Raw genomic sequence first — 72,089 nt, forward strand, 5'->3', positions numbered from 1 at the left:
TTCTGGTCACTTTCCAAACAGTCTCAAGGAGGCAAGAGTAAACCCTCTCCTAAAGAAACCCACTCTCAACCCGTCTGATGTTATAAACTACAGGCCTGTCTCTCTCCTCCCGTTCCTGTCTAAATCACTTGAACGCGCTGTCTTTAAACAACTCTCCTGTTATCTCAATCAGAACAACCTTCTGGATCCGCACCAGTCTGGTTTCAAGGCAGGTCACTCCACAGAAACTGCTCTCATTGCTGTCACGGAGGAACTGCACACTGCCAAAACTGCATCCCTCTCCTCTGTCATCATCCTGTTGGACCTGTCTGCTGCATTCGACACGGTGAATCATCAGATCCTCCTTCGCACTCTCCAAAAACTTGGAGTTTCAGGCTCTGCACTTTCCCTCCTCACCTCATACCTGAAAGACCGTACCTACAGGGTGACTTGGAGAGGGTCTGAGTCCGACCCTTGTCAATTAACTACGGGGGTCCCTCAGGGCTCTGTTCTTGGTCCCCTCCTCTTCTCCTTGTACACAAACTCGCTCGGATCAGTCATTAGCCCGCATGGTTTTTCTTACCACTGCTACGCTGACGACACCCAATTAATTCTGTCCTTTCCCCGCTCAGAGACCCAGGTCGTCGCACGCATCTCTGCTTGTCTAGCTGACATCTCTCAGTGGATGTCTGCTCACCACCTCAAGCTCAACCTTGACAAGACTGAGCTGCTCTTCCTCCCGGGAAAAGATTGTCCAACTCTTGACCTGACAATCAACATCGGCACCTCAGTTGTTTCCCCGACTCAGACTGCAAGGAATCTGGGTGTGACCCTAGATAACAACCTGTCCTTCACTGCAAACATCGCTGCTACAACCCGCTGCTGCAGATACACGCTTTACAACATCAGGAAGATACGTCCCCAGCTGACTCAGAAAGCGACTCAGGTTCTGGTCCAGGCTCTCGTCATCTCACGCCTAGACTACTGCAACTCCCTCCTGGCTGGTCTACCTGCATGTGCCATCCGACCTCTGCAGCTCATCCAGAATGCAGCGGCTCGTCTGGTTTTCAACCTTCCTAAATTCTCCCACACCACTCCGCTCCTCCGCTCCCTTCACTGGCTTCCGGTAACTGCTAGAATCTACTTCAAGACACTGGTACTTGCTTACCGTGCTGCGAATGGATCTGGCCCTTCCTACATCCAGGACATGGTTAAACCGTACACCCCAGCGCGTGCACTACGCTCTGCATCAGCCAAACGACTTGTTGCGCCCTCGCTGCGAGGGGGACCCAAGTTCCCATCGGCGAAAACACGTGGGTTTGCTATCCTGGCTCCAAGATGGTGGAATGAGCTCCCCATTGACATCAGGACGGCAGATAGCTTGCACATCTTCCGGCGCAAACTGAAAACTCATCTCTTTCGACTCCACTTCGAGCGTTAGAACGATTAACGAAGCACTTATATACTAATAAAGGACTGGCTTACCTAAAGCCAGTTGAGTAGCACTTGAAATGTTTGGCTCTATGAAACCTGATATACTTATATGATTCTGTTTTCTTCAAGGTTGTGTCTTCCTGGTCGAATGTACTTATTGTAAGTCGCTTTGGACAAAAGCGTCAGCTAAATGCAATGTAATGTAATGTAATGTAATGTAATGTAAAAGGCACTTTTTGATGTCTTTTACACATAAATATATGTCCCCATGTGTAAGGAGACTGGAAGAAATAATGGTCTGTGTTTACATTAGCAAGCATCGCTAACACTCAGAGCTAACGCTGTATTGGAGAGAATATGTGTAAAGAAGCAGGAAATAAAAAGGTACTGTCCTTGTAGTAAACCCGCGAGAGAGAAAGTGTTTGAGCACCATTCTGTTTCAGAAATAATGCTTGATGTGGTTTGGAACATAATATGGAGTTTAATCACGGCAGCGTTTAGCTGAGTTTCTGCTGATAGACAGCCTTCTCTTTACAGAACTCACTGCTTGCATGCGGACAGACGCTCCAAAGGGGCGTGGCCAGCAGCAGCTGGTTACATTTAAAGGGCCAGACCCAGAATCAGCACTTTAGTAATAGGGCTGAAATAGAGGGGTATGAGGTAGTGTTCATTTCGTTGACTAAAACTATGACGAAACATGTTCGTCAACGACCTTTTTTTCCATGACGAAAACGAGACGATGACGAGACGATGACGAGACGGCACCGACGACAGTAAACAATAACTGTAACGAAATCATCAATATCGTTGACGAAAAGTGACGAGACGAAAATGTAGTTTACTAAATAAAAACTATGCCAAAATCTCTCTTTACTTTCGTTGAGGAAAAATGAGGAGACGAAATATTATCAAAGATAACGTTACATTTCTGATCAGTCATTTTTTCTCCCAGCAGTTCCACTTCCGGTGCTGCGGCAGGGCAGCAGCTGTGTGTCTGTGCTGCGCGCGGCGGTACATTTGAATTACACCGGGCAGCGGCACACTGTGAACTGTCAGGAAGACTCGGGTCTAACTCATGGTCTAACTAACCTTATTTAACAGAAAATAAAATGGCAACAACAGGGCTTGGGAGCAGTGGTCGCACTCGCGTTAACCGAATACCCCCCCGTCAGCGCGAGTGATTGATAAATTGTGCACTCGACGGATAATAATGGATTATGATGGAAATGTTACGATCCTGTCCGTCAAAATGACTGACAACGAAAAAGTCTAAAGCCACCACTGCTTGGGAGAAAGAAACAATGTGATATTTGGGCCCATTTTCGCTACAATGAGGCGGAGAAAAAAAGCGAATGCATTGTTTCATCAGAAGGGAAGCAATGTGGCCATAACACAGCTGGTAAAAACACCACAAACCTGAGCAGATACTCTCTGCAAAGCTGCATTCTTAATCATTCAACCTGTGTTTTTCATCAAATAAGGACAAGATATAATCTTATTTATATATACTAAAATGACAAATGATTGGTTTTGGATAGTTTGACTGAAATGTTCTATATAATCTGACGACTAAAAAAGACTCAACAGTTTTCATTGACAAAAAGTAGACTAAAATAAGACTAAAATGCTCAGACTTTTAGTCGATTAAAACTTGACTAAATAAAAACAGGATGAAGGTGACTAAATATGACTAAAACTAAAAAGGAAATTTAACACAGGACTAAGATAAAAAAATAGCTGACGAAATTAACACTAGTATGAGGCATGCTACAATGGGTGATCTGTTTGGTATTTTCAGCAAAACACTTCAGAGACATGTTTTTATAGATATGGCCCAATAATATATTGTTCAAATATAGCATAATATGGGACATTTAAGGTCAGACTGATGTAGTCCTAATGATGATCCAGTATATTATATAAGGAGCAGCGAGGTGGAGATGGTGCAGCTGTCAGCCTTACATTAGACGGAGATAATTCTAAATGACCTAGATTTATGTTGACTGAAATGTTTATGAAATATAATGTGCAGACCATCTGCAACAGCTTTTCATGTTTTGTTTTATTTGACCCTCTGACCCAAAGTCATTCTAAGACTTAAAATGACGAGATACATACTAGGATCCCTAAGACCAGCGGCATTATGAAGAGTTTTGGCAGAGTCTGGTCAGCGTAAGCCAGAGGGACAGATAACAGCACCTGGAACAGCCCCAACAGGATGGTCACCACCTACACACACACACACACACACACACACACACACACACACACACACACACACACACACACACACACACACACACACACACACACACACACACACACACACACACACACACACACACACACACACACACACACACACACACACACACACACACACACACAATTATATTTGATCAGTAGTTAGACTTGAAATTTAAGTGGGCTCCACCAGAACTGTGTGTAGATCTCACCGCAGCACTTTCAGGGTCAAACCAGGCGTAGAGACGATGGAACCTGGGTTCACCTGCTGCCACTGTACCCTCAGAGGATATCATACTGCCAGACAGGAAGTCAGATAACCAATAGAACTGTCCTGAAGTGAAGATACAAATCCATTCAGTTATACTCAAACCAAGCACATACCCCCCTGGATGACAGAAAAACAGTACAATGTTTCACTGCAGGAATAATGTGCAATTTCATGTGAAGAGCTCTGAACCCCAAATTGCTCTAGTAGGCATGTCTACGGGAAGGAAGTGTGTAAGTCAAATACTGTGCAATTTAATGTTTGAGTGATTAGATCTAATGATATGGTCTTACACAGGTACACAGATATACAGTGTGTTCACTCTGAATGTTCTCACATTATAATAGGTAAGATATATACAATGAAATGGTTTATAAAAGTGTGTTGTACTGCGAGAGAAAATAGTTTCCGATGAAAAATGTTTGGCAATCGAGGATAGTGTTTGAACACTGTCGAATCAAAACCAGAGAAAAAGTGTTGCAAACTGTACGAGAAGAGGTTTTTTAAAAACAAAGACAGACCACATGATCATGAGACACACCACTAGACAGGGGGAGGACAGTGGGAAGCCAATGAAACTGAGTAGTGTCTTGTGTTTGTGTATTCATGTGTGTTTCTGCAGTGTGTGTGTGTATCTGTTTGGACAGAGGAGGAGACGTTGAGAAATAGAGAACAGAATGAGGTAGTGAAAGGGGGGAAAAGGGAACAGAGAGAGCGTGTGAGTTCATCAAAACCACATGTCACAATCCTCTTAGGAAAGACAGGAATGCTGTAGGATGAGAAGCAGATGTGAGGGAGGAAAAGGAGGGGAGGAGGAGTTTGGAAGAGAAGGAGAGAAGAACTGTGTGTTCTGAGGGAGAGAAAGGGGGAGGGAGTTAAATAATGGAAACGTTTTTGTCGTGGCTTCCTTCCTTATTTTTCCATCAAGCCACTAGATGCCTTAAACTAGTGTTAATTTCGTCAGCTATTTTTGTATTTAGTCGTAGTCATGTGTCAAATGTCCTTTTTAGTTTTACTCATATTTAGTCACCGTCATCCTGTTTTTAATTTAGTCAAGTTTTAGTCGACTAAAAGTCTGAGCATTTTAGTCTTATTTTAGTCAAAGAAAACTATTTTAGTCTACTTTTTTGTCTTTTTTAGTCATCAAATTATATTGAACATTTCAGTCCAACTAATCTAGCCAAAACCAATAAGTTGCCATTTTAGTCAAACTTATTTCACAATAAGATTATATGTTATCCTTATTTGATGAAAAACACAGGTTGAATGATTAAGAATGCAGCTTTCCAGAGAGCATCTGGTCTAGTGGTTTGATGGTATCAATTTAAGGAATACATCCAGACATGGAACATGTTCGGATTTGTATATTTATTTTAAATATATAACACACAACTCAACAATACAGGGTAGTGTACACACACACACACCAATTGCAAAATAAAATAAATAGATAAATTACCTCACAGGTGTGGCATATCAAGATGCTGATTAGACAGCATGATTATTGCACAGGTGTGCCTTAGGCTGGCCACAATAAAAGGCCACTCTGAAACGTGCAGTTTTGCTTTATTGGGGGGGTCTGGGGGGGTCCGAAAACCAGTCTGGTGTGAGGGGTAGGGTTAGGGTAATGTTGTGAATCGAGTGGCCCATGGTGGTGGTGGGGTTATGGTATGGGCAGGCGTATGTTATGGACGACGAACACAGGCCACTCGATTCACAACATTACCCTAACCCTAACCCTACCCCTACCCCTCACACCAGATACTGACTGGTTTTCGGACCCCCCCAATAAAGCAAAACTGCACGTTTCAGAGTGGCCTTTTATTGTGGCCAGCCTAAGGCACACCTGTGCAATAATCATGCTGTCTAATCAGCATCTTGATATGCCACACCTGTGAGGTGGGATGGATTATCTCGGCAAAGGAGAAGTGCTCACTATCACAGATCTTTTCAGATTTGTGAACAATATTTGAGAGAAATGGTTATTTTGTGTATATAGAAAATGTTTTAGATCTTTGAGTTCATCTCATGAAAAATGGGAGCAAAAACTAAAGTGTTGCGTTTATATTTTTGTTCAGTGTACGTCAAAATGGCTTCAAATGTATTAATTATTGTATGAACATGTTTGAATTGGGGGGTGGACGTCACATCCTCTAGGGGTATGCTCCCCCGGGAAGATTTTTTTGAACATTTTAAAGTAAAATGCTTCAATCTGGTCAACTTTGAGCACACAATTACTAGAGACCTGATCTAGGGGGTACAACTCTAAAACACCCATATGAAAAAGATCGGTTTACATTTTAATAATCAAATAAGTATATGAACATAACCAATAACCTACCATAGCCAATAACAAATAAATGTAGCTTATTTTATTTTTGTTGTTCATTCATATCTTATTTGACCTAGTTAACATTTATTTATGCATATTTTTGTATCTCTCCAACTTTAAACAATATTTTTGGATTACTGTCCTATAGTATACATTGGAATGATTTCAAACCTGTTTTTATTTATCCTAATAATTATAAAGGAGTGCCTTGGAAATATGTGTTTACATAATTTGTGGTCAAACCGTTTGAGACCCACTGAGATAACTTAGACTAAAGTGAACTATCTAAACACTCAGAGTCCTTTACCTCACTGAGCCTCTCAGTCTGACAGGAGAGCTCTCCTCCACCCTGGTTGTAAAAACATCTACTTCTTATATCCGTTAGCGCTGCTAGCACGAGATTCTAATAACAACAGCGCCGGTACCGGTGCGCCCTCTCCCTTGCTTGCTCTCTCGCTCCCACGCTCGCACTTTGACTGTGAGCTGCGGGCGCCAGATAAGCCAACATCCCCCACTTTCATCACTTACAGCGCCCATCGTACAGGGCAAATGAAAAGTGTAACCGGGGTGAAAAGGGTGTTACATTTACTTAATTATGAATGTTGTTACATCAAGGCCGAAAATGTGGATCAGCGCCAACGGTCAAAAATGTTTTTTCCCTCCCAGAGCTACCAGCGCAGCGCCCCCCAGATCTGGCGCCCTAGTACAAAAATCGGCCTTGCTGCGCCGCCACTATTTGTATATAGGGGAAACACTAGTCTATTGGATGTGTTTCAGTGTTTGACTGCCAGTGGCTGTGACCTTTGTGTGTTCTTCAGGGTGGGTTTTGTGATTTGGGGGCATAGCATCTGTCCATGTTCTTGATTTTTCACCATTTCTATTTAATAGGGATGCTCCGATCGCATGACGTAAAATTATGACGTAAAATACATGACACCCTTCTCTGTGAGCGGCAAAACAAGCTCGCCAAAATGGCTTCACCAGTCTGGCAGTATTTTAAGGTGTCCGAAAATGACAATAAAATAGCGGTATGCAACGTGTGTGAAGCAGAAATCCTGCAGCTCCGCCCGCTGTGACGGACCAGTGAGCGGAGCAAAACACACACCAAGAGTTAGACCTAACACACTTAGCTATTTTATCTACCTCTGGAACAAGCTAAACTAGTTATAAATATATTTATTCTTCACTGTCGGGTCACTCATTACTGGATCAGGGAGTAAAGTAAACAGATATTGTTCTAAACTGTATTAAAGTAAACATGTATTATTTTAAACTGTATTGAAGTGAACATGTATTATTTGGGACTGTTTTCAAGTAATCCTATATATATATAACTAGGGATGCACGATATTGTTTTTTTTAAACCGATACCGATAACTTCCTGCTTCTCAAGACCGATACCGATAACCGATAATAATATAATATATATATAAAATGTACCTGTAGTTTTTGCACACCTGGTGGTAAAAAAAAGACTAGTAGTGAGCAAATGACATGAGCATTACTACTATGAACAAAACAAAGCCAAGAACAGTTTTGACTCTTCAAAGTGACCATATTTATTTTCCCAAATAAAGTTCTTGCCTTTTTCAAAAGCCTCGTCGATAGGTAAAAGCCCCGGTGCCTTTGCAGCTGGCTTTGGATTCGCCGCTAGTTTAGCAGCGCAGGCATCTTCGTACGCTTTTAACACACCATCGTAGCGATGGCGATGTTTCAGGTGACTAATCAGGTTTGAAGTATTATAGCTTGTTGCCTTTTTCCCTCCTCGTGGAACTTCTGCATTGCATTTGTTAATACAAATAGCAAGCGAACTATCTAACTCTGAAACTTTGAAATAGTCCCATACTACCGACGAGTCGACATGTTTGTTTACTGTCCTGGCTTCACGGCCACACACCATTTACGTCACAGCTCCAGTTAGGGAGCGCTGGATTTGTGAAAAACTCCCCTCTTCCTAAACCACTAATACCACAGTACTGGCAAAACGGGAGGAGCCGAGTGAAAAACAAGCGCCCCTCATCCCAATCCAATGGGTGCTATTACACCACACGCGCCGCGTTACGGCTCAGACGCGTCCCAGAAGCGGCTCGGCGCAGCGCTTCTCTAAAATTAGGATGAATCCTATTTTTGCCGTGGCGCAGCTGTAAGGTAAAGTCGGGCAGGCAGCCCCCCCGTTGCAGGAAGTGGAAAGGTGAGCATCCGGGCCAGGCCCGGCCCATCCCCCACATATACTAATTTAGCAGACCCCACAACACCTCCACTACGAAACGCACCATGGACGACGAGGTGTTCATAATGGAAGTGGAGAAACACACAATTGTATATGATGTAACCAATGCTTTTTACAAGGACAACATCAGAAAGGACAAGGCCTGGTTTTTAGTCGCTGCAGTTTGTGGAGTGGAAGGTAACAACTACATATTAATGTTTTAAAGTTAATTAATACTTGTAGGTACAGTACAGAGCCATTCAGTAGTTTAACATCTTGTGAAAGTCGTTAAAAAACTGTTCAGTAAACTTGCATTTCACAATAAAGTAAGATCTTATTTCCTATATCAAGATTATTATATTATTATTATTTTCTATTTATATTTTTATAAATATTGGTTTTTTAACTATACTTTATCTTGTGAATTTTGCCCAGGGATCAATACAGTTGTGTTTAACTCTTTATAATGATATTATATTTTTGTATTATAATTCCATATATATAAGTCCAGGAAATATTCCAAAATCAACAACAACTGCGAGGCTGCACACACGACGCTCCGCTTCCGCAACGTTTTGAAACGCGTCTGGTGTGTGTTGTCGCAGGAGGAGGTCGCAACGTAACGCGGCGCAGACGCTCCTGGTGTGTTTTGGGGGTTATACTCACTGACCCAGATACCAGCACACACACATATTCTTTTCAAGGTTCTTTCTGGCGCCAATATAATCTCAGGCACCAATATATCTGTGTACAATGTTTGATTGTCTGGGAAAGAATAGTTTTTGTGAAATATTCCTTGGGAAAGTAAAGGAGTGAACTCAGGTGCAAGATAAAGATGGACTCTGTCCTTGTTTACTTCCGAAGCTCTCACGCTCTGTTCAGAAGTAAAATATTTGTTCCCAGAACTCTGATTCGCTGTATTGGGCCCGACCCGAAGTGAATTCAACCAATAAGAACACCTAGGGGAGTGAGCAACCAACACAACTCCTCCCCACGGACTCTCTGATTCTCTTAGGAGTGAAATCGACCAATTAGAGATTTGGGGGAGGCGGAGCAACCGACACAACCCTGCCCCCAAATATGTCTATGTATACTGATGTTTATTCATGCACGATGCCCCCTGTTTCTGACTGGCTGGTCCCGATATCTGTATCGCACGGCAGTAGAACTGGGAGTACTCTGTAACTTGTATTGGTGTTTTTTACCATTAAAATCAGATTATTGTTATAACTTTTATTCTGGTGTTTTGAACTCCTTCTTTTATTAATCTGACCAGGCTCATCTAACGGACGGCACGGAGCGGAGGTGGGCTTTAAGCCACCACCACTGTGTTTGCTCCTGGAGCTTGTAAACTTCACAATGTACATTTTTCATTTAGGGACTGAAAGGAACCTGCTGCCCCAACTCGATTGTTCAATCTGACCATTGATTGACCGTTTTAGAATTGACCTGCTCCATATCTGGGGATAAGATACTGTTTGGTGAATGTTGACATGTCTCTAATATTGATTGAGTTATAGCAGGTAACACAGATGCAGAATCAGTGGCCAAGGGGCTACTGTGAGAGATGTAATTCCAGAATGGAATACTGAAGAAGTTGACCTGTGAGTAATGTTTCAACAGGTATAAAAGTAACTGAGGTTTGAAATGTAGAAAGAACATATTACAGTTAAAGCTAAAACATAGTAATGTAATGAGACATAATTTAATTTAGACAACATCATGCAACTAGCCTGGTAAAGAAGTAAAAGCCATAGACTTTATTGTTTAGGTCATTATGGGGATATACATTTCATCTAAATTCATAATAGAAAGACATTTGATGACAGTTTGTTGGAATTCTGTATTCATTTTTTCAGCGTGATAATATCTAAGCACTGACAGGTAGAAGCAGTATCACCAGGAAATCATTCACTTTGTTAGTATCGTGATTTTGGTTGTTTTTGAATCCATAACATTAGTGTGTTTCTTTACCAGAAACATTAGCAGTTCATATTATATTTAGATTTTAAAGGGGATCTCAAGGATTTCATTTAAAAATAAACACAGATGCTTGTCAGAAATTCAGAGCTATTGAAATATGTTATTTAGTTTACCTAAAGATGTTGGGGTTCTTATTTAGTTGGCACAGTCCAAGTATTAAGATTCTGAATCTGCACTGGCAGATAAGAGGTCTACAATTAATTTAGAAAACCTGTTCACAGACATCTGTTGTTTTAAGACACCCCACCAACAGGCTCCAAGCGGGTAGGCTTGAGGGATTTGTATCAGATTTCTCCACACAGGTTGGTGATGCAAAAAGGGAGACGCAGGAGGCTGACACAGCGGAGTTCGTCTGGCTGAAGGTCATCAGGACAAAGTGGCTCAACCTCCGGCCCCGACCGAGTGACCCAGCGGATCTCTCATGCTGTCCGCATGGGAGGAAAGGGGGACAGCTCGTACCACGGGAGCCAGTGTGTGGCGAGGAAACCACCTGCTAGGACCAGGGGACGACATCAGGACGGATCTGGCTCTCGTCAAGGAGGTCGACTCGGAAGCTGTCAGCGGACTGGAGGAGAGGGACCTCGAGGACATCCATGCAGCAGACGACTTGGAAGCGGCTGTCAGCGGGCTGGGGGACTTGTCGAGGCAGCAGAGGAGTCTACTTCTCTCTGATCAGTTCAACCCGTGAAGGGAAAGCCGCATCTCCCCCCCTCAGGTTACACCTCTCATGGTTCCTTCACTGCCATGGAAAGTGGTGTTCTGTCTCCATGAAGGTTTCAAGTACTCTAAATCCCAGCTTCGGATGGATTTATACAATGTTTGGGGGACGGACACAGTGAAAAGAATGACAGTGGGTACGTTTCAAAATGCCTTGTTTAAGTTTATCTCTGGAGAAAGAGATAAAAAGGGGGGTGTTGAAGAATTGAAATAAAATGTTATGGCAAAAAGTTTAATACAGTGTAATTCTGGTATATTCATTTTTATGTCACCTGATATATGGGATGTTAAGTGTTAGTTAATGAGAGAAATGTATGTGCGTTCATTTCAAGACTCCTAAAGAGCAGGAGACGATTGGGTCACACACAATTAGAGAGAAAATGGTCCTTCTGATTCTGGGTGAGCTGACTTCGGGTGGAGGGAAGTTCAGAGATGGCCTGGGGGTATGAGGACAGTTAAGCTTTGTTGGTTAGCTGGTCCTGAGGAGGTCATGAGATGATGACTGTTAAATCCCAACAAGTATGGCTTTCATAAAGAAAAACATATGACTATTGTGTGATAAGCTACATGATAAGATGTGTGTGCGTTAAAGATGTTTGGGGAAGAAATGTGTCAATTGCAGCAGCTAGATGGGATTATTGCTCAAAACGATACCTGTACTTGTGTTTTTATATATTCATGTGTGTATGCATTACAGGAGCCATAAGGCTGTATAATAACTGCTCAATTATACGGGTGTTTGTGTTTTATATTGATTTCTCTGTTTTGTCCTTTCATGGATGTGAGGACTAAACTGGCTGTAGAGTAAACAGGGTTGTATTGCTCTGTGGGGGAGGGGAGCAGAGAGGGAAGTCTGAAGAATGTGTGTGTGTAGGCTGCAGAAAAATGAGACAGCGAACACCGGATGTGTTTTGCTTCAAACTGAGACTGTTTGCGGGTTCTATGCTGGCACGCGCTGATTCGCTGTGACACAGCATCTTTTGCATCTCCCAATGAGATGACCTGAAAAGATGACCAGCTGACCCAACCCCTCCTGTTTTATTCTTGTATGAAAGCCTGTTCGGCCTTGGGTTATCTCTCTTTCCTGCTGCCGTCAAGATGATAAGTTCTCCCGGGATTAGGACCAGAGCAGGGGGAGGGCTGACCCCTTTGAGAAGTGTATTGTATTATTACCGTTTATTATTAAAACAGATTATTGTTTAACCCTCGTCCTGGTTGTTTTGAGTTTTCCTTCTTTTAAAGCAAACTCATATAGGATCGGTGCGGATAAGAGATAACTACTCCAACAAGCTGCATGAGATACTGACAATCCTGCAGGTCACCCTTGAAAAAGAGATCTTTTGATCTCAAGGGGCTTTCACCTGGTTAAATAAAGGCTACAAACAAACTGATGTGACGGGCTGTCAGGGGAGGGAGAGAGGAAAAGAGAGCGCTTCCGCTCATTTCTCCCGTGTTATTATCCAAAGTTAATGAAAACTTGAATAATGTACTTAATTTGAATGTAATAATTATGTTTGTTGTTGTTTGTGGAAGCACCAGTGAATGAGCCCCATTAACTGAGTATTAAACATCACTTTAAATGGAAGATCCCCATAGGCCCCGCCCACTCGATCGGATCCGCGACCAGTATTGGCTGATAAATTGGCGATCGGAGCGTCCCTACTATTTAATAAGAAAACAAACTGTATTTACTTATCATCTTTCTATTCTAATGTAATGCTAGATAGTTTAATGAACACTATTGAAATACATTTTTAGGGCCTGAGCACCGACCTATTGAATCCATCAAGCTGGACCAGGCAATGAACCGCCTAGAGCAGGGGTGGGCAAACTTTTTGGCTCGGGGACCACTATGAGTTTTAAAATTTGACAGACGGGCCGGGCCAGTAGCAGATCGGTGAAAACATATTTAGCTGTCCACTCCTCATTATACACTCGGCACTCAATGTTGACTTTTCTTTTCTTTGGTCCACTCATTGTTACAGATGCAGGTTCAAAGGTGAATTATGTTCAAAGGGGAATTATTGCATTATTGCGTAATCGTTTGCTTCATGCCGTAACCGTTTACGTGCCTTCTTATCACCCACACAGCGTTTTACGTCGCTGATTTTCTCCGCAACACCGCTCACAAGAACATCAATAGAGGACTGCGTCGGGTAGTTTTTAATTATATGAAGCCAGATTAAATTAAATAACTACTTCTCCAACCTTATACCTTTCTCCAGAGTGCCGTGGTGCATTGTTTATTAATGTGGTTCAGTCTACGGGAGAATAAACTCCAGTAGACGAGCAGCACTGCAGCGGGCAGTAATGCTCGTCTACCGGACTTTATTCTCCCGTTAACTCACGGCCGCTGTAAAGTTTTCATTGTCTGACTGTCACACAACAAGCAGCTGATAAATATCCCCCATCCCCATAAGTGAATGTGAATGTGTCTGAAAGCTGTTTGGCATCACAACGCTGTTATGAAAGTTTCTCTGGCACTCTACAGATGATGTTAGCTAATCAGACTATCTTGACTACTACAGATTCAAAAGCCCAATATATATGGCCCGCGGGCCTTAGTTTGCCCATGCCTGGCCGAGAGTAAACATTTAGCAGAATTAGAATTTACTGGCAGGATAGTCAGAACTGGTGAAAAATATAATATTTTAGGAGGTATCATTCTCTGGGTGTCGGCAACAATAGTGACCCCTACAAAGATATTGAAAGGCAGCCCCTCTTCGTGAAATGTACCTACAAGTCTCAAGTCTGAAATTTGAGGATCTAAAGTTATTAAAAGCTTTATTCTCCTTCGAACCCACTCAACGTAGCGTGGTGACGAAAAATCCCCTTTTGCCATCAGATAGATTTCTTTATTTTTTGCTTACATAACATTTTTTTAAATATTCAAACTCCTCCTACAGAATAAATCCAATCCTAACAAAGCTTATTCTCAAAGTCAACTTTATTGTCAATCTTCCAGTTTGTGTGTACAGACAGAGATCAAAATACTGTTTCCCACAATCCCGAATATAAAAACAATGTATATAGAATATAAAAATATGTGTGCAAATATGTATGAATATACACATTAAGACACATTTTTACATGTGCACACATTAAGACCTAAATAAAAACACAACAATCAATATATACAAAATAACAGTCACTTCAATATTTTGAGAATGTACATTAGTGCAGATTATCCATCGAATGTGCAAAAATAAATATTAGTGCAAGATTGTCTATAGCATGTGCATTATTGCAATATTGTCCATAGCAGTGTAAAAAGTATCTGGTGCTGGATTTGAGTGTCTGAGTGTGTGGGGGAGTTATAGTCCAGTGGGGGCAGGGAAGAGAGGGGGGAGAGGGGGAGGGGAGAGAGTTCAGCCTCCTGACAGCCTGGTGGAAAAAACTGTTCTTTAGTCGGGTGGTGCTCGACCTCAGGCTGTGGAACCTCCTCCCTGAAGGCAGGAGGGTGAAGAGGCAGGTGTGGTCACCAGCAATACTGAGTGCTGAGTGCGGGTCAGGCGGGTGTTGTAAATGTCCAGGAGTGAGGCACCGTTGATCCTCTCAGCTGTGTTCACAATGCGCTGCAGGGTCTTGCGGTTCGATGCTGGGCAGCTTCCGAACCACACCGTGATTCAGCTGCTGAGGATGCTTTCGATGGCGCCTCGGACGAAGTAGAGGCACTGCTGGGCTTTCTTGGTGATTGATGTTGTGTTGTTACTCCAGGAGAGGTCCTCGGTGATGTGCACCCCCAGAAATGTAGTGCAGCTCACCTGTTCCACAGCAGTACCACCAATGGTCAGTGGGTGGGGGTGTTGGGTGTCGTTTCTCCTGAAGTCGACAACATTTTATTTGTTTTTTTTAGCCGCTCAAAGCACTTCATGATGGTGGAAGTCAGCGGGGCGGTAGTCATTGAAGCAGGAAGGTGATGACTTATTCGGCACAGGTATGATGGTGGTTACCTTGAAGCACGAGGGAACAACAGCCTGGTTCAGGGAGATGTTCAAGATGTCTGTGAGGACATCTGTGAGCTCAGCACACGACCAGGAATGTTGTCAGGCCCAGAAGCTTTCCAGGTGTTAATCCTTAACAGTGTGCTCCTCACACTGCCGGGGGACAGACACATAGCCTGGTCGTTGGGTGGAGGCGTTGTTTTCTGCGCAGGTGTTCTGTTCTGTGTTTCGAAGCGTGCGAAGAAGCCGTTGAGGTTGTTCAGCAGAGAGATGTCACAGGTCTGTGGTGGTGGTTTGTAGGGGTGCAACGGTATACGTATTCGTACCGACAATATTCGGTATGGGCCCTTTGGTTCGGTACACGTGTGTACCTAAGTGTACCGAACGAATATAACGTTAAACGTAAAAAATTGAGAACGTGAACAACTTTTTGAAAGTATTCTCAGGTGCTGCGTCGCAGCATTCAGTGTAATTTGCTCACATTGGGTTCAACATGTCATAGAGCGAAGTCATTTCATTGGACGAGAGGCATACTATGAGAGCTGGTCACAGGGATGCGTTCAAATTGAGTCAGTAATTTGAGGAACTGTCGACTGGCAACTGGAAATGGCGAACGCAGATAAAGTTGAGCTCGAAAATCCTCCAGCATCATTGAAGTCTCCGGTTTGGGAACATTTTGGTTTCGCAGTTACATACAAGGATGACGGACAAAGACAGGTGGACCGAACCAAAGCTGTTTGTCGGCATTGTTCAACTAAAATTGGTTATGCGGCTGGCAATACATCAAACTTGCACACTCGTTTGAAAAGGCATCACCCGAACATGAATATCACCGGTACCAAAAGAAAAAAGACTGAAGTGAAAACCCAACTCCCGCTAGCATGTAAACCTCCACCACTCGCAAAAAGTCAGACCGAGCCAAAGCTATTACAAACGCCAAATATCCTTATGTTGCCATGTTAGCAAAGCGCTACCTGGCTGTATCTGCTACTACCTCTGTCCCTAGCGAGAGGGTGTTCTCCACAGCAGGAGACATTGTTAGTGCCAGCAGATCTGCCCTTTCGGCAAGCAATGTGGACAAGTTCATCTTTCTTTAAAAAAACATGAAAATACAATGACAAGCAAGTCCTAATGTCAAACTGGCTGCTTAGGTACTAGTACAGTACAGTTCAAATACAGATTATTTCAGTTCATCGAAATGCTGCACCTTAATGTCTATTTTATTATATTTTGTATTTATTTGAGTGAATACATTATTCACAGTTTAATAATAATAAATAATTAGTTTTTTTTTAATGCTTTGTGATAATTTTTTCTGCTGTACCGAAAACGTACCGAACCGTGACCTAAAAACCGAGGTGCGTACCGATTTTGGAAACTGATCTGGTGACTTTCACTCAGGGTCTGTATGCCGGTTTTAACATAACAGTGAGGTGATGTGAGAGTCCGATGTGGGGGAGGGGAGAAGCCTTGTAAGCTCCCTTGATTGTGGTATAAACAAGATCCAGAGTATTGTTTTTTCTTGTTGGGAAATCAACATATGTTTTCAGGTTTGCATGATTGAGGTCCCCAGCGACGATGAGAACACCGTCTGGGTGTGTTGCCTGCTGGTTATAGATCGCTCGATACAGCTCACCGAGTGCCTCCTCTCTGTCCTTGTTGTTAGAGGTGGGGGGGATGTAAACAGCTGCTAGCAGGATGGTGCTGATTTCCCTTGGAAGATGGAAAGGCCTGCACTTCACGACCATAAACTCCGCCAGCGGTGAACAGTGTTTGTAGACAACCACAACGTCCCTACACCAAGCATCATTGATGTAAACAATAACCCCTCCACCGCAGGTCTTCCCCCCTGCTAACCGTGGCTCTGTCTGAGCGGTAGCATGTTAGCCGGTCGAGCTGAAAGGCAGAGTCTGTGATGTTGTCATTTAGCCATGTTTCCGTGAAAACGTACACACAGCATTCTCTCACCTCACTTTGGGTCGACCGGAGAAGTCTTCAGTTGTCCATTTTATTATCCAGTGAGTACATTAGCCATGAGAATGCTCGGGATAGTGGGCCTGTGTGGGCTAGCTGCTAGCCTAGCCCGGAAGCCTCCGCACTTACCCCTCTTCTGCTTCCTCTCACACCACCTGCGGTGTCTCCTGTCCAGCTGTCGTAAAAACTAAAGATGCGTGAGAGCTAGGGGCCGCTGCTGTCTGCGCCGGCATCTTCATTCTACAACCTTTAAAGGTGGTACAGTACTACGGCTTCCACAGATGACATTTTGTTATGGATTTTTGGTCAAAGCACTTAAGATATGCATTGCTATCGGGATGTTAAGAGCATTCCATGGAATATAAAAAAAGTGTATCTCGAGCCGGTTTCTCAAACTTACCTACCCCACCTTTAACTGTAAGATAATGTTCAGGCAAAAGTCCTTTGATATTCATGATAGTTCACACATTGCCCTTGCTATTGTCAACAAATATCAAATTGGCTTTAATGAGCATTGGCTACTCAGACGTCGGCCGTTTTGAAAAATAAGGTTCTTCCTGTAATTTTAGCAAACTTTTAGCAAACATTAGAATTTTGGTTGGACTAACTTTGTCACCAATGTGATGCTAAATTGCAAAGGAAAAGTTGATAACTCAAACAATAAGGTCAAAGTGCACAACCTTTTAAAATATTTAAACAAAACTGATTTCCACTGACTGGTGTAATGATAAATTGCAGAGCTTTAGAGTTTTTATGAGATCTCGCAAAGGCCTTCCTCCCCATGAAACAGGAAGTGCCTGTTACTTCTGATCTGCACCCAACTTGACAGACTTGATGACAATCCAAGCCTGAGGACATTCACAGCCAATAGTGTGCCTATCCCCTTACACTGTGACCCCGCCCCCTCTCATAATACATAAACCGTTTGTCATAAGAACTTGTGGGAGGCATCCCAGAGTTCCTGTTTCATTAGTGACACTTTGTACACACAATACTCAAGCCCTCCAAAACTCAGAAACCTTTTTTCGAAAAAAATGCCTTAAAAATTTAAGGCATCGTTGCACTCACTAAAGACTTCCTGTTTAATTCGTGATACGGTTTGCCCCGCCCTCTTTATTTTGACCATCTGCAACTCATAGTTCAAATGTGTGTCTTTCCTTGAGCTTTTTACTACATTTATCATTTCAGACGGACAAGTGACGTTATTCGCCCATATTTATTGACAAATTATTGATACATTCAGCTTACAAAAGGCAGAACTCATTCGCAAATTGTCCGTGTCCGCCATTGTTGTTTGCGACCGCTTTACGTTTCCTTCTTTGTCATGTGTGATTAGGGATGGGTACCGAGCCCCGGTATTAAACGGGCCCCGGGGCGGAATTATTGAAGACAGTGGTACCATTAAGCTCCGAAGTTATTTGTCTTTTTATCGGTACTGGAGACATTTAAAAAATATATGTCATATGTATTATTGCTACATAAACATTATATTGCAGTTATAGTTTCGCCAACTCCGTTTCTAATATGCAATAAGACTACAAAAGGCGTCTATGATGTATTTTCGATCTTTCGCACGAGAAACAAATCCGTTTTCCTGACTTTATTTTTTTTGTAGAAAGTTACCGGTGCACCAAGGAGGAAGTGGAACACGAGACAACCCATTTCATTGCAGACTGTTATGTTTACGTGGGGAAATGACAGTGCATACATTATTTGAGATATATTTTGAAGTCAGACTTAATTTTATGGACATTTCGGCCAGGGGTGTAGAGCTATTGGTTTAAGCACCGGATTGGCAAAACACTGGCGAGTCTGTAAACCAGTCTGCTTTGATCTATGAATTAATGTCCGTGACTCTCAGAGTACCTGCTGCCCGCAGCTGTTTTACACACACACACACACACACACACACACACACACACACACACACACACACACACACACACACACACACACACACACACACACACATAGTGGCAGACTGGCCATCGGGACGTTTTATTGGCCAAAGGGCCGGTACCAAAGTGGGCCGCCCGTCACTAGCCGTCTAAGTACGATATATATCTCAAATAATGTATGCACTGTCATTTCCCCACGTAAACATAACAGTCTGCAATGAAATGGTTGTCTCCTGTGCGCTTCACTTCCTCCTTGGCGCACCGGTAACTTTCTCAACAAAAAAAAATGCGCACGAGTTAGTAAAAAAAAAGTCAGGATAACGAGTTAGTATCTCGTGCGCACGAAAAACGTTCTCGTGCGCACGAGATACTAACTCGTTATCCTGACTTTTTTTTTTCTCTCTCTCTCTGTTTTTTTTTTTTTTTTTTACATGTCCCTTTAGGGGCTCCGTAGTAACCCATATTCTTGTATGCTTTATGTTGATATGTAATCATATTTAAAATAGGTGCAGCATGCACAAAGTATAGTCCATGGACAAGTACTCTCTAAAAACTTTTTCTTACACTGTATAGTTCCTGTTGTTTATAAGCTATACTTAAAAAAGAAGCTCCTTCTTCACCAGCTGCAACAAGTGATGAACACATGAATGTGAGAGGTGGGAGAAGTACTCAGATATTGTAGTAAAAGTAGAAGTACTCAGATCTTGTGCTTGAGTAAAAATAGAAGTACTCAGATCTTAAAGGTAGGGTAGGTAATGTTGGAGAAACCAGCTCGAGTGCACTAGAATTTGAAAATACACAGCCAGAACAAATCTGCCACTTCCTTACAGAGCCCCTCCTCCAACACACACGAACGTGCACATGACCAATGAGGGCACGAGATAAGTTTATGCACAGATGGAAGGCTGACAGGCAGGTAGGCCATCCAGTTATTTTAGCCGGGCCGGCTAACATGATTGGTCGTGTTTCTTACAGCACTACGGCTTCCATAGATGAAGATGACGTTTTTTTATGGATTCTTTGTCAAAGTACTTCAGATATTCATTGCTATCGGGATGTTAAGAGCATTCCATAGAATATAACAAAAAGTATATCTCGAGCCGGTTTCTCAAACTTACCTACCCCACCTTTAAACTTGAGTAAAAGTAGAAGTACCAGATCTTAAACTTGAGTAAAAGTAGAAGTACCAGATCTTAAACTTGAGTAAAAGTAGAAGTACCAGATCTTAAACTTGAGTAAAAGTAGAAGTACTCAGATCTTGTACTTGAGTAAAAGTAGAAGTACCAGAGTGTAGGAATACTTTGTTACAAGTAAAAGTCCTGCATTCAAAATGTCAACTCAAACTCAATTAAAAGTATGAAAGTATTAACATCAAAATATAGTTAAAGTACCAAAAGTCAAAGTAGTGATTGTGCAGATTGGTCCATTTCAGAATAATATATATGATATGTTTAATAATCATTGATGCATTAAAGAGCTGGTAAAGGTGCAGCTAGTTTGAATGACTTTGTATACTGCAGGGTAGCTTACACAAATACCTCAAAATTGTATTTAAGTACAGAACTTGAGTAAATGTACAAGTTTACTGTCATGTCCATTTTACAATGAAATTATATGAATCAATTATATGTACTTTCATGATTCTGAAATGGGCCTTTGTGCAGAGTGAGTGCTTTTGTTTTTATCTTAACTTTTTAATGATTTTGTATCGCTTTGAATGCCTTAGCACGGTCCGGGTTATTTCTCTCAGAGGTATCAATATGTTTACTTCGTTAGCCTCTTGCCGTAACATTAGAACATGTTTCACTGTTCTAAACATGACCTTTCAAACATGTCAACATGTAGACAGTCCAAACAGCAGCGTCACTCACCTCAGTGTGTGGAGTCTGCGAGCTGGGAGCACTGCGAAACGGCCCGGAGAATAACGGTCTGACGGCACGGAGAATAACGGTCTCACGGCTCCTATGTAGACGGACCGACAACAACAACAAGTTTCACAGGAAACGGGAGACTGGGCGGAGCTCTTCATCCTCACTCACTCACTCACTCACACACACACGCACGCACACACACACACACACACACACACACACACACACACACACACACACACACACACACACACACACACACACACACACACACACACACACACACACACACACACACACACACACCCAGAGACAGGGAGTGGTCGACTGGAGCCTGGACTCACAGTTTTGGACTGATTTGACTTCATCTCCATATTCACTCTCCAGAGGAACAGGTAGGAATGAGTTGGTGTCTGTAGGAACAGCATGTGCTGCTGGGGGGGGGGGGGGGGGCTAAACGACTTGCTGATAAAGGAGAGGGTCCGTCGCTTCAACAGCGAATACGCTATGTGTGTGTGTAATGTGCGCGCAATGTGCGCGTTCACAGCAGAACACTGCGCAACGCCGGGGAGGGGGGTACACCAAAAACGTTGTCTGTGATTACTTTTACTGATAACTATGAACAACTTCAAAAACAATGGCAGTTTATTTTTAATTTTTCATACCTTATTTTCTTGAAGTTTACTTTATCTGAATGCCAGGACAGACAAACTAAGAAGTTCACGTGTTTCAGACAAGCATTTGTGTTTGCCGTGTATAACTAGTTGTTGTTTTTTGTAGAAGTGTGTTATTCATTCTTGACAAGTTGTTAATCACGTGTTTGGGTTAATGATGGTCGAAAGGATTCTCATTTTTGTTTCACTTTTTTCACATTTTGTTATTTGGATTCCTATAGTTGTATGTGTGTGTTGATGTCTGTATGTGGTTGTTGTGTGTGAGTGTGAATATGTGTACCCCATGAGGAATAGCCTACTGTAGCTCATGCTAATAGGGATTATATGAAGAGATCTGCAGCTCTATCTGTCCTGGTTAGTTTCCAGTATAACGTGCTGTTCCTTTGGGTTTGATTTTCAATAGCATTGATTGGGATGTTTCACCAGTAACATTGTGTAGCAACTCACTGTGAATTCAACATGCCTGTGGACAAAAATAAATATGGTCTCCGGGCTGCACCAAAATCCTAAAGAAACAAATATTTTCCTAACATATAGTACATTAAGTCAAGCTTTGTTAAAACATATTGTGAGTTTTACCAAAGTTAGATTAACATTTTCAATATTGGGCTAATAAAGAGCTTTTTATCTCATTTTGTTTTTGTTTCTTATACTAAATAGTTATAATTCAGTCAGCAGTCAACAAGGTCAAATTTAAGTCACAGTCGAAAACATTTTAATTGTTAAAGTTTGAAAAAAATGGTTTCTTTAAATTAAATGATTATAGTTAATGCAGCCAAAAAATAGGAAATGTGTGTTCTATTTCCAAAGCCAAATTCCTCCATGTGTCTGTTGAGGGGCTGCAGGCATGGCGGTAGCGGTGTGCCGGGACCTGACGGTGACGGTGTTGGAGGACGTGAACGCTGCCAAGCTGACGGAGCGACAGCAGGCTCTGCGCGCTGCCATCCAGAGGGGAGAGCCAAAGTGTCTGGGGGTGAGTGAGCACACACAGGAGGCTTTGGGTAGGTTCACTTGAAGATAGGACCACGATTTGAGGGAAAGGGGAAGTATTGTGAGAAAAACAGGGGAGTTCAGAAATATCGTTGTCTCATCTCTTCGCACTGCTGCAAACATAGGTCCAGAATGTGTTAACATTCTGTTTTACTTACAGCGGCTCTATGTTTACAGACTGGCATATCTTGGTGCTTAGCAGCCATCTGTAGATGTGTATGAAAGATGTGTACTGCACCATCTGAAGTAAAAGTAGTAACTCCACAGGTAAGCTGTAAATGGCCAGTTTAACTCTTTAAAGTGTCGTGCTGCAGGAACACTCACCTGTTGCAGTGTGGTCATGTGATAATCTGAATGATGTTTGAGGGATTGTAACAGGATAAGGACACGTCCACTACACTTCAGCAACCAATCGTTACTTGAGAAAAATAATAATGGATAACTTTAAAATGTTAATTCAAAAACTTAATTTGCCAAATCTGGAGAGAATTGGATGGTGAAAATGTGAATTGTGGTTAAAAAATCATTAAAATGTTGTTAATTCTAAATTAATAAAATAAAAAGAAAGAATAAATAAATGAAAGCAACTGCGAAAGCCAGTGGTAAAATGCTGCAACAACAAAAAACACTAGAAAGTAAATAATTAAATGATTTAAGCTCTCTTATTGTCAAAAAAAAAAAAAGTATATAAAGGTTCAGGGGCCAAAAATATCCCATGCTTCATAAACTGGAAATGAGTCCAACAACTCATCAGATGCATTTTTGCCTGTTGTCTATTATATTTGACTGAAATTAAAACATCTAAATCCAAATATCTTGCCATTCAACATAGAAAGAAAAGGAGATCATTTTAGGGAGACGGGCACAATGAGCACATGACACCTGCTGGGTGAGAGCTGTGTGCGCATGCTCCGACCCCAGGCAGGATTCACATCGTGAGTGCCGGTCATAACCTATGGTCATAACCCATTATGTACCCCGTCTGGCATGAGGAGCAAACTCTAACACAACACTGTGTACTCATGTTTAAGGCTCTTTTTCGAGGTGGCTCTTAAAAGAGTCTTTGCTCTTTAGTGTCTACAGTGCTTCAGTACCGGGGTGCTGAAGCAAAGTGGGAGCAGATTGTCGGGCCTCCTTCCTATTTATACCGGAAGTGAGTCCGAGGTGGGCCCCACCTATGTGGATTACAAGTGTTTCACTGCTGCACGGGAGTGCAGGGGATTACCCAATAGCGATACCCTTAGAGGGCTACGCCTATACGAAATAGAACGACCCCGGTAAGAAGTGAACCAGCGTCGTAGGACCGGAAACCCAGAGTTAACCCTGAAGTTACCTCGCTAAGCGAAAATCCGGCTTCGTAGTACAGGCCTCAGCACTGCTAAAAAATCCCTACATGCACAAACAAAAGATCACACAGATCACACAGCTGCACTCTGATCAAGAGATTCATACACAGCTGGAGGCCTCTCTTTAAAGATTGCTGTGTGTGTGTGTGTGTGTGTGTGTGTGTGTGTGTGTGTGTGTGTGTGTGTGTGTGTGTGTGTGTGTGTGTGTGTGTGTGTGTGTGTGTGTGTGTGTGTGTGTGTGTGTGTGTGTGTGTGTGTGTGTGTGTGTGTGTGTGTAGGTGAGTCAGGTGATGTTGGGGCTGATGGTCGTGTCCTACTCCATCCCCCTACTCTTCACTGAGGTGACGGAGGTGGTGCTGCTGGGTGTCCCCTGGTGGAGCGGCCTGACGGTCAGTCTCTGGGACGGAGAGCCATACTTGCTGTTTCATCTGTTTTCTTTTGCATTTCTACCAATATTGTTTACATTTAAAAAAAAAAAGAAGAAGCAGAACCTCTGAAAGGCTTCAGTCACCTGAGCGCAGCGGCATTCATACATTTATTGAATACCTTTAGTTACTTTACAGATAGTCATTCAAACTAGCTGCACCTTTACCAGCTTTGAGAACACTTTAATGATCAATAATTATAAAACATATCATATATATTATTCTGAAATGGACCAATCTACTTTTACTGTCGGTACTTTAACTATGTTTTGATGATAATACTTTTCTACGATTACTTGATTAACATTTTAAATGTAGGACTTTTACTGTAACAGAGTATTACTACACTGTTGTACTTTTACTTAACTACAAGATATGAGTACTTGTAGGACTTCTGTGGACGTTAACGTTGTGACATCATGTCGTGTTCCTGTCTCAGTTCATCACAGCAGGAGTGGTCACTATCGTCCTGGACAAACACTGCACCATGAAGATCGTGAGTCTTAAGGCAACACATACACATTCAAGATTCGTTATGATTACACACATTTGGCATACATGGAGGCAAAATGTTGTTCTCCAAACAAAAACAAGACAAAAAATATGCCATAAGAAGTCACCAAAATAAGTAGTCTAAAAGCTGCTACATGCAGCTAAACAGTGTGTATATACTGTGTACTGTCGACACACTGAATAAAAAAAATGAATAATGTTGCGTCTGTGTGTGTAGCTGCGTGTGTGTTTGGTGGTGACCATGGTGTCCACGTTGCTGTCCGTGGTGGCTTTAATCATCTACTCTGTGGACATGGGCAAGAATCCTGCAGTGCCCTGCGTCAGGAATCCGGATGGCTTCTGCAGTGAGCACCACGCCACAGTGGGTATCATTTATATTTTTGTCACTGTCATTATTACAAGACTTTTGTGAAATCAGATTTAAAGTTGGATAATATGTACAGGGTATTATACAACACCAGTATACAGCACACACCCCTAACATTGGTAAAGCCCAGTATTGCTCACTGATAATGACTAATATTGAGTATTGGCTGTTGATAAGTTCTTTTAAATGACATACACAGTCATAAAGCCCCCACTAACTTCCATTGGGTTTACAGAATAACTGATTGCCATCATACCAAAGTGACGTTTCACTAGCAGGAACCACGCCACAACAGTGTGATGTTTGTAGGTTTATTGCAAGAAGTAACAATTAATTGATATGGAGGGGTTGATGAGATGTACTGGTCTGGCGGGACGTGCTGTGGTCCGTGCAGAGGGAGACTCAGAGTGGGGGTACCGTCTCCGGCATGATCTGCTCGGGCTGATTGCGGGCCCCAGACGATACCTAGAATTAAAATATACATAGTTCAAATATAAACGGTGACAGGCAGAGGATGTTGGGATGAAGGGATAATAATAATTTCAATATCTTTTTATAGCGCCTTTCAAGAGACCCAAGGACGCTTTACAATGGGAAACAAAACAACAAAAGGATGAAAGGATGTGGGATGTAGGGATGAGGGAAGGGAGGGATGATGGATGTAGGGATGGGAGGGATGAATGGATGTAAGGGTGTATCGCTCGGTGTGAGGCGGAAGGGGAATTGTATGGGTAGAAGGGAGAGGGAAGGTGGGTTGAGAGAATGGAGACAGGCAGTGGCTGGAAGTTTGGCCGGATATAAATAGGGGTGGCCGTGATTAGAGACGGGGTTTAGGCCTGGCCCTGCTCCTGAACCTAGGTTAACAAGTTAACTTCATCAATAAGCATGAACACGCAAAGCAATCACTGTATCCTTAAGAAAATAAACACATCTCTAATTGGATTGCAGTCCAGATTAATTAACTGGGTGAGTCAGGATGCTTCCAGTGTTTGGCTCTCCGCTGTACTATTGCCTACTCCATTTTAAACTGATAGATGAATAAGGTCTCAGTTGTGGACCCACAATGGACTCTGAATGTCGTTGTACTTTTTGTATAATGACAATAAAAGGCTTTAAATGTAATGAACTGTAATGCTCTATGGTAAGTAGACTATAATGCAAGCTGGACATGCAGAGGTATCTTCACTGTCCACCTCTCTTCCTGCTGTTTGAGAGAAACTCAGCCACCAGAGAGAGCAGACATCCATACTCTGAACTTTAATAATGTAGCCCTGCCTGTTCCTAGTTCACCATTCAATAGTCACTCAGTGCTTTGGTCCATTCATTCTTAATACATCCACAAACATGAAATTAACATTAAGGTCTCACATTTTCCAACACTCAGTGCGTGATGACTGCCATGTAGAGGTGCTGTGTGGTTGGTGTGAAGCATAGAAGAAAAACAACACCTCCTTCAATAACGAGCTCCACCATTTTGGTTAAAAACGTCCTAATAATGGCAAATATAGAAAACATTGTTGAGGATATTAACTGAAAAATATAAATGATTGTCCAGGGGGTTGAAGTGAAGTGGAAAGTTAAAGTATTAGGAAGTGCCAGTGGTATGGTGTAGGTCAGTGATCATCAACTGGCGGCCCGCGGGTCACATCCGGCCCGCACGACAGGGGTGACTGTGGGGTTGGTGGAGTGGTTAATGCGTTCGCCTCCCACCCATTTTTTTTTTTACAACGTCTCGTGAGTAAGGTGCAGTACCGGAGTCCAACAGAGAGGCAGCAGCTGCGGGTCAGTAGACTGTGTACTGCGAAACCTTCCCTGCCTTGAACAATAATTGATCCTTCGTTGTGAAGAGTCTGGTTAATGCGGTCCGCACCACAGCAGTAGCCCCGCTGCGACAGAGTCCAACAGAGAGGCAGGAGCTGCGGGACAGTAGCCTAGAAGAAGGGTTGGGTTGTAACGGAATACGTGTAATGGCGTTACGTAATCAGAATACAACAATCAAGTAGGCTAACTGTATTCAGCTGGCGTTACATTTAAAAAACGAGTAATTTGATTACAGTTACTTTCGTAAACCTGAAGTGAATACATTTTGGAATTATTGGTGGAAAAGTTTCCTCACAAAATGTAATATTCATTACCGGCAGAACTGTGTGCACACTGCACGGTGCTGCAGCATGTCTGTGAGCGAGAGAGAGATGCAGCGTGTCTGTGAGGCCCCGCCCCCGCACGCAGATGAGAGAGAGATCTCTTTTAAAATATATTGAAAGTTAGAAACGGAGATGGTTCGATAAAATGTGCAAGATAACGTTTATGTAGCATTTCTTTATTGTCGAGATGATGACATTTATAACGGGATCAAATCAAAGTGAATGGCCTGCTGCTGCTGAATGCATGGGGCAAGTGACTGGAACAAGTTTTAAAAGTTATTACATCGTTTCAGATAATAAATAATAATGATAATTCATTCTATTTAGGGGCGCCTTTCAAAGCACCCAAGGACACCTTACAATTCATAACATATTCTAAGGAAAGGTTTTAAGACAGTACAAAGAATGCAGTCCGGGTGATGTTTTGTATGTGGGGTGCAGGTGAGAGAGAGCTGTCCAGAATGACACCAAGATGTTGTGTTTGAGTTCTTGATAAGCCATTAAAACAGTAAAATAAGTCTCTCCTGTTCACCAAAACATACCCATCTGTTATGGAAAAAGAAAGTAATCCAAAATTATTCTAAAAGTAATCTGAATACATTTTTAAGACACGTAACTGTAACTGTATTCTGATTACTTTCAGAGCATGTAATCAGTAACTGATTACATTTACAAAGTAACCCTCCCAACCCTGCCTAAAAGTGATCATTCGTTAGCGTGAAGAGTCTGCTAAGCTTGCGGTCCACAGTACCTGAGCGTGCTCCACTAGCACCCCCCCACTTCAAAATTCTGGGCTATATAAAAATCGCTGGCCCGCGATAGTGTCTATTGGATACATTTTGGCCCTTGGACAAATGTAGTTGGTGATCCCTGGTGTAGGTGTTCTGGCATTAGGACAGTCTGAGCTGGGGACTCAAGTCGATGAAGCGCTGTGTGTCTTTCCAACAGAGGCTGAGCAGAGGAGTGAAGGCGTCCCTCCTCGTCTTCACCCTGGCCCAGACGGCCATCTCTGCCGTCCTCTGCTTCCTGCTCTTCAGGCAGAGACACGGCTTCGGACCGTACGCTGTAAGGCTGCAACACTTTCACCTCACGAGCAAATACTTCATACAAGAGAATAATACCACAACAGTGTCATTGCTAAGGCACAGCCAGAGCTCTGTCAAAGGTCATCAAGAAGTACAATCGGACGAAAGACAAAATGTGACGATTAAATGTACAAAGGTCAATTAAAAGATGGTATATTGTAAAAGTGGTATACAGTCACACACAGCAAGTAGACTAGCTCAGTTTGAAAAGCTGTGTTGAAAGAATACAAATCAGCCGTATATAAATATTTTCACGAAATGAAATGACAGGCCCGCTTATTTAAAGGCAGCCAGTTTGCATCAGCCATTGCAAACAAATACAGTTTTCACTTATATTAGCGTTACTTAATAATACAAATCAGTGAGAGCACCTTGTCGTAAGCACCTCCCCCTCTTCTCATAAACATATATTTTTATAGTCACAACTTTCTGATATGAGGAGAAGTGATGGCATGGTGCTGATTCTGCTTCTGTCTTTTACAGTCCCTCAGCCCTGGTGAACCAGAGACCCCCACAGCACTCATCCCCCCCGAGCTGAACTGATCAGCCAATGGCCCCCCCTTCTGTTCCAGAGATGACTGATCACCTGTGTGTGCTTCCCCTTTGTCTATCTGCTCGTACGTATGACTTCTCCACAGAGCTGCCTGATATCTCAGCAGGAGACGTGTCAGTTGTCAGTGTTGTTATGCATGTCTGTCAAGAGCTGAATATTTCATTACACATCAGCCAAATGATTCAATACTTCAATATAGTGGGCTGCATTAAAAGAAAACATTAGGGAAGAAATAACAACTGTTTAACATTAACAACCTTAAAGAAGGGACATCTCATTCTGATTTGTTCCTGTGGTAAAAGTATTATATCACACTTTTGTGGCCAAAAACTGTGGACATGTATCCTGAGTGGCTGGAACAGGATGCACAGTCCAGCCATGTGTGCAGGAAGTGGGGACTGTCTGCTGTGACACAGAGATAAAAAAGTCATATACACCAGATAACTGATTCCTCCTCCTTTACACACACCTTGGCTGTCACCACATTCAATATAGAAATGCAGTCCGTTTAACATTTATCATCGGATGGAGTTTGTTTAGGACTTGTTGACAAGCAAGCTCAGTAGTTAAGTGTTTACTGAAGAGGACTTATAATACGATGTAAGGTACCTATAGTAGCTAGTAAGTGGATTTATAATTAGGCTAACTTCAAGAATAAATGTTCACACTGAAAAACTTGAATGTCCTGTATTAACCAGTTTATCTGAATGTGTGGACTAGCAGCGGTCACGATGAGGAAATCTTCACCTCTCTAACTCATGCTGCATGCAGACACTGAGCTCTGACTGGCTCTCTGAATCTGAAGCTGTTCACGATGTTCACAGTGTTCATGGTGTTGGTGTTCACAGTGTTCACAGTGTTCATGGTGTTGGTGTTCACGGTGTTCACAGTTTTCATGGTGTTGGTGTTCACGGTGTTCACAGTTTTCATGGTGTTGGTTTTCACAGTGTTCATGGTGTTGGTGTTCATGGTGTTGGTGTTCACGATGTTCACAGTGTTCATGGTGTTGGTGTTCACGATGTTCACAGTGTTCATGGTGTTGGTTTTCACAGTGTTCATGGTGTTGGTGTTCATGGTGTTGGTGTTCACAGTGTTGGTGTTCACAGTGTTCACGGTGTTCACAGTGTTCATGGTGTTGGTTTTCGCAGTGTTCATGGTGTTGGTGTTCACGGTGTACACAGTGTTCATGGTGTTGGTGTTCACGGTGTTCACAGTGTTGGTGTTCACGGTGTACACAGTGTTCATGGTGTTCTCAGTGTTCATGGTTTTCTCAGTGTTCACGGTGTTCTCTGTGTTCATGGTGTTGGTGTTCACAGTGTTGGTGTTCACAGTGTTCATGGTGTTCTCTGTGTTCACAGTGTTGGTGTTCACAGTGTTCATGGTGTTCTCTGTGTTCATGGTGTTCTCTGTGTTCATGGTGTTCTCAGTGTTCATGGTGTTCTCTGTGTTCATGGTGTTGGTGTTCACAGTGTTGGTGTTCACGGTGTTCTCTGTGTTCATGGTGTTCTCTGTGTTCATGGTGTTCTCTGTGTTCATGGTGTTGGTGTTCATGGTGTTCTCTGTGTTCATGGTGTTGGTGTTCTCTGTGTTCATGGTGTTGGTGTTCATGGTGTTCTCTGTGTTCATGGTGTTGGTGTTCTCTGTGTTCATGGTGTTGGTGTTCTCTGTGTTCATGGTGTTCTCTGTGTTCTCTGTGTTCATGGTGTTGGTGTTCTCTGTGTTCATGGTGTTCTCTGTGTTCATGGTGTTCTCGGTGTTCATGGTGTTCTCGGTGTTCATGGTGTTCTCGGTGTTCATGGTGTTGGTGTTCATGGTGTTGGTGTTCATGGTGTTGGTGTTCATGGTGTTGATGTTCTCGGTGTTCATGGTGTTGGTGTTCATGGTGTTGCAGTCTTCTGGAACAGATGGTGTGTATTTTCACTTGCACTGCTTTAGTTTTTTGTACACTATTTACAAAGTGTTGATCTTTGATATATTTGTGTTTATTTCATACACAATTATGTACATATACAGTATATAAATAAAGTTGTGACCCATTGAGTTACATTCTGCATTTTACATTGTGTGTGAGTTTGTGAAAAAGTATGGGGTTTTACAGAAAGAAGTGTGCTGTTAGAACATGCCTTTTAAAAGCACAGTTCACATGTGAACAGGAATATCTTTAGTTACAGCTGTCAATGCCCAGACTGCTCGCCTAAAGCTCCTTACACACCAAGCTGATTTTCGGCGTCGATAGATGTTGATAGATGTCGGGCCGCTGATGAGCGTTGTGTCGCCCTACTCAGATTGGTGTGTACTGCACCGTCGTGTATTTTCGGCCGACACCTTCTGCCGCCGATTCGACATGTTGAAAAAAGAAATCACTCTGATTGGCTGTTCAGCTTAGCAAATCAGTGCATGAGAAGTGAAATGGAAGTGAGGGACCCAAACAAACTATTAAGAAGGCAAATCTGAGATTTCATTTAACTCCAGCTCTCGACACAGGTTCGGGAAAGCCCCGTGAGCTTCTCGTTGTAGAGTGAAAATGGAACGCACACGCTATTTGTTGTTGTTTATATCACGCAGTCTGTTCTTCTCCTCTCGGTTATCACAAAGTCTTTCGTCCGGTTGTTGCATCTTTTGAATGACCAATACACACTAAAGCCGCCTGCTGGTAAGGAGAGTTATTGCCACTCACGCATGCGCAGTTCATACGTGCAACTTGGCCGTCGGCTGAAGTCTTTGCGGTGTGTTCCAGTGCGAAACATGGCCAATACGCAGAGACGTGAGGCGACGCGTCCCGACGTTCCTTGGTGTTCTTTGGTGTGTAAGAGGCTTAATAATCATGTTCCAGTTTGCAAGGCACTGAAGAAGCAGGCAGCAGCAGACCTGAGATTACTGCCCCCCCCCTGACCTGTCTTAACGGGACAGCCCCCTGTGAGAACTAGGAACTGGTCCGCAGACCTCAGATTCCAGAGAGATGTCCTATCTCTCCTTGAATAGCCCAATATTACAGAGATATCATTTGTACGCCTTTTAAGGACTTGTAAAATGTTGTCGCTGCAAAAAGAGTCACCATTTGGAATGCAATTCATGTATACCATGTCTTTCAAAATAATTTGACCTTGTTCATTCTTAATGGAAATGTGCTTTTGTACTTTCTCTGGTCACTTATTAATTTTTTTCTGTTTTGTTACTGACATAACTCATGTTTACTCTGGCACTGTTGTAATAAAAAATAAAAAAAATTATGAAATGAAACAGTGAGGTATGTTTTGTTTTTAGTAATAATTTGTATTGTATATGATTGTATGTTCACAGCAAATTGTATTGTATGCTAGACAGACAACAGGAGAAACGCATCTACCAGGTTGCACCAAAGTTTAACATCTCAGTACAGGATCAGACTAGAACCTAACCCTCAAAACCTAGCTACAGTTAGGACTTTATTTGGATTTCAGCATATGCGGAACACCAAGGAGGAGGGAACATGAAGGGGAGATTGCTCTATTTGGAACAGTTAATAACATTACATTAGCGGAAGTGGTCTGTAGCTGCCAACATTAGTCTGCTGCGAGGGGCTCTGCAGCATCGCAGGGTCTTCTATAAGCAGGGCTGCACATAACTGGTGCGCATGCGCAACTCCGCCAAAAAAAGAGCACCGGGTCATTTGAAACAAAGCGCATTTGCGTACCAACATTGAGAGAGGGAGAGAGAGAAGGGAGAAGAGAAAATAGAGGAGAGATGAGAGAGAGAGAGAAAGATATTTGCGAGTTGCATACATGTATGAACCATGATATGAACTCAGGGCCGGCCCGTAGCACTGGCTAGATGTTCACCTAGGGCGCCAGATCTGTGGAGGCGCTGCGCTGGCAGTTCTGGGAGGGAAAAAAACATTTTGACCGTTGGGGCTCATCCTAATTTTCGGCCTTGATGTAACAATATTCATAATTAAGTAAATGTAACACCCTTTTCACCCCGGTTACACGTTTCATTTGCCCTGTACGATGGGCGCTGTAAGTGATGAAAATGGGGGATGTTGGCTTATCTGGCGCCCGCAGCTCACAGCCAAAATGCGAGTGAGCGAGGGAGGGTGCACCGGTACCAGCGCTGTTGTTATTAGAATCTGGTGCCGTGCTAGCTGCTCTAACGGATATAAGAAGAAGATGTTTCTACAATAATGTGGAGGGAGAGTCCTCTCCAGTCAGACTGAGAGGCTGATACTACAGCTCAGTGAGGTAAAGGACTCTGAGTGTTTAGATAGTTCACTTTAGTCTAACCCCCAAAACACACCAGAAGCGTCTGCGCCGCGTTACGTTGCGGCTGCGCCACGCTGCGACCTCCTCCTGCGTCAACACACACCAGACGCGTTTCAAAACGTTGCGTAAGCGGAGCGTCGTGTGTGCAACCTCGCAGTTGTTGTTGATTTTGGAATATTTCCTGGACATCTGTACTTCTACAAGTAAGTAGGCTATACGTAGTTAAATGGTTTATGTTTGTGTCTGTTTAAATCGTGTTTATTGTTGTTATTTCCTATTTTGTTGTGTTGTAGACTACAGACACAGTTAATAATAATTGTAATATTCCAGTTATAAACGACATGAATCAAAGATGTGTTGCTGTATTTTAGTGGTAAAAAAATATGCATTCATCATCATAATTATTATATATATATATATATATATCATTTACAGTGCCTGTAAACCGGAGGAGAACGCTGGCATGTATTCTCCTACTTGAAAGACTACGGGGGGATGGGGGGAGGAGTTTACCTTACGGCTGCGCCGCGGCAAAAATAGGATTCATCCTAATTTTAGAGAAGCGCTGCGCCGAGCCGCTTCTGGGACGCGTCTGAGCCGTAACCCGGCGCGTGTGGTGTAATAGCACCCATTGACTAGAGTGGCCGCGATCCTTACGACCGCCGCGGCGCGGCCGTAACACGACGCAGACACTCCTGGTGTGTTTTGGGGGTAAGTTCAAACGGTTTGGTTGCAATTTATGTAAACACATATTTCCAAGGCACTCCTTTATAATTATTGGGATAAACAGGTTTTAAATCATTCCAATGTATACTATAGGACAGTAACCAAAAATATCCTTTAAAACTGGAGAGATACAAAAAAATGCATAAATAAATGTTAAGGTAAAATAAGATATGAATGAACAACACAAATAAAATAAGTTACATTCATTTGTTATTGGCTATGGTAGGTTATTGGTTATGTTCACATACTTATTTGATTACATCCACTTGTCTAAGATGACAACAGAGACTTTCGACCCAAAACCAGCTGTTGACTTGTGGATGCAAGCAGCTAATCACAGACTCAACCAGAGAGAAAGAAGTAGGCCTACATCATCAGCTACCATGTCTGACAGAGAGGAAGACAGTGAGGAGAACAGTCAGGAGAACAGAGAGGAAGACAGTGAGGAGAACAGTCAGGAGAACAGAGAGGAAGACAGTGAGGAGAACAGTCAGGAGGGTAGTGATGACAGCTTGTAGGATTACTGCTCGTGCTAATGTTGTCTTGTGTTCACCTCTGCATGTGTGTTCTGTGTTCACCTCTGCATGTGTGTTCAGTGCCGTGTGTCTGGCAAATAAAGTCAAGACCCCCTCAAAAGTTACGGTTTATTTCATTTTAAGGATGAGCACCAAGCAACAACTCCAGGTGCTCCTTTGAGAACCAGGGCAAAAAAGTTATGTGCACCCCTGTCTATAAGAACCCTGAAATCAGTACAAAATCACAGCGGATTACACAGAGAGAGAGAGAAAACAAAGTGTTAGGTCATGGTGGCTGCAATGTTATGGAGAAGCTCTGATACATGCAGGGACTGGATATGCCTGGAAAAACGAGAGCCATCACTGCAAAGCTGTTGTTCAAAATGAAGACGCAATTGAGTTCATGGCATAATGGAAGCACCCTATTACAGAGCGCACAACCTTGGTCACATTCATTGAGTAATGTGCCTGCATTCCATCTGGCTCTCTGTTTGGTGACATAAAGCAGTGGTTCCCAACCTGTTTTGTCTCGTGTACCCCTTGAGCTGGTCAAAGTACCCCCTCACTCCTCTGTGATGAATAACCTACCTTTTTTCTTGTATTAAACCCTTTGTAATCATATTCAACCCAACTGCTCCTAAATGACAATCACTGGTATAACTCACCCTTATTACAAATGCATTTAAACTTGACATCTACACTTATTATGAGTGGAAAATAATAATATTAAGACTCACTTCTAGCAGTTTCAACACATTTTGTTAAGATCTTTTAATGAGACACTTGAGCTTGCTTGTCTTTATAAGCTTTGGTTTTTCTTGGGGCAGGACACCAGGCTTATGAACATTTATCCCCAAAAATGTTTTGGGTGGAAATATATTGCAATCCCTAATAACTTAGCCCCTGCATCCCCTCAAGTACCCCTAGGGGTCTCTGTACCCCCGGTTAGGTACCACTGACATAGAGAACCATTATCTTCTGTTACTGGGATAAAGGAGCTTACATCAGATCCAGGAAACACTGAGAGCTTGCTTCCCCACCTCTGAAGTCGCTTTGCTATTCCAGCCGTTACCACGAGCTACGGCCCCCTAACTGAGACTCCATTCAAATTTGAAGAAGGTGGTGCATGCCTTACACATATATATTTGAGAAAGGCTTTGTTAGTGCAATGTATGGCTCACCAACCTTAAATGTTAACACAGAGAGAGATCAATAAAACACAGACATGGTTGAGATTAATTTTTATTCAGTTGTGCAACAACAAATAACAATGGGGAAACATTTACATTGCTTCTCATCTCAGCAACCAATCGCAGAAATGCCCCCCACCAGTAGCAACAATCACACAGTATAGCCACTGTAATGAACACACACACACATTTGATCATGCAGCCAACCACACAAACGTTGCATGTTTTTCTCTCTGAAAGCTATACTAGTGGACAGGGTCGGCGTCATGGGGGGTCATTCGCGGGCCATGCCCCCCCAAATGAGTCACTGTGCCCCCCCAACGCAGGGTGGGCAAGCCTTGCCACTTTAAAAAAAAAAATCATATAAGTGAAAACGTTTCCACTAAAGGTTTTTTGTGTGAAATAAGTCAGAAATAAAGAATACAAATATAAAAACACAGCCTGAGCTGTGCTCACTGCTGCTCTCTGATTGGTGTGTTGCTTGACCAATGACCCCCGACCTTTGTTTTGTTATCATTACGTGGCTGTACATGTGTTTAGATGAAAGCCCGGTGGCGATCTGTTCATCTGTTACACTGATTATACAGTAAAGCCATCGAAAATAATATGATATACAGTACAGTACAAGTAGCCTACTTCTGGGTCTCTGTGTTTGATTCAAGCTCGGCTCTGTGTGTGTGTGGCACGAGCGCATTTTGTGAGTGCGCAAGGGATAACGTGGAATGTTGTTGTTAGCATCTGGTTAGCTAGCTATGCTAACGGATATAAAGAACTGTTTCTACACCAAGGTGGAGGAGAGTCCTCTCCTGACAGACTGAGAGGATCTTATAACGTCAGCTCAGTGAGGTAAGGACTCTCTCATTGTTTAGATAGTTAACTTTAATAATAATAATATATTTAATTTGTTAGCGCTTTTACAGGTGCTCAAAGACTTTAGTGTTGGTTATCTCAGTGGGTCTCAAACGGTTTGGTCACCATTTATGTAAACCAGTATTTGCGAGGAATACCTTTATATGATCATTATAGTTATTAAAGAATAAGAGAATAAATAAAAAACGGGTATGAAATACTATAGGACAGTAACACAAGAATACAATTTAAAAGGGGAGTGATTAGTAAAATATCCATAAAGAAAAAGTAAATCTGTGTACAGTTCTGTTTCATATGGATGCTGAGAGATGTAGACTATCCATAGATTTCATAATGTTGCTCTCAAAGTGCACCAGATTGATGCATTTAACTTCAATATTTTTAAAATAATCTTCCCGGAGGAGCATGCCCCCAGACCCTCCGAGAGGTTAGGTCGACCCCCACCTAAAACATGTTCACATGGATAGTGTTACGATTATTGTGTTATGTCACGTTTTCTATGTCTTGGTTTGGGTGTTTTGCTGTTCTCCCTGTCATGTTTTCCTCTGGGTATATTGTCTGGTCCTTTTCCCTGTGTTTTTCCTCCCGTCGTTAGTTTCCCTGGTGTGTCTAGTTGTCTGATTGTTTTCACCTGTGGCCCTTGTGTTTCTCCTCCCCTGCCCGGCTGTGTCTCGTCTTGTGATTACCCCTCCCTGTATTTAGTCTTGTCTCTTCCTGTGTTCAGTGTCGGTTCGTCTTGTGATTTGGCTTGTCCTCGGTGAGTGTTCTGTTCTGTCTTTGTTAGTATAGCCTTGAAATAAAGGAATTTTCACGTTAATCTGCATTTGGGTCCTACCTGCTTCACACCGTAACATTACGAACCGACCCCGATATGGGCCCAGCAGATCCGTTTGAGCAGGAACTAGTGGATTATACCTTTTCTTTGTCTGAATGTGCTCATCGATGGATAGGAGCAGTCAGGGTTCAGCAGAGATGCTGCTCTGGCAGATGCAGTCCACCTTACGCTGAGGAATCAAGATTTGGTTAAATTCTTACCGGCCTGGCTTTTGGATTACCTCACGGTTTGTTTTCCCGATCCTGATAGACCCAGGTCTCCAGATTCCCTTTTTGATACCACACGCATCGGTGTGGTCCGTCTGGCGTCAGCCCCTGCTTCTCACCCAGTGTTTGCTACAGTCCAGGAGCCATTCGCTGGTACTCGTCTGGCTTTTGGAGGTCCACGGAGCCATGGTGCCATGGTTCCAGAACCAGTTCAGTGCCCAGCAGCCATGTTTCCGGCTCCAGAACCGGACCTTACAGCCATGTTTCCGGCTTCAGAACCGGACCTTACAGCCATGATTCTGGCTTCAATTCCGGCTCCAGAGCCGGCCCATTCAGCCATGTTTCCGGCTCCAGAACCGGACCTTACAGCCATGTTTCCGGCTCCAGAACCGGACCTTACAGCCGTGTTTCCGGCTCCAAAACCGGACCTTACAGCCGTGTTTCCGGCTCCAGCCCCCGCAGCCATGGTTCCAGACCCAGCTCTGGCCCCAGCTGCCACAGTCCCATCTCAAGTCCCCTCTCCAGTTCCCTCTCGAGGTCCCTCCTCTAGTCCCTCCTTTAGTCCCTCCTCTAGTACCCTCTCTAGTCCCTCCTCGAGTCCCCTCTCGAGTTCCCTTCTCTAGTTCCTCCTCTAGTCCGCATAAACATGGCTGAGTCAGCGATAACTTTCGAGCGGTGGAGGTATGCCCATTATTTTGAGTTGGTCCGAAGAATAGACAGGAATGTGACGGTGAGGTGCAAACTGTGTCCAGGCCAGAAGCTGTTATCCACTGCTGTAAACACCACGTCAAACCTCAACAAACACCTGCAAAGAACACATGCTAAGGTGAAGCTACCGCACACGCTATTTGTTGTTTGTTTATATCACGTAGTCTGTTCTTTCTTCTTCTCTGTCTTCCGGTTGTTGCCTGTTTTGAATGACAAATACACACTACCGCCGCCTGCTGATAAGGAAAGTTATTGCCACTCACGCATGCGCAGTTCGTACGTGCTCGGCGAGTAAAGTAACGAGTTACTTTATGTAGATAGTAACGAAGTAGTGTAATATATCGGCAAAATATTTACAATAGCACATGTTTCAATGCTGATTGCTGAAATGTTACATTTATAATTTGTAGTTCAGGACCATGGACAATGCAGCTTCCTTGCATTGACAGTTCTCTGGGCTGAATTTCTGCTGAGTTTCCTTTGCCTCATTTTTAATGTTGTGACCTGTCTGATTTAAATGAGTGTGTTGCTGCTTTGATGAAGCCTAATTTGACAAAGTTTCAAATGAATTTCTGAAATATTTCGTTAATAAATATTTCATGAGTAATATAGTTGTCTTTGTCACATTTTATTTGGCATTAGTAAATAATTATGCACATTTACAGATATTTTACATGATATGAGTGATAACACGTGTTATAAGGGCTATTTTGCACAATAGGTGTGCCTTGAGATTTGTACTTGTCCTTTGGTGTGCGCCTTGGGCACAAAAAGTTTGGGAACCACTGCGCTATACAATAGCACTACACCCTGCAATGTGTGTGAAAGACAATAGACTTTACAGCATGTTTTTTGAACTTGTGTTGGTTGTTGACGGCAGTGTGTGCCCCCCCCTTTGTAAATGATTGCCCCCCCATTCGATTTGTTCTAGAGCCGACCCTGCTAGTGGACCACTAGTGTTGGGTGTAACGCGTTACAAAAGTAACGGAGTTACAGTAATATATAACTTTTTGCTGTAACGAAGTAATGTAACGCATTACTAATGAAATGTGGGTAATATATTGCCCGTTACAATGCTCAGTAACGCAGTCACAACACATTTTTGTTTTTTAACAATGTACTAACATAGCGAGACATTCCGACACCAGACAAATTGTGCGGGTAGATTAGTAAACCTGGTGTTTACCCTTCAGGCTTCGCGTCGGGATCTTCGGGGCAGTTGAATGTTATGCACCCTCTATTCAAAAAAGAGAACGGAGCGAAAAATACAAACAACAAATTGTGTCAGGTGCGCGTGACCTGCTCCGCTGCGCGTGCATCATTTCAAAGTGCTTCCACAGCAGTGACACACATCTGTGGATAATCATTTATACGAGAATGGTTAAGGCAACCATCACTAAACGCCAGCAACACTGCATCTACCGCAGACAGTAGCAACAGGTCAGATGGGGACATCACGTTACCCTCCGTTGTGGACACTAGCTTACTCCCGCCTGACTCGCCGCCCTCGCCCCCGGAGCAGCAGTCTTCGTCTCCCCAAACTACGCCGCCCCTCTGCGGCCCGCAGGTGCCAGGATACCACGGCAAAACAGAGCCTGCCCAGGTATATCTAAACAAGTACCCGCCTGTACAGTGGGGTTAGTCGGTCATTTTGCAGCTCGTGGTATACAAATAGACAAGGGCTAGAATATTCATGTGAAAATAGTGCCATATTCTGCCATGCCTAAAGAAATGTTGGGTCAAATAATGCATACAATAGTACAGATGCCTTCACCACGAATGGCTACAAAAATATCTAATATCCCAAGCTTATCAACAAGCTAATGTTGCAGCTGAAATGTTCTCCAGGTCACAAAGTCAACCTCACATGATGATGTGATACCAGTTTTCAAGCACAGTACATATTCTCTTCCCAGAGTATATGATGGGACCAAGGTGATGATTTAGTACATGGTTTTAATAATACTTTTGCTTTTCAATGTTTGCCATTTCAAACCATGAGCTGGTTCAAATCATATTTGCCTTGATTTACAATATGTTCTCATTTGTTTCATCAGTACAGTTTTGAAGCTTTTGTGCTTTTCCTTGCCACAGTCCACTTTGGACTATATGAGATATTTCAGGATTGCACTTTTAACTCACTTGAAATGTTCTCACTTGCTTGGTTTCAAAACATAACAAAGGCCATAATCTGTTCATTGGGGACCATCAATGCTATTTGTCATTGCTGTTGCCGGCCACTATTGCTCATGTAAACCTACTACTGCCATGGGAGCCTGCCTGCAGACCTCCACTCTCAGAACACCTCCACTGTCAGTACAGGAAGTGACGATTCTGACGAACAAGTTTTTTTTCCCGCCCACCGAATCACAATGGAGACTCATCACGGAGGTGATGAGTCCGCCCACCGTGCACTTTGGGTCGGCCTTGGTCAAGCCCTTTTGACCCGCCAGCCTGGTTCTCGTAAAAGTTTTTCGCTCAAAAGACACCATGGAGGAATGGAACGGGAGTTGACAGGGGACTCTGCCCGCCTCACGAGTGCCTATTTACGGACACTTTTTTTCACTTTCCCCCCTATTTTCCCCGGTTTTATTATTTTTTATTTTTTGGGCTATTTCACCCGGTTTCTACCGGGGACATTGCCCGTTCTCGGGTGTTCCCCCACGTCCTGTGTCCAGCCCGCCCCCCACTCATCCATATATTAACGGATTTTGACCATTTTTGTTGCATTTTTCTCCCCTCACTGATCGAATGGCAAACGCGACCCACTATCGGAGGGCCTCCGCGCCGGCCCGGCCTAGTGCCGGTGCTCTGATGGTCGGTTCCTCCGAACTGCGGGTTCGACTCTGATGGCCGGGAGGGTTTGCTGCGTAGGGGTGGGGGACTTCCCTCACTCTGCGTGTCTCTTCCTTCCCGGGCCGGCCGATATGAAGCGTGACCAAGACGCACCATCCAGGGGTCCCACAGGTCCCGCAGCGGGGTGGAGGTTCCCAGCTGGAACCTCCCCACCTCCGCCGCATATATATATATATATATATATATAGGGACACCTTGTATTGTAGTTAATATCAGTTCCGAAACAGGAAATGCACGCAAATACGAAATAAAATCTTATATATATCTTGTATTTTAGTTACACCCGCTACTGATTAATTCGGTCAAAATTAGACCTTGACAACATCCACATAGCTATAGTGAAATACAAATAATAGAAAACATTAAGCCTCTTTGATGTAATAATCAGAGCTGAAACCTCTCTGCCATATAACACACACTTCCTTATTTATCTTTGAATAATAACATAAAAATAAAGACGATATAGATGATATGATTAACCGACAGCTGTGGGTATTTGATATAACAAGATGATTTGTCTACTTGTATGATACATATTTTAACTATGTCAGCATGACACCACTTAAGAGGGCAGTAGAAGTTAGTTAAAACCATATTTATTTTCTTAAAATTATTAGCCTCTTATTTATGTCATAAGCCTGAAAATGTTATGTATAATTATGTTACTTACAGCTCTATAGTCTAATTACTGTTTGCTATTACAATAGACTGTTTCACTTCACTCCTACATACTTTATTTCTCCCTTTACTGCACTATTGGATTAATAATCTGCATATTAAACAATTTGCTAGAAATTATATCCATTTTAGATTCCATTGTGTATTAAAATGTCAATTATTTTCACATTTGGTAGTTATTTTTTTCTGCTAGATCCCCTTGATGGACTCCTAAATTGCCCTTGTGGTGTGATGCGGGAGACAATAAAAGGCTTATCTTAAAGTAAACCAACATTCCTCTGTGGTGTTCATGGTATAATCAAGGTGAATTATCAAATGCTTCATTGAAAAACAAAGCAAAACACACAAAAACTGACAAAGTGTTCCAACTTCCTGTTGCCCTTTATTCAAACAACAGAAATGCATTCCAGAATGCCAGATACCCTCTTTTGTCTCTGATCTCGTTTAAGAAGGTCCACATGTCTTCCATATGTTCAAACCTAAACTTGAATGGCTCCAAGATTGCCTCCATCTCATCCTGGTCACATTCGTCAGGTTTTTCCTCCCAAAGCTTGACAGCCTCTCTTAGCTATTCCTAGCTTTCTAATTATATCAGGATTGTTTTTGTACTCCAAATATTAAGCGAAATATGTCACATTATATAATGACTGTCACCGAGTCATCATTTTGAGAAAAAGGCCTTTAAAGTTTCCTCTTCTCTGGAATCCATCGATCTGATTGATTATTAGCGGAGCAAATGATCAAAATACTACGGAGGGAAGATATTTTCATTTGGAGGGGAAGCTCGCGAGTGTGTGTGTGTGTGTGTATCATAGACTGTATATATAAATGGACGTAGTGTCTGTGACGTCACCCATAGATTCTGCAGAGTTGCCGTGAAGCCCTTAGTAGGCGGAGTCGGCCACTAATGGCTCGACTGTGACGTCAGAGTCTAATCCCGCCTGCTCCAAATAAGGGCAAAGAGGCGGAGCCGAGGCGGGACCTGCTGCCTCCGAACTGGAAGTAAACAGAGCTAGCTCAGGCTAAGAAGCTAAGCTAACATGAAATACATGCATACCAAGTTACTGCAAACAGTGTAGTTCCCCTATATAAACGTTACATTCATAATCAAATGAGACAATCTGCAAGAGAATTAGCTATATTTTGTTATTCTTAATGCTTGTCATTCACACTTTGAGAAAAGACGGACTCCACCGACCGGACCTAACGGAGCCGCAGTGGGCTAGCTCCGGGACACCGGCTGGAGCTAGCCCCCTGCGGCTCCGTTAGCTCCGGCGGCCACCACTGGGATAATTGGGTCCCCTATTAACATTTGCTCCCGTTTAGCATTATGGGCGTCATAGCCATAGACTATAAAAGTCTTACCCAAGGCTGAATCATAAACTAAAAATGTATATGTATGCATAAAGGGTTACTTCCTTAGCTGGCTAATAAGTAACAAGCTAAGCTACCAAGCACACAAACACCTGCGAACGGGGTTAACATGTATAATATTATCATTTTAGACTTCTTGGAAGTTCTGTTGGTACATTCAAGCGCACAGCACGACATTTTAATTGTCTGGTATTTGTAACAATATTCCCTAAAAGGCACAATCACCACGAACACGGCTAAAGGGTCAAGTACAGTACTATGACTAACTAACGTTGTAGCCTCTATGGTTGTAGCCTAGCAGAGTGGACAAGTTGCTGTTAGCTGACAGTGAGGCATGTACGTGTCCATCAACGTGACCACGCCCTAATTTATGCAAAAACTTTAAGACCTAATATAAATAAAAGGGTCGTGTTAGAAAACAATTCACTCACAGATTCATAATCATGAAGGTGGAATCTAACTATATCGATAATAATATTTATTGCATCCATGAGTAGAAACATGTTTTTTTCTGCTATAAAGTTGGGCATTTTAACATGGGGGTCTATGGAAATTGCTCCTTTCTGCAGCCAGTCCCTAGCGGCCCATGTATGAACTGCAGTGTGTGGCACTTCCGTATTGGCTTCCCGGCTGTTCCGCAGAGTTTGCCGCTTGGTGTGTATATGTGTGTGTGTGTGTGTGTGTATTGTGTTTGTTTCCCGGGGAAAACACTCACGAGAAACACCAGCTGTTGTTATGCCTGCAGTGACGTTAAGTTACTCCGTTCTCCGCTTGTAATTATGCCGTTAAAAGCTTCAAAGTTGTATTTATCACCTGAATTTGCCGAAACAAGTTTAATATTCTGAAAGCCAAGACTTTGTTTAATTGAAATCAGATGAAAACAAACTGTAACGGACCCTGCCGTGTTAGCTATGATTACTATACTCTTACATTCATAATTTCAGCCGGAGGGAGGGGGGGCGGCGCTGCGGAAGAGCAGATTGCGAGTGAGAGCTGCCTGTCTTCGTCCCTTTACAAGCTTCAAACATGTATTTATCGTGTGATTTTGGAAATAAAAGTTTCATATTCTGAAAGCCAAGACTTTGTTTGTTTAAAATCAAACAAAACACCCGAACCCCGAAAAAATAGTTTTTTACGTAAATCCACGTTTATTTTGAAATGAGCCGTTGCGACTTCCGACTGATTTCGATAGAGCGGGTCACATATTATATCGATAAATGTTGTTTTGTCTGCGAAACAATACATTTATACTGCATTCATTGTTTTGGATAGTGCAAACAGGTCACGCACCTTACCTTACTGATTTGCAAAAACCATCAGACGAGTCGTTCGGTGGGCGGGGAAAAAAACGTGTTCGTCAGAATCGTCACTTCCTGTACTGACAGTGGAGAGAGGCTTCTCAATACTCAAATTTCCCCTCCTCGACTCCCCTCCTCGGTTCCCCTCCTCGAGACTTAGACCCGCCCACAGGAGATGCAAGCGGAGGACCGAGGAGAGAGGAGGGGAAGCAGCAGACGTTTAAAGAAATGAGAACTCCTCTCCTCTGAGCGGTCATTTTTAAAGAGACGTCCGTTCATTATTACGTGGCAACAGCTGCATCAGCTGTCGAGTGTTTTGTCATAGCGCTGTATCTCTGTTAGATCAGCTGAACATTGTTCCCCCACATATTTACTTTGAATTCATTGAGAGTGCGGTATAATGAGACAATAACAGGCTACAGATGCGGACACACACACACAAATATATTTATATAAATATATACAATTTAAAGTATGAGAGCACTCTCATAATAACGTAACACAATCAGAGACTGGATATACCCCCTCCCCCCTCTCTCTGGTCGCTGAAATGGGGAATTAAAATTACGGGCCAAAAGTTGTATTTACAAGTAGGCCTATTAAAAGTAAGCAGACGACACCAAACCAACTGAGACCCGTCTGTCCGCCGCATTTACGCACTGTACAACACACACACCTACACACTGTACCACACACACCTACACACTGTACCACACACACCTACAGCTCCTAAAGCATAAGCCGTTGTGTATTTTATTATGTGAAGCAATGGTCTTAGAAAAAGATCGACTCTTTGTTTGTAGATATCTACTAAACTAAAGCAAATAAAGAGAGTAGGCCTGTTATACTGAGTGATATATATTATACACACTGCTCTGCTTTCTGCACGGACCTTACAGCTGTTCTCTCTGGAAACATCGCGACGCGATGAAAGCAGTTTCTAAAATAATATCCAGGGGATGCATGCATAGCTGTCATTGGCTGAGATAAGTCTGGCCGTGCGTCACGCCTCCACCGTTCCCGAAAATGCATCCGTGGAGGAGCCGTGAAGGAACCATCAGTGTATCCTCGGTTAGAGCTCCTCCAGAGAGCCTCCTCGACGCTCGATCCTTGGTCCTCGAAGTGCATTTAGAGAAATGAGATGTCCTTCAAAATGGCACGCTGAAATTCATTTCCGGGTCACTACCGGAGGACCGAGGAGTCGAGGAGGGGAAATTTGAGTATTGAGAAGCCTCTGAGGTGTCCTGACAGTGGAGGTCTGCAGGCAGACCCCTCTCACTACTGCTGCGCCCCCTGTAACCTCAGAGGCACCCTACACTCATATAAAGGGTTTTGCTGTGATTCATATGTGGAGGATGTTAAGGGAGTATGTTGGTCTAATGTTTTTAAAGAGAGTGACACAATGCGGCACTGGATGTTTTCATGAAGTTGTTGTTACCAGTGATGGATAAACATGCACCTGTTAAGAAGTTAACCGTTAAAACAGTAAAGGCACCATGGATTGACGAGGAGCTAAAGAAATGTATGGCTGATAGAGACAGAACAAAAAGGGCAGCAATGAATTCCGGCAATCATTCTGAGTGGCAGTTATATTGCAAAATAAGAAATAATGTGACAAAACTGAACAGAAAGAAGAAGAAAATGTATTATGAGATTAAGATAAATGATATAAAGCATGATGGAAAAAAGCTCTGCGGTACCTTGAATACCATCATGGGTAGGAAAAACAACTCAACACCATCCTTTATAGAATCAGAGGGGGCATACATCACTAGATATTGCCAATTATTTTAATAACTATTTCATTGATAAAGTGGAGAAGCTAAGGCAGGGAATGCCAAAATCTAGCTGCGAGTCGTCCTATGTTAATATTAGAGAACGTATTATGAAAAATAAAAATTGCACCTTTGAGCTGGGTAAAGTTAGGACAGAAGAGGTGGAAAAGTTATTGTTGGCAATCAATAATGATAAACCACCAGGTATTGATAACTTAGACGGTCAGCTATTAAAGAATGTAGCCAAGTCCATTGCTGCACCCATCTGTCATATTTTTGACATGAGTCTGGAAGGTACATGCCCGCAAATCTGGAAAGTAGCTAAAGTTATTCCACTCCCTAAAAATGCAAAGAATGCCTTCACTGGCTCTAACAGCAGACCAATAAGCCTGTCACCTGTTCTAAACAAACTACTAGAACAAATTGTATTCAATCAAATACAATGCTATTTTTCTGTTAACAGTCTGATGAGTGAGTATCAACATGCGTATAGAGAGGGTCACTCAACAGCCGCAGCATTAACACAAATGACAGATCAATGGATGAAAGAGATTGATGTGAAGAAAATGGTGGGAGCAGTACTATTAGATTATAGCGCTGCCTTTGATTTGATAGACCATAGAATTTTACTTGACAAATTGGAGTGCTATGGTTTTGCCCCAAAGGCGATATCATGGCTAGAAAGCTATCTATATAACAGAACTCAAAGTGTATACTTTAACGGCAGTATCTCTAGTGCTAGATGTGTTGCAAGTGGAATTCCACAAGGAAGTTCACTAGGTCCTTTACTCTTCTCAATCTTTACAAATGATTTTCCATTAGTTCTTGAAAAAGCACAAGTCTCTATGTACTCGGATGACACGACAATATATACACAGGCTCCCACAATCGGTGAGATAACTGATATTCTGAACAAAGAACTGAAAACAGTAATGGAATGGGTGACCAGCAACAAATTAGTGCTCAACATTAAAAAAACAAAAAGTATTGTATTTGGCACAAATGACGTACTAAGGTCTAAACCGCAGTTGAATCTGATGCTGAATAATGTAGAGGTTGAGCAGGTGGAGGAAACAAAGCTCCTGGGACTCATCCTAGTGAACAATTTATCATGGACGAAACACATAGAGTCAGTGGTGGCAAAGATGGGGAGGAATATATCTGTCATCAAGAGGTGCTCAGTGTTTTTACCACCGCAACTAACAAAACAAGTCATTGAGACTCTAGTCCTTTCACAACTGGACTACTGCTCAATGATCCGGTCAGGGGCAAACAAGAGGGACCTGGGAAAGCTGCAACTGGTTCAAGACAGAGCAGCTCGGCTTGCCCTTAGGTGTACACCAAGACATAATGTAAACAAAATGCATGTCAAGCTCTCCTGGACATTAGTCACGGAGAGGCTGATAGTATCACTCCTTGTCTTTTTGAGAAACATAAATGAGCTGAAACATCCAACCTGTCTATAAGCAACTTACACCTAGCTCTAAAATCCATACATATAAAACGAGACATGCCACAAGAGGTTGCTATCAAATCCCTAAAGCCAAAACAGAGTCTATGAAGAGCACTGTGTTGGATAGAGCCATGGCTGCATGGAACACACTGCCAGATCAGATTTCTAAAGAAACAACTAAAGCAAGCTTCAAAAGACGATTGAAGAGGCATCTAGAAGCCCACAGACTGTAAATTACACAAGCGGCAGACAGGTTGTGGTAAACATACAGCAGCACACCGATTCATATAGGTTTTTTAAACACATGCAGGAATATGGTACTTTCGCTAACATAGACACACACACAGCCTTTCACAGTTATGATGAGGATTGTATTTGTTTAGTTTGTTTTTACTCTAAAAAAAGTGAAGGGAGACATTTGGAAAATCACTATTATTATTATTATTTTTTTGAATTTTTCTTTCCAAGGAAATGGGGAATCAGAAAATAAGCTGTATGTGATGGTTGATATGAAAGTCACTGTTTGAAGGAAAATTGACGTCGTACACGATTTGTATCATTGTCTTGTAATGTACTGTCGAATGTCATGTTTTATGTTATTTGTGGACCCCAGGAAGATTAGCTGTTGTTATGCACCAGCTAATGGGGATCCTAATAAAATAAACAAATAAACAAATAAACCCTGAGTCATGTTGTTCTGGAGCCGGGCCTGTACACGGCCATATACCACACTACAGAGCCCATTCCGTGTCCTGTTAGTGTTTACTTCCTGTCTGCCTTCTTCTGGTGATTTATCTGACGTCCAGCGCTCCGTCTTTTAACCTCTTTTCCTTTCTCTTTCTGGATCCTCCTTAGCAACCTTCATTATAGTCCTTGACAGTGGTCTGTACTGCTGGATTAACAACGTGTCACATGTTAAGAAGTTACAATCAGAGTCGAGTATTCAACTAAGCCGTGTAATACAAGTTGTTAGTAGCCTTAAGGGCCTACACAGTTGTTATGCTATACCACATTGCCCTTCACTGGATGTATAATGAGCTGCACTAAACTACATGTTAGCATTTCAAATACCTAGCCATTCTTTTGCGGTTATTTTGGTGAAAGTAACTAAAAAAGTAACTAAAGTAGTGTAACTCATTACATTTCAGAGACAGTAATATTGTAATGTAACTTATTACTTTCAAAAGACAGTAATATGTAATATATTACATTTTGGAAGTAACTTGCCCAACACTGCTGGTGGTATACTATATACTATAATGTGGTGACTTTTCACCACATGTTGAAAAATCATTATCTCATGACGTCTTTAGGAGTAATTAACCAACAAAGACTTAAGTGTATTATCTTTGAGTAGCCTCTCGCACTTCCTATGACCTCGGCATCAGCTCACTTAAAATGAATACATCTATTGATAATTCAGAATGAGCATATATACATATTGGGTCATATATACATATTACTGTAGATATATTTACATGAATGTGTGAAAACAGTGTGTATTTATGTCCAGTAATTGTGTCACATTGTTGACCCCTTGTTGTGCAGCCTGATGGCTACCGGCACAAAGGACTGTCCGTGGCGCTTGGTGCTGTGCCGAGGAGGGATGAGTCTAAGGCTGAACTCCTCATCCTCACTCTGCATGGAGGGGGGGAGGGGTTCTCCAGGTTACACTCCAGCTTCCTCCTCCTCCTCCCCTCTGCCACCTCCTCCAGATTGTCCAGTTGTACTCCAACCACAGAGCTAGCCTTCCTCACGACTTGTTCAGCCTGTCAGTGTCCCTTTTGTTGTTGTCTCCCCCCAGCACACCCCAACAAAGAAGAGCCCACTGGCCACCACAGACTGGAAGAACATCTGCAGCAGCCTCGTGCTGAAGGACCTGAGCCTCCTCAGGAAGAACAGCTGGCTCTGCCCCTTCCTGAAGAGAGCTTCAGTGTTGTCACTCCAGTCCAGTTTATTGTTGAGGTGCACTCCCAGGAACTTGTAGCTCTTCACCACCTCCACCTCCTCCCCCCTGATGGTGATGGGGGTCAGAGGCCTCTTCCTGCTCCACCTGAAGTCAACCACCAACTCCTTAGTCTTGCTGATGTTGAGCTGGAGGTGATTGTTGTCACACCAGCCTAAGAAGTTCTCCACCAGGGCCCTGTACTCCTCCTCGTTGTCATCTGTGATGTAGCTGACGATGGAGGAGTCATCGGAGAACTTCTGTAGGTGGCATGAGCCGGAGTTGAAGCGGAAGTCTGAGGTGTAGAGGGAACAGGAACGGTGACAGCACAGTTCCTTTGGGGGCTCCAGTGTTGCTCAGCCGCACATCAGACACGCTGGAAGCAGGAGACGTGACAGTTTCCCTCCTAGGCCCTGTCGAGTTGTCCTTGAGCAAGGCACCAAACCCCCAACTGCTCCCTGGCTCCAAACAGAATGGCAGCTACCTTGGGGTGTTATCTCTCTAAATGCATATGCATGTGTGCACCTATACCTGTGTGTATTTGTACTGTGTGTATTAAAGAATATAAAACAGAGTGGAAAACTGACTTCAATAAAGGTTCATCTTAATGTTAAAGTACTTTGTAATATAAATATACATTTGTGGTACCACTCGCGGTGAAGGAGTAGCAAGCCAATTGGCCGATGCAGAACGAAGTGCATGTGCTGGAGTGTATGGTTTGACCAAGGCCTGGCTGTGGGAAGGGGCTGATCCATCCACAGCTTGGTGGGCCAGCACCAGGGTCCGGAAGAGGATGGCACAGGTGGAACAGCCAGGAGGGAGCTGCAGTAGTGAAGGCGTGAGAGGACCAGAGCCTGGACCAGGACTCGCATCACCTTAAGGTCAGTAGAGGTCGTATCCTTCTGATGTTGTTGTTGTATCTGCAGGAGCCATGTTAGCAGTGAGGGAAAGTTTGTTGTGTCACACTGAGTCTTTGCAGTCTGGGTGGAGGAAACAACACCGGGGCTGATGTTAATAGAAAGGTCAGGTATGGGAGAGTCCTTACCTGGAAGAAAGAAGAAATAGCTTTTTTTTATTCTCAGAGATTGTTTTCTTTATAGAATTCAGTCTCGACACTCTAAGACGAAAACATGTGCAAAATAGAGTGGCGAGACTGAATTCTGGTTAAGTTTGAGTAAGAAAACGGTTCATGAATTTTTTAGAGATATGGTCATCGAACGTTTCTTGTTTTAAAACAATGGAAAGAAATCCACAATTTAGCGAGCATTGACTTATTGCTGACTGTGAGAAAGAATGAACTAAAAGGGAAAAGGGAAGTAAATATTGAGAAATGTGCTGGAATTGATGACAGAGCAAATGCCCTGGCTATATCTTTCGAAATGTTGGTCTGGTCACCACTTTTGTCCCATTTGAATTATTGCCATGTATTACACACTTCATGGTTTCCAAAGCAACAACACTTCTGTTCTGCAGTACCATTAGTTGTAATTGTTGTTCTTCTTTACTTGCTTGTAAAGCGCTTTGAGCACCAAGAAAAGCGCTATATAAATGTAATGTATTATTATTATTACACAGCCAGCATGAGACAAAGGATTTCTGCCTCTGTCCATGAGTCCAGGCACATTCACACTTCCTCAAACCCATTCATTGCCATTCGCACTTTAGGGTTAGGTTAGGGAAAGGCGTAAGTGCACTGGCTCTCGGCGATAAAGGAATGCTAAAAAGTTATTGATTATCTTAACAAATTGTCCAACAGTGTCCTTAATATAACTGGGGTGAAGTTTAAAGAGTGGATTTATGTAATGGTCTATGTATATGTTTCTGATCCGCAGTCCCTAACAATGGGGCGGCCAACCGGAACAACAGATAGGACCGTCCATGCCTCCACAGGTTTGTGGATTTTTGGGAGGAGGTAAAGGGGTGAGGCCTGGGCTCAGCTGGACCGTCAAGGTATTGATTTTGTTTGCCAGTGAGATGTTTTGTTTTATAAAGTGTGTCTGTAATGGTCCTAACTAGTGTTTGAGTCTCTAATTGTAGTGATAGTGTTAGCAGTTTATAGTATGTCTTGTTGACTTCCGGTGAGGGCAGCGCCATGTAAAGACGGAGTTCTGTTGGGCTCCTCATGGGAACAACGACTGTCAGAATGTTGCTCTTTTAAAAATACTTAAATTGACTCCAAATAGATGTATTCCTCGAAACCAATGAGTCCCCTGAGATAAGCTATTTCACACTATGGGTAACAATGAAAGCATATGTGAGGGGGCAAGTGATATCTTATAATGCTGTTGAAACTAAAAGGAAATCCAAACGATCTACAGAATTGATTGATAGGATTAAAGTGATTGACCGATTACATTCCATATCGCCTTCGGAGAATCTTTACAAGGAGAGAATTTCGCTTCAGACAGGATTTGATTCACTGACCAATGGTGATACTGGAGATCTTCACTTAAAATCATGTTTTAACTTCTACGAACATGGGGAGCGTGCCAGTAAGCTTTTGTGCCATCAGCTTAAACCAGCGTTTTTCAAAGTGTGGGCCGCGCGATGAACGGGAGATTATTATTATCATTTTTTTCTATTTAAAAAAAAAATACATTCTTCAGACCTCAGGCCGGAATCGAACCTGGGTGCTCGCGGGCGGTAGTGGACTGTTACAGCCGGAGACTCGTAATGGCGGTGGACTTTCACAGCACCGCTGCGCCGGACCAGCCGGAGCCTCGCAACGGTGGGTGTTTGCGGCGGCGGATGCGGTACTGGCGCAGTGGCGCTGTGAAAGTCCACGGCCCACCTATGCCAGAGCCAGCGGCCGACCGAAGGCAGCAGCCCACCAACGAAAAGTCCCGAATCTCCCGATGGCCAATCTGAGCCTGCTCACACACACACACAACTGAAACCAAAATCCTTTACAGACATATGTACAAATCTGTCCCTTTTGTTGTTGTCTCCCCCCAGCACACCCCAACAAAGAAGAGCCCACTGGCCACCACATACTGGAAGAACATCTGCAGCAGCCTCGTGCTGAAGGACCTGAGCCTCCTCAGGAAGAACAGCTGGCTCTGCCCCTTCCTGAAGAGAGCTTCAGTGTTGTCACTCCAGTCCAGTTTATTGTTGAGGTGCACTCCCAGGAACTTGTAGCTCTTCACCACCTCCACCTCCTCCCCCCTGATGGTGATGGGGGTCAGAGGCCTCTTCCTGCTCCACCTGAAGTCAACCACCAGCTCCTTAGTCTTGCTGATGTTGAGCTGGAGGTGATTGTTGTCACACCAGCCTACGAAGTTCTCCACCAGGGCCCTGTACTCCTCCTCGTTGTCATCTGTGATGTAGCTGACGATGGAGGAGTCATCGGAGAACTTCTGTAGGTGGCATGAGCCGGAGTTGAAGCGGAAGTCTGAGGTGTAGAGGGAACAGGAACGGTGACAGCACAGTTCCTTTGGGGGCTCCAGTGTTGTTGGAGGAGTCATCGGAGAACTTCTGTAGGTGGCATGAGCCGGAGTTGAAGCGGAAGTCTGAGGTGTAGAGGGAACAGGAACGGTGACAGCACAGTTCCTTTGGGGGCTCCAGTGTTGCTCAGCCGCACATCAGACACGCTGGAAGCAGGAGACGTGACAGTTTCCCTCCTAGGCCCTGTCGAGTTGTCCTTGAGCAAGGCACCAAACCCCCAACTGCTCCCTGGCTCCAAACAGAATGGCAGCTACCTTGGGGTGTTATCTCTCTAAATGCATATGCATGTGTGCACCTATACCTGTGTGTATTTGTACTGTGTGTATTAAAGAATATAAAACAGAGTGGAAAACTGACTTCAATAAAGGTTAATCTTAATGTTAAAGTACATTGTAATATAAATATACATTTGTGGTACCACTCGCGGTGAAGGAGTAGCAAGCCAATTGGCCGATGCAGAACGAAGTGCATGTGCTGGAGTGTATGGTTTGACCAAGGCCTGGCTGTGGGAAGGGGCTGATCCATCCACAGCTTGGTGGGCCAGCACCAGGGTCCGGAAAAGAATGGCACAGGTGGAACAGCCAGGAGGGAGCTGCAGTAGTGAAGGTGTGAGAGGACCAGAGCCTGGACCAGGACTCGCATCACCTTTGACATTACATTACATTACATTGCATTTAGCTGACGCTTTTATCCAAAGCGACTTACAATAAGTGCGTTCGACCAACAAAATACAAACTTGAAGAAAACAGAATCATATAAGTACATCAGGCTTCATAGAGCAAAAACATTTCAAGTGCTACTCAACTGGCTTTAGATAAGCCAGCCCTTTATTAGTATATAAGTGTTTTGTTAATAGTTCTATCGCTCAAAGTGGAGTCGAAAGAGATGAGTTTTCAGTCTGCGCCGGAAGGTGTGTAAGCTATCTGCTGTCCTGATGTCAATGGGGAGCTCATTCCACCATTTTGGAGCCAGGATAGCAAACCCACGTGTTTTTGCTGATGGGAACTTGGGTCCCCTTCGCAGCGATGGTGCAGCGAGCCGTTTGGTTGATGCAGAGCGGAGTGCACGTGCTGGGGTGTACGGTTTAACCATGTCCTGGATGTAGGAAGGGCCAGATCCATTCGCAGCATGGTACGCAAGTACCATTGTCTTGAAGTGGATTCTAGCAGTTATCGGAAGCCAGTGAAGGCAGCGGAGGAGCGGAGTGGTGTGGGAAAATTTAGGAAGGTTGAAGACCAGACGAGCCGCTGCATTCTGGATGAGCTGCAGAGGTCGGATGGCACATGCAGGAAGACCAGCCAGGAGGGAGTTGCAGTAGTCTAGGCGTGAGATGACGAGAGCCTGGACCAGAACCTGAGTCGCTTTCTGTGTCAGCTGGGGACGTATCTTCCTGATGTTGTAAAGCGTGTATCTGCAGCAGCGGGTTGTAGCAGCTATGTTTGCAGTGAAGGACAGGTTGTTATCTAGGGTCACACCCAGATTCCTTGCAGTCCGAGTCGGGGAAACAACAGAGGTGCCAATGTTGATTGTTAGGTCAAGAGTGGGACAATCTTTTCCCGGAAGGAAAAGCAGTTCAGTCTTGTCAATGTTAAGCTTGAGGTGATGATCAGACATCCACTGAGAGATGTCAGCTAGACAAGCAGAGATGCGTGCAACGACCTGGGTCTCTGAGCGGGGAAAGGACAGAATTAATTGGGTGTCGTCAGCGTAGCAGTGGTATGAAAAACCATGCGGGCTAATGACTGATCCGAGCGAGTTTGTGTACAAGGAGAAGGGGAGGGGACCAAGAACAGAGCCCTGAGGGACCCCTGTAGTTAATTGACAAGGGTCGGACTCGGACCCTCTCCAAGTAACCCTGTAGGTGCGGTCTTTGAGGTATGAGGTGAGGAGGGAAAGTGCAGAGCCTGAAACTCCAAGTTCTTGGAGAGTGCGAAGGAGGATCTGATGGTTCACCGTGTCGAATGCAGCAGACAGGTCCAAAAGGATGATGACAGAGGAGAGGGAGGCTGCTTTAGCAGTGTGCAGTTCCTCCGTGACAGCAATGAGAGCAGTTTCTGTGGAGTGACCTGCCTTGAAACCAGACTGGTGCGGATCCAGAAGGTTGTTCTGATGGAGATAGCAGGAGAGTTGTTTAAAGACAGCACGTTCAAGTGTTTTAGACAGGAACGGGAGGAGAGAGACAGGCCTGTAGTTTATAACATCTGACGGGTTGAGAGTGGGTTTCTTTAGAAGAGGGTTTACTCTTGCCTCCTTGAGACTGTTTGGAAAGTGACCAGAAGTTAGAGAAGTGTTGATGAAATGGGTGAGAAACGGTAGAATATCAGGAGCGATAGTCTGAAGGAGGTTTGAATGGATAGGGTCCAGAGGACAGGTGGTAGGGCGGGCAGAGGTAATGAGGGTAAGAACCTCACTTGGAGAGAGAGGGGAGAAGGAGGTTAGTGTGTGGGTGGAAGGAGGGTCTGGTGACCCAGTGGTGAGTAGTGGAGTAGTGGTTAATAAAGTCGCTTGACAGAAGGGAGGAAGGGGAAGGGGCTTTGGGGGGGTCCAGGAGGGAGGAGAAGATGGAAAATTGTTTTTTGGGATTGGAATAGGAAGATTGGATCTTATGTTGAAAGAAAGTGCTTTTTGCCTGAGAGATCGAAGCAGAGAAAGAGGAGAGGAGAGCCTGATAGGTTAGGAGGTCGTCACGGTGTTTGGATTTCCACCATTTCCGCTCTGCTGCCCGAAGGACGGTTCTATTAGCACGCAGTACATCATTTAGCCAGGGAGCAGGAGGGGACTGACGAGCCTGCCGAGATGTGAGAGGACAGAGCGAGTCCAGAGTGGATGAGAGAGTAGAGAGGAGAGTTTCTGCAGCAGAGTTTGGAGGACCTTAAGGTCAGTAGAGGTCGTATCCTTCTGATGTTGTTGTTGTATCTGCAGGAGCCATGTTAGCAGTGAGGGAAAGTTTGTTGTGTCACACTGAGTCTTTGCAGTCTGGGTCGAGGAAACAACACCGGGGCTGATGTTAATAGAAAGGTCAGGTATGGGAGAGTCCTTACCTGGAAGAAAGAAGAAATAGCTTTTTTTTGTTCTAAGAGATTGTTTGCTTTATAGAATTCAGTCTCGACACTCTAAGACGAAAACATGTGCAAAATAGAGTGGCGAGACTGAATTCTGGTTAAGTTTGAGTAAGAAAACGGTTCATGAATTTTTTAGAGATATGCTCATCGAACGTTTCTTGTTTTAAAACAATGGAAAGAAATCCACAGTTTAGCGAGCATTGACTTATTGCTGACTGTGAGAAAGAATGAACTAAAAGGGAAAAGGGAAGTAAATATTGAGAAATGTGCTGGAATTGATGACAGAGCAAATGCCCTGGCTATATCTTTCGAAATGTTGGTCTGGTCACCACTTTTGTCCCATTTGAATTATTGCCATGTATTACACACTTCATGGTTTCCAAAGCAACAACACTTCTGTTCTGCAGTACCATTAGTTGTAATTGTTGTTATTCTTTACTTGCTTGTAAAGCGCTTTGAGCACCAAGAAAAGCGCTATATAAATGTAATGTATTATTATTATTATTATTACACAGCCAGCATGAGACGAAGGATTTCTGCCTCTGTCCATGAGTCCAGGCACATTCACACTTCCTCAAACCCATTCATTGCCATTCGCACTTTAGGGTTAGGTTAGGGAAAGGCGTAAGTGCACTGGCTCTCGGCGATAAAGGAATGCTAAAAAGTTATTGATGTTCTTAACAAATTGTCCAACAGTGTCCTTAATATAACTGGGGTGAAGTTTAAAGAGTGGATTTATGTAATGGTCTATGTATATGTTTCTGATCCGCAGTCCCTAACAATGGGGCGGCCAACCGGAACAACAGATACTGTAGGACCGTCCATGCCTCCACAGGTTTGTGGATTTTTGGGAGGAGGTAAAGGGGTGAGGCCTGGGCTCAGCTGGACCGTCAAGGTATTGATTTTGTTTGCCAGTGAGATGTTTTGTTTTATAAAGTGTGTCTGTAATGGTCCTAACTAGTGTTTGAGTCTCTAATTGTAGTGATAGTGTTAGCAGTTTATAGTATGTCTTGTTGACTTCCGGTGAGGGCAGCGCCATGTAAAGACGGAGTTCTGTTGGGCTCCTCATGGGAACAACGACTTTTAGAATGTTGCTCTTTTAAAAATACTTAAATTGACTCCAAATAGATGTATTCCTCGAAACCAATGAGTCCCCTGAGATAAGCTATTTCACACTATGGGTAACAATGAAAGCATATGTGAGGGGGCAAGTGATATCTTATAATGCTGTTGAAACTAAAAGGAAATCCAAACGAGCTACAGAATTGATTGATAGGATTAAAGTGATTGACCGATTACATTCCATATCGCCTTCGGAGAATCTTTACAAGGAGAGAATTTCGCTTCAGACAGGATTTGATTCACTGACCAATGGTGATACTGGAGATCTTCACTTAAAATCATGTTTTAACTTATACGAACATGGGGAGCATGCCAGTAAGCTTTTGTGCCATCAGCTTAAACCAGCGTTTCTCAAAGTGTGGGCCGCGCGATGAACGGGAGATTATTATTATCATTTTTATCTATTTTTAAAAAAATACATTCTTCGGACCTCAGGCCGGAATCGAACCTGGGTGCTCGCGGGCGGTAGTGGACTGTTACAGCCGGAGACTCGTAATGGCGGTGGACTTTCACAGCACCGCTGCGCCGGACCAGCCGGAGCCTCGCAACGGTGGATGTTTGCGGCGGCAGATGCGGTACTGGCGCAGTGGCGCTGTGAAAGTCCACGGCCCACCTATGCCAGAGCCAGCGGCCCACCGAAGGCAGCAGCCCACCAACGGCAGCAGCCCACCGGGAAAAGTCCCGAATCTCCCGATGGCCAATCTGAGCCTGCTCACACACACACAACTGAAACCAAAATTCTTTACAGACATATGTACACATCTGTCCCTTTTGTTGTTGTCTCCCCCCAGCACACCCCAACAAAGAAGAGCCCACTGGCCACCACAGACTGGAAGAACATCTGCAGCAGCCTCGTGCTGAAGGACCTGAGCCTCCTCAGGAAGAACAGCTGGCTCTGCCCCTTCCTGAAGAGAGCTTCAGTGTTGTCACTCCAGTCCAGTTTATTGTTGAGGTGCACTCCCAGGAACTTGTAGCTCTTCACCACCTCCACCTCCTCCCCCCTGATGGTGATGGGGGTCAGAGGCCTCTTCCTGCTCCACCTGAAGTCAACACCAGCTCCTTAGTCTTGCTGATGTTGAGCTGGAGGTGATTGTTGTCACACCAGCCTACGAAGTTCTCCACCAGGGCCCTGTACTCCTCCTCGTTGTCATCTGTGATGTAGCTGACGATGGAGGAGTCATCGGAGAACTTCTGCAGGTGGCATGAGCCGGAGTTGAAGCGGAAGTCTGAGGTGTAGAGGGAACAGGAATGGTGACAGCACAGTTCCTTTGGGGGCTCCAGTGTTGCTCGGTCGCACATCAGACACGCTGGAAGCAGGAGACGTGCCAGTTTCCCTCCTAGGCCCTGTCGAGTTGTCCTTGAGCAAGGCACCAAACCCCCAACTGCTCCCTGGCTCCAAACAGAATGGCAGCTACCTTGGGGTGTTATCTCTCTAAATGCATATGCATGTGTGCACCTATACCTGTGTGTATTTGTACTGTGTGTATTAAAGAATATAAAACAGAGTGGAAAACTGACTTCAATAAAGGTTCATCTTAATGTTAAAGTACATTGTAATATAAATATACATTTGTGGTACCACTCGCGGTGAAGGAGTAGCAAGCCAATTGGCCGATGCAGAACGAAGTGCATGTGCTGGAGTGTATGGTTTGACCAAGGCCTGGCTGTGGGAAGGGGCTGATCCATCCACAGCTTGGTGGGCCAGCTCAAGGGTCCGGAAGTGGATGGCACAGGTGGAACAGCCAGGAGGGAGCTGCAGTAGTGAAGGCGTGAGAGGACCAGAGCCTGGACCAGGACTCGCATCACCTTAAGGTCAGTAGAGGTCGTATCCTTCTGATGTTGTTGTTGTATCTGCAGGAGCCATGTTAGCAGTGAGGGAAAGTTTGTTGTGTCACACTGAGTCTTTGCAGTCTGGGTCGAGGAAACAACACCGGGGCTGATGTTAATAGAAAGGTCAGGTATGGGAGAGTCCTTACCTGGAAGAAAGAAGAAATAGCTTTTTTTTATTTTAAGAGATTGTTTGCTTTATAGAATTCAGTCTCGACACTCTAAGACGAAAACATGTGCAAAATAGAGTGGCGAGACTGAATTCTGGTTAAGTTTGAGTAAGAAAATGGTTCATGAATTTTTTAGAGATATGGTCATCGAACGTTTCTTGTTTTAAAACAATGGAAAGAAATCCACAGTTTAGCGAGCATTGACTTATTGCTGACTGTGAGAAAGAATGAACTAAAAGGGAAAAGGGAAGTAAATATTGAGAAATGTGCTGGAATTGATGACAGAGCAAATGCCCTGGCTATATCTTTCGAAATGTTGGTCTGGTCACCACTTTTGTCCCATTTGAATTATTGCCATGTATTACACACTTCATGGTTTCCAAAGCAACAACACTTCTGTTCTGCAGTACCATTAGTTGTAATTGTTGTTCTTCTTTACTTGCTTGTAAAGCGCTTTGAGCACTAAGAAAAGCGCTATATAAATGTAATGTATTATTATTATTATTATTACACAGCCAGCATGAGACGAAGGATTTCTGCCTCTGTCCATGAGTCCAGGCACATTCACACTTCCTCAAACCCATTCATTGCCATTCGCACTTTAGGGTTAGGTTAGGGAAAGGCGTAAGTGCACTGGCTCTTGGCGATAAAGGAATGCTAAAAAGTTATTGATTTTCTTAACAAATTGTCCAACAGTGTCCTTAATATAACTGGGGTGAAGTTTAAAGAGTGGATTTATGTAATGGTCTATGTCAGGGGTGGGAAACCTTTTTCCTCTCAAGGGCCATTTCAAGTTTTTCAACATCCTCCGAGGGCCGTACAAATGATTGACCTCTGCTTAAAAATACTAAAATCACAGCCCACTCATTTCTTCTTTCTTTCATTCTGTGCAAAGAAAAAGCAACCTCTCAATCCAGATATCTTACCATGACTCGCGTATGCATGCACGTGCATGGTTGTGGCATGACCACCAAAACCGAAAGATATGGACACAATATGTGTGCAAATGTATTTAGTTTCCTATCCATGTGAACATGATTTAAGTGGGGGGGACCTCGCCTCCTCTAGGGGGGTCCGGGGGGCATGCTCCCCCGGGAAGATTTTTTTTTAAATGTTGAAGTTAAAAGCATCAATCTGGTGCACTTTGAGAGCAACATTAGGAGATCTATGGATACACCCATATGAAACAGAACTGTAAGCAGATTTTCTTTTTCTTTATGGATATTTTACAAATCACTCCCCTTTCAAACTGTATTCTTGTTTATTAATAAAAACTTTTTTTCACAATTGTATACCTTTTTACTTTATTCTCTTGTTTTTTTATAACTATAAAAATCATATCAAGATTTGCCTTTACCTCACTGGTTGTAGAAAAAGCTTCTTATATTCGTTAGCATAGCTAGCTAACCAGATGCTAATAACAACACAGTTATTGACTGTATGATCAGTATGACAGATGAACAGATCGCCACTGGGCTTTCAACTAAAGACACAGCTACGCAAAAACTGCGGCATGTGTACTGACCTTGGCCAGGAAAAACAGGCACTCGCTTGTTTAATTTTTTTGCGGTCTAGATTTCTTAAATGTTTTTATTTTTTGCGTGTGTTTATAAATTACCTCGAGGGCTGTACCAAATTGTCTCGCGGGCCGTATACGGCCCGGGGGCCGGAGGTTCCCCACCCCTGGTCTATGTTTATGTTTCTGTTCCGCAGTCCCTAACAATGGGGCGGCCAACCGGAACAACAGATGAGACCGTCCATGCCTCCACAGGTTTGTGGATTTTTGGGAGGAGGTAAAGGGGTGAGGCCTGGGCTCAGCTGGACCGTCAAGGTATTGATTTTGCTTGCCAGTGAGATGTTTTGTTTTATAAAGTGTGTCTAATGTTCCTAACTAGTGTTTGAGTCTCTAATTGTAGTGATAGTGTTAGCAGTTTATAGTATGTCTTGTTGACTTCCGGTGAGGGCAGCGCCATGTAAAGACGGAGTTCTGTTGGGCTCCTCATGGGAACAACGACTGTCAGAATGTTGCTCTTTTAAAAATACTTAAATTGACTCCAAATAGATGTATTCCTCGAAACCAATGAGTCCCCTGAGATAAGCTATTTCACACTATGGGTAACAATGAAAGCATATGTGAGGGGGCAAGTGATATCTTCCGCGCTTCCGCGTGACAGGGCGGCTGCAAAAAACACGGGTGTGTTGGGCATCTCGATCATTGCTCTTCCGCAAGATGCCCCCACCTCACCGGATCAGAGCGATTATTTGGCCGCAGCATCGGCCAAATTAATACCTTGGTCTACGGTGTGGCCGCCACGGCTTGCCGTGTGATGTCCCTGGGGGATCACGCCGCATGGCACTTTCCAAAAAGACTGTGATGATCGATTTCCTTGGTCACGTGGATGAAGAGTAGTCGCAGCTTGGCGTATGCTGCTTCTTGCTCATCCTCAGAGGACAGAACACTGTCCCACACTCGCCGCCCCGCTGTAAACTCCAGTAAAGAAAGCAGCAGGTGGGCGCGCGCATGTGAGTGGAATAAACCGCAGAAAGTGCTGTCAAAGCACTGTACGGGTTCAAGAGACGCTACTGCCGGCGTGCTGTTGTCAGAAAACACACCTTGCCTGGTATAATAGCTCTAATTAATGCATTTCACAGTTGAATGTGAAACATAGCGTTAATACGAACGCGCGCAGCCCCCGTGAGAGTGGCCGCGGTGCATTCAGGGACCTCTGCAGAAGAACTGTGGGTTTCATATTGTAACCCTAGTTCTAGAGTATCATATATTGCACACACTACGAAAGAAGGGTTAGGGTTAGAACAATAGTAAAAACCTGCAGAGCACACTAATCAGATCACAGTAATGTAAATTGACTCAAGTGTAGGCCTATGTCTACTTTCTATTATACTTATTACTTTTGGTGAACATTTATTTATATTATCTAAATTCTTTGTCTATCAATCAATGTTTATTTACATAGCCCAATATCACAAATGTTACATTTGTCTCATCGTACAAGGAAACACTTCCAGAGAAAACCCACAGTTTAAATGGAAAAATGGGAGAAACCTCAGGGAGAGCAACAGAGGAGGGATCCCTCTCCCAGGACGGACAGACGTGCAATAGATGCCGTGTGTAAATCCAGGAGATAATACATTTTACAGCATAGGTAGACCAAATGTTTGGAAATGCATGTGTCTGTAATAAGAAGATGAATCCACGAGGATGTCAACAATCCTGTGATTATACATCAGGGAAGTAGTATGATGAGAGTCAGGCAGGACCGCAGAGACAGGTTCAGCCACGACTCGAAGTCCAGGACTCAGATCCAGTGCTCAGGATAGAGGATCCAGGACACACGACCACAGCAACAGGATTAGCCTCGACTCAGGATCCCGGCATATATGTAGACACTAGGGGTGTAACGGTATACGTACCCGTACCGAATAATTTCGGTATGGGCCCTTTGGTTCGGTACACGTGTGTACCTAAGTGTACCAAAGTGTACTGAACGAATATAACGTTAAACGTAAAAAATTGAGAACGTGAACAACTTTTTGGAAGTAATCTCAGGTGCTGCGTCGCAGCATTCAGAGTAATTTGCTCACATTGGGTTCAACGCGTCAAAGAGCGACCAAGTCATTTCATTGGACGAGAGGCATACTATAGAGGTTTCTCAATACTCAAATTTCCCCTCCTTGACTCCCCTCCTCGACTCCTATCCTCAAGACTTAGTCCCGCCCACAGGAGATGCGAGCGGAGGACTGAGGAGGGGAACCGAGGAGAGAGGAGGGGAAGCATCAGGCGGTTAGAGAAATGAGAACTCCTCTCCTCTGAGCGGTCATTTTAAAGAGACGTCCATTAATGATGACAGGAGGCACAGCAGCCCTCTGTCTGATGGACAGATGTGTTCATGACCACTTATATATTTACTTTGATTCATTCACAGTGCGGTATAATGAGACAATAACAGGCTGCAGATGAGGACATATACACACATATATTTATATAAATATATACAATTTCAGATTCAAACAAGTATGAGAGCACTCTCATAATAACGTAACACAATCAGAGACTGGATATATCCCCCCCCCCTCTCTCTGGTCGCTGAAATGGGGAATTGAAATTACAGGCCAAAAGTTGTATTTACAAGTATTAAAAGTAAGCAGAGGACACCAAACCAACTGAGACCGGTCTGTCCGCCGCATTTACGCACTGTACAACACACACCTACACACTGTACAACACACACCTACACACTGTACCACACACACACCTACACACTGTACCACACATACCTACAGCTCCTAAAGCATAATCAGGCTACAGCCGTTGTGTATTTTATTATGTGAAGCACTAAATGGTCTTAGAGAAATATTGACTCTTTGTTTGTAGACATCTACTAAACTAAAGCAAATAAAGAGAGTAGGCCTGTTATACTGAGTGATATATATGTTACACACTGCTCTGCTTTCTGCACGGACCTCACAGCTGTTCTCACTGTAAACATTGCGTCGCGATGAAAGCAGTTTCTAAAATAATATCCAGGGGATGCATGCAGAGCTGTCATTGGCTGAGATAAGTCCGGCCGTGCATCAAGCCTCCACCGTTCCCGGAAATGCATCCGCGGAGGAGCCGTGGAGGACCCATCAGTGTCTCCTCGGTTAGAGCTCCTCCAGAGAGCCTCCTCGATGCTCGATGCTCGGTCCTCGATGTGCATTTAGAGAAATTAGATGTCCTTCAACATGGCGCGCTGAAATTCATTTCCGGGTCACTACCGGAGGACCGAGGAGTCGAGGAGGGGAAATTTGAGTATTGAGAAACCTCTTATGAGAGCTGGTCACAGGGATACGTTCAAATGTAATCAGTAATTTGAGGAACTGTCGAAATGGCGAACGCAGATAAAGTTGAGCTCGAAAATCCTCCAGCATCATTGAAGTCTCCGGTTTGGGAACATTTTGGTTTCGTAGTTACGTACAAGATAAGATAAGATAAGATAAGACTTTATTCATCCCGAAGGATATTGTCGTGCCAGAGTAACAAAATACAATAAACACAGCAGCAAAACTGTACACTAAAAGTGCAGCAAAAAGAGCAATTAAACATCCACAGACAACATGAAACATAGAAACATAGATGGTCACACAACCAATGCATTTATTATTATTAGTAGTTAGTAGTGCAAAAAATAAAACGTAGTGGCAGTTACCTAATTGCACGTTATCATGGCATTATTAATAATAATAATAATATAATATTGCACATAGTTATATATATATAGCAGCAAGTGTATTGTAATGATGGTAATTATATTGATATGTATATTGTACATAAGGCGCGTTCACACCGCAGTACTTTTCCCACTTTAGTTCCGATATAGTTCCGAAATGTCGCGTTCACACCAAAAAGAGCCGAAACTAAAATTAGTTAATCAGAACCTTTTTACCCCCTTTTCCATCCCTGCTAGAGAGCAGGGACTTTCGTGGGAGAAAAAGGTTCCTATGTCTGATTGGCTGGGCGGATTGCAAACCACGCCCCGTAAAACTCCCAAAAAGTTTTGTGAAGCCGCCATTTTATTATCCTCGCATTAGCATTATTAGCATTAGCATTAGCCCAGCGCAGAAACGCAGAGAGACTAACTTATGGCAACACAAAAGAAAACATGGGAGCGGTGGAGATGAGGAGGTGTCGGCGTTCTGGCGATTTACTCGGAAGGCTTCAGTAGAAGCTGCTGGGAGTCCCAGCAGCTTCTACTGAAGCCAGTCCCCAACTCCGGGGACTTCCGGCCGGGGACTTTGGGCGGCAGTATACGCCGTGAAGTGGTTTGCGGCCTGTCAGTAAACCCAAAGCAGAAGAAGAAGAAGTGACGTCAGCGGCTTCATTTGCCTAATCCTCCCCCAGGGACTTATTCCGGTGTGAACGCGATCTGTACTTAGTTCATGAGAACTAAAGAGTTCTCATGAACTAAGTTCTCATGAACCTTTGTGGGAAAAGTACTGCGGTGTGAATGCGCCTATTGTGTTGGTGTGGAAGTTCTCAGTTCCCTTTACTTAGGGGTGAAGAGTTAAAGAGTTTGATTGCAACTGGGAGGAAAGACCTCCTGTGGCGCTGTGTAGGGTTATCGGTGATCTCAGTCTGTGGCTGAAAGTGCTCCCATAGGAAACCAGTGTGGCATGCAGGGGGTGAGACCCGTTGTCCAGAATGCTGAGAAGTTTCCTCAGCATTCTCCCCTCCGACACCACAACCCAGTCTCACGGCATTTCGTGTTCACCAACACGATTTTTAATCTATTGATTCGTGTTCCCCAACACGATTTGCCCCTTTTTTTCGTGCACAGCACGATTTTAAAAGCAATGTATTTCTATTGCCTGCAGCACGTCTTTTTCTCCGGTCGGGTCGAGGAAGACCTGAAGCTGTGTGGTTCATAAAAACATGTTCTTACTCAATATCAAGCCACAATTATTGCTTTTATTTTAAATCGTATAATTTCGGACTTTTGTTGCCGTCTGTGAGGAAAATAAATGGGGCTCAGAGCCTCAGGATACTGAAATCTGTATTTTTTAAACATTTTTTTCCTTCTAATTTGTTATTCTTTTCAAAATAACACACTGTTATTTACTCACCAATAACACACAATTATCCTTGCTTTTATTTATTGGTTTAATTCCATAATCTCGGGCTTTTTTGGCGTCCGTCAGGAACTGAATTTCAAAATAAAATATCCGGAAACAGACGTAGGCCTATAAGGGACATTTCGAGCATCATTGCGATTGTCAACATTTCTGAGTTTAGGATGGCCGAAGACACTACACTACCCATAATCCCCAGCTATCGTTTAGGACTACAGTCCCCCGTAAGGTTACGCAGAGCGTCAAACAGCTGTGTGAAATGGAACGAAACCACGCCAGACTATCCAAAACTGGAATCGAACGCCCCCCCAGAACTACACATGCTGGCTATTGTGTTTCGCAAAATGTTCTATGGGACGTCTCTACTGAACGTTTTCGTTTTTCCCACAATTAGAAGTTGCCAGTATTAAACACATTGGTGTTATCAAATGTAAAACTATTATATATTATTTATTATAATTAGGGCCGGGACTCGATTAAAAAAATTAATCTAATTAATTAGAGGCTTTGTAATTAATTAATCGAAATTAATCGCATTTTTAATCACATATAAATATTTGACCTGAGAACAGTGAGAAGCAATTTTTTTCACATGGATTTTAGTATACCATTAGGCGCATTCCCACCGCAGTACTTTTCCCACAAAGGTTCATGAGAATTTAGTTCATGAGAACTCTTTGAACCTGGGGGAGGATTAGGCAAATGAAGCCGCTGACGTCACTTCTTCTTCTTCTGCTTTGGGTTTACTGGCAGGCCGCAAACCACTTCACGGCGTATACTGCCGCCCAAAGTCCCCGGCCGGAAGTCCCCGGAGTTGGGGACTGGCTTCAGTAGAAGCTGCTGGGAGTCCCAGCAGCTTCTACTGAAGCCTTCCGAGTAAATCGCCAGAACGCCGACACCTCCTCATCTCCACCGCTCCCATGTTTTATTTTGTGTTGCCATAAGTTAGTCTCTCTGCGTTTCTGCGCTGGGCTAATGCTAATAATGCTAATGCGAGGATAATAAAATGGCGGCTTCACAAAACGTTTTGGGAGTTTTACGGGGCGTGGTTTGCAATCCGCCCAGCCAATCAGACATATAGCTCTTTTCTCACAAGAGAGCCGTACGAAAGTCCCTGCTCTCGAGCAGCTCTCTGCTCTCTAGCAGGGACTTTCGTGGGGGTAAAAAGGTTCTCATGAACACATTTTAGTACCGGCTCTTTTTGGTGTGAACGCGATAAAAGAGGCTAACGTCCACGCTAGCTTCTACGCTAGCTGCTATATGTTTTGCATTGAGGTGATACTTGAGGCTTGATGTGCTGCGGTGATATGCGAATTCCTTTTTGCATAATTTGCACACAACCGTGCTCTTATCGACGCTTCCATCCGTCCGTTTTTTAAAACAACATTTCCCACTGTTGTTCACTGTGGTTTGTTGTTGTCTGAAGTCATGAACGTTAGTTGGTGCTCCAGTATAATCGGTACGCCTGAAACTCATCCAGTGAGAAACGTTCCGCGGTGCAAAAATAAGTGCGATTAAAATGCGTTAATTTTTTTAACGCGTTAATTTTTGTGTAATTAATTAATCTTAATTTACGCGTTAAAGTCCCGGCCCTAATTATAATTAATAAATGGGTGAAAATCGCTATATATACCCACATGACAGCTCATTGTTACTTTGTAATTCTACTCCACTACAATTCAGAGGTTAAGCTGGTATTTTTACTCCACTGCATTTATTTGAGTTACTTTGCAGATTCTGATTAATTATGTGAAATATAAACAACCCTTAAATCAGACTTTAGTTACACCTGAGTAAAATTCAGGTAAGGTGATTGTCAAGTGCCAACAATCAGGAGAGATATTTGATAGTTGGTGCTTGAGAAGACTAAACATGTATCTGCAATTGACATGAATGAAAACGAGTAATAAAGTATATTAATTACTCGTTATTCTCTACTAATAGTTAATTAAAGACTGTATATTATGGCTATTTTGCACATCCCTTTCAAGATTTTCAAAGGTTTATTGACATATGATATCATATACACAACTACGGTGTAGTTATGCAATGAATGAAACACTTGGGTCACAGGTTCCTCAACAGTGCATTACAAGACATCTATCAATATGTGTGTACCTCCACCATTAAACTGTCATATTCTGCACATTTCTTATTCTATACATAAGAGTATAATTCATATGTATAATATCAGTTAAAATAAGTGCTTCAACATAGTTAACATTGCAGGAAAGCAATATATTAGACGTTAAGTACTTTGTCAGGCTTAATATTTATCTGTAGATAGATACCCCCAACGTTTTTTTCTTATTTAAAAGAAGACCTTAATCTGTTATTTAATGTTTAAATAAAGGTTAATTCATTTTTCTGTTTTGCACCTCCTCCTATTAATATCTTTGTACATTCTGCACTAAACTGTTTTATTGTAGAGATCACTTTATAGTATCTTCTTGATTTTTTATATTCTATATTTCTATATTTATACTTTCCCCCTATGAAAGTATGTACTCTTAATATTTTTTTAATCAAACACAATAATTCAATAACGTGCTTTAACCACTAGATGCACACAAGGTACACAAATGTTTTCCGGATTTCATATCATATAAACACCAAATCCCAGCATGCATTGCGGCTAAAACATCCAATAAGCGAGCTTAAAACCATAGCTGAGGATCTTGGGTAATGCCTATGTCCGGTTATTTTTATTTTGAAATTCAGTCCCTGACGGAGGCCAAAAAAGCCCGAGATTATGGAATTAAACCAATAAATAAAATCAAGGATAATTGTGTATTATTGGTGAGTAAATAACAGTGTGTTATTTTGAAAAGAATAACAAATTAGAAGGAAAAAAATATTTAAAAAATACAGATTTCAGTATCCTGAGGCTCTGAGCCCCATTTATTTTCCTCACAGACGGCAACAAAAGTCCGAAATTATACGATTTAAAATCAAAGCAATAATTGTGGCTTGATATTGAGTAAGAACATGTTTTTATGAACCACACAGCTTCCGGTCTTCCACGACCCGACCGGAGAAAAAGACGTGCTGCAGGCAGTAGAAATACATTGCTTTTAAATTCGTGCTGTGCAACACGAAAACAAATCGTGCTGTGCACCACGAAAAAAAGGGGCACATCGTGTTGGGGAACACGAATCAATAGATTAAAAATCGTGTTGGTGAACACGAAATGCCGTGAGACTGGGTTGTCTCACCACTGTCAACGACTCCTGATCCACTCCCAGGACAGAGCCTGCTCTCCTGATGATCTTGTTGAGTCTGTTGGCATCCGCTGTCTTCACCCCGCTGCCCCAACACACTACAGCAAAGAAGATCACACTGGAGACCACCAAGTCATAAAACATCTGCAACATAGTGCTGCAGACGTTAAAGGACCTGAGTCTCCTGAGGAAATACAGGCGACTCTGGCCTTTCTTATATAGGGCCTCAGTGTTTTTACTCCAGTCCAGTGTATTGTCTATGTGGACACCCAAGTAGCTGTCCACAATGTCCACATCCATGCCCACGATGGTAACTGGGCTTGGGGCGGTACTCCACTTCCTGAAGTCAACCACTAGCTCCTTAGTTTTTGTGACGTTGAGCTGCAGATGGTTCTGACCGCACCACTCCACAAAACTGTCCACAACACTCCTGTACTCAGCTTCCTGATCTCTGATGATACAGCCCACAATGGCAGATTCATCTGAGAACTTCTGCAGATGGCAGGACTGTGAGCAGTGTCTGAAGTCTGATGTATAGACTGTGAACAGGAAGGGAGAGAGGACCGTGCCCTGTGGAGCGCCCGTGCTGCTCAATATAATGTCAGAGGTGTTATTCTGCAGCTTCACGTACTGTGGCCGAGCTGTGAGATAGTTGGTTATCCAGCTTACCAGTGGAGCATCCACCTGCATGTCCAGTAGCTTACTGCTGAGCAGGGCAGGTCTGATGGTATTGAAAGCACTGGAAAAGTCAAAAAACATGACTCTCACAGTGCTGCCTGCCTTCTCAATGTGTGTGTGTACTCTGTGCAGCAGGAAGATGATGGCGTCCTCCACTCCAATACGAGGCTGATATGCAAACTGCAGGGGGTCTAGTGATGGTGCGACCACTGTACGGAGGTGTTTAAGGACCAGCCTCTCCAGCGACTTCATGGCATGTGATGTCAAAGCCACCGGTCTGTAGTCACTGTGTGTGCGTGGATATATCTTCTTCGGCACAGGAACCAGGCAAGTTGTCTTCCACAGGGCAGGGACGGCCATCATGTCCAGGCTCAGGTTGAAAATGTGCCGAAAAACTGCACACAGCTGAGTAGCACATCCTTTCAGCAGACTGGGGCTGAGGCCATCAGGCCCTGCAGCCTTCCCTGAGTGTAGACGGCTGAACTCTCCCCTCACGTCCTCTGCAGTGATGGTGAGTGAGGGCATGCACAGTGGGGCTGAGAGAGAGCCCTGGTCAGGGGGGGGGGGGGGCAAGAGGGATGACGGACAAAGACAGGTGGACCGAACCAAAGCTGTTTGTTCAACTAAAATAGGTTACGCGGCTGGCAATACATCAAACTTGCACACTCATTTGAAAAGGCATCACCCGAAGGTGAATATCACCGGTACCAAAAGAAAAATGACTGAAGTTCAAACCCAACTCCCACTAGCATGTAAGCCTCCACCACTCGCAGAGAGTTCAGACCGAGCTAAAGCTATTACAAACGCCAAGTATCCTTATGTTGCCATGTTAGCAAAGCGCTACCTGGCTGTATCTGCTACCTCTGTCCCTAGCGAGAGGGTGTTCTCCACAGCAGGAGACATTGTTAGTGCCAGCAGATCTGCCCTTTCGGCAAGCAATGTGGACAAGTACATCTTTCTTTAAACAACATGAAAATACAATGAGAAGCAAGTCCTAATGTCAAGCTGGCTGCTTAGGTACTAGTACAGTTCAAATACAGATTATTTCAGTTCATCGAAATGCTGCACCTTAATGTTTATTTTATTTTGTATTTATTTGAGTGAATACATTATTCACAGTTTAATAATAATTAAAAAAACCCAAAAAATATTTTATGTTTTGTGATAATTTTTTCTGCTGTGCCGAAAACGTACTGAACCGTGACCTAAAAACCGAGGTACGTACCAAACCGAAATGTTTGTGAACCGTTACCATTAGACACAAAGAAGAAATTTGGAGGAAGCTGGGTTAATCGGAACATGAGTACACAGGTACAAACAGATAAAAAGAGGAAGTAAGGTGTGTCCCCCCGACAGTCTAAGCCTATAGCAGCTAAATTAACGTGTCCACATTAGTGTTGTCACAATACCAATATTTTGGTTTCGATACCGATACCAAGTCAAGAATTGCGATTCCGATTATTTTTCGATACTTTTCTTAAAAAAAGGGAAACAGTCATAAATGTAATTATTGTGCTTTATTTCACACCAGAACCATAACCATAACACAAACTTTTAAACAATGAGAACAATTAAAACTGCGGTCGCACTTGTGCGCGCAGTGATGAGCGCGTCCGTGCGCCTGTCGGGGAGGGCAGCCGGTCGTCCCGGCGTCAAGCAGACGCGCGCGAGTCCTGGGAAATGAGCCGTTTCTCATTTCTATAATTTTCGCGTCCCAGACTCCCAGGTCCTCCGGCAGCGACCCGGAAACGGATGTTGGCGCGCCGTCTGGAAGGAAAACAAATTTCTCTCAAGGCTCGTCGAGGATCGATTATCGAGGAGGCTGTCTGGAGGAGCCGTAACCGAGGATACACTGATTTAGAGGAGAAAGGAGAGAGGAGTCTCTCTGGAGGAGCTATAACTGAGGGTACAAAGATGTAGAGGAGAGAGGAGTCTCTCTGGAGGAGCTATAACCGAGGGTACAAAGATGTAGAGGAGAGAGGAGTCTCTCTGGAGGAGCTATAACCGAGGGTACACTGATGTATTCTCCGGAAACGATTTCAGCCAACAGTGATGTTTAAAAGAGGCGTGACGCATGTCAACAAAGCACAGCTCTGCAAACTGTTCCCGTTGTGATTATAAGTTATTCAAGATGATGAAATGTAAATCAGACTTTCCGCCCTTTACCGTTTGTTTACTCACTAATCACATCTCCCCTGGATGTTAGGCTATTTATTTTAATACAACCGCTTTCATTGTGACGCGATGTTTACAGTGAGAACAGCAATAATATATGTAACAGGCCTACATTACACACTTTATTTGTATGCTTTAGTAGATAT

General features: G+C 43.4%; 1 protein-coding gene across 3 annotated transcripts; it reads left to right on the forward strand.

Moving 5' to 3' along the window:
- The first annotated feature begins 21,087 nt into the window (after positions 1 to 21,087).
- tmem176 (transmembrane protein 176) lies at positions 21,088 to 29,170 on the forward strand. 3 transcript variants are annotated; one of them, XM_034224506.1, is made up of 7 exons: positions 21,088 to 21,248; positions 22,338 to 22,500; positions 24,142 to 24,252; positions 24,728 to 24,784; positions 25,019 to 25,162; positions 28,261 to 28,377; positions 28,881 to 29,170. In XM_034224506.1, exons 2-7 carry the CDS (start codon positions 22,375 to 22,377, stop codon positions 28,938 to 28,940), a joined length of 615 nt encoding a protein of 204 aa, XP_034080397.1. In that variant the 5' UTR covers positions 21,088 to 21,248; positions 22,338 to 22,374; the 3' UTR covers positions 28,941 to 29,170. The 3 variants fall into 3 exon arrangements, with proteins under 3 accessions (XP_034080397.1, XP_034080398.1, XP_034080396.1); XM_034224507.1 differs by having other exon boundaries at positions 22,364 to 22,500; XM_034224505.1 differs by having other exon boundaries at positions 21,090 to 21,248; positions 22,373 to 22,500.
- Positions 29,171 to 72,089: the final 42,919 nt, after the last annotated feature.

This window comes from Gymnodraco acuticeps, unplaced genomic scaffold (assembly GCF_902827175.1).
Source record: "Gymnodraco acuticeps unplaced genomic scaffold, fGymAcu1.1, whole genome shotgun sequence".
Taxonomy (NCBI): Eukaryota; Metazoa; Chordata; class Actinopteri; order Perciformes; family Bathydraconidae; genus Gymnodraco; species Gymnodraco acuticeps.

What these genes read in the sequence shown, in the direction of transcription:
- tmem176 (XM_034224506.1), top strand. Translation starts at nt 22,375, where the DNA reads ATGGCGGTAGCGGTGTGCCGGGACCTGACGGTGACGGTGTTGGAGGAC. An exon ending in GAGAGCCAAAGTGTCTGGGG is followed by an intron (nt 22,501 to 24,141) that starts GTGAGTGAGCAC and finishes GTGTGTGTGTAG; the next exon opens with GTGAGTCAGGTGATGTTGGG. An exon ending in CCTGGTGGAGCGGCCTGACG is followed by an intron (nt 24,253 to 24,727) that starts GTCAGTCTCTGG and finishes TTCCTGTCTCAG; the next exon opens with TTCATCACAGCAGGAGTGGT.